At 56.1% G+C, this 72,089-nt stretch overlaps 2 protein-coding genes across 4 annotated transcripts; both read right to left on the bottom strand.

Annotated features, from left to right (window-relative positions):
- Positions 1–3,623: 3,623 nt before the first annotated feature.
- On the bottom strand, positions 3,624–18,028 carry INPP5E (inositol polyphosphate-5-phosphatase E). Its single transcript, XM_072125846.1, is given in 12 exon segments — positions 3,624–5,290; positions 5,482–5,618; positions 5,693–5,808; positions 5,879–6,040; positions 6,887–6,994; positions 7,107–7,151; positions 7,154–7,225; positions 8,551–8,675; positions 11,837–11,934; positions 13,214–13,337; positions 13,409–14,080; positions 17,885–18,028. Coding segments are annotated over 11 exon segments (1,719 nt in total). The 5' UTR covers positions 14,008–14,080; positions 17,885–18,028; the 3' UTR covers positions 3,624–5,157.
- A 10,144-nt stretch (positions 18,029–28,172) lies between these two features.
- On the bottom strand, positions 28,173–60,481 carry SEC16A (SEC16 homolog A, endoplasmic reticulum export factor). Of its 3 annotated transcripts, none has more exons than XM_072125839.1 (32): positions 60,359–60,481; positions 54,821–58,547; positions 54,560–54,696; positions 54,210–54,271; positions 53,987–54,122; positions 53,703–53,901; positions 53,437–53,617; positions 49,819–49,961; positions 49,542–49,603; positions 49,224–49,362; positions 48,815–49,054; positions 48,585–48,682; positions 48,391–48,472; positions 48,186–48,303; positions 47,990–48,101; positions 47,742–47,847; positions 47,527–47,667; positions 47,132–47,245; positions 46,835–47,033; positions 40,786–41,010; positions 40,010–40,095; positions 39,885–39,932; positions 39,657–39,809; positions 39,341–39,418; positions 38,890–38,949; positions 38,693–38,813; positions 35,426–35,563; positions 35,217–35,302; positions 34,594–34,647; positions 34,268–34,327; positions 32,382–32,453; positions 28,173–28,890 (listed from the first exon to the last, which is right to left on the bottom strand). In XM_072125839.1, the coding sequence occupies exons 2-32, from the start codon at positions 58,472–58,474 to the stop codon at positions 28,822–28,824; spliced, it is 7,173 nt and encodes a 2,390-aa protein (XP_071981940.1). In that variant the 5' UTR covers positions 58,475–58,547; positions 60,359–60,481; the 3' UTR covers positions 28,173–28,821. The 3 variants fall into 3 exon arrangements, with proteins under 3 accessions (XP_071981940.1, XP_071981939.1, XP_071981942.1); XM_072125838.1 differs by having other exon boundaries at positions 60,302–60,463; XM_072125841.1 differs by lacking the exon at positions 34,268–34,327 and having other exon boundaries at positions 60,302–60,463.
- Between the last annotated feature and the right edge of the window lie 11,608 nt (positions 60,482–72,089).

The raw sequence follows: 72,089 nt of genomic DNA, 5'->3' as shown, positions 1-72,089 counted from the left end.
GCTCTCCATCTAGAGGGGTCTGGGGGTGCACACAATGATAGGGGACCCTGCTCTCCATCTAGAAGGGGTCTGGGGGTGCACACAATGATAGGGGACCCTGCTCTCCATCTGCAGGGGGTCTGGGGGTACACACAATGATAGGGGACCCTGCTCTCCATCTGCAGGGGGTCTGGGGATACACACAATGATAGGGGACCCTGCTCTCCATCTAGAAGGGGTCTGGGGGTGCACACAATGATAGGGGACCCTGCTCTCCATCTGCAGGAGGTCTGGGGGTACACAATGATAGGGGTCCCTGCTCTCCATCTAGAAGGGGTCTGGGGGTGCACACAATGATAGGGGACCCTGCTCTCCATCTAGAAGGGGTCTGGGGGTACACACAATGATAGGGGACACTGCTCTCCATCTAGAGGGGGTCTGGGGGTACACACAATGATAGGGGACCCTGCTCTCCATCTAGAAGGGGTCTGGGGGTGCACACAATGATAGGGGTCCCTGCTCTCCATCTAGAGGGGGTCTGGGGGTACACACAATGATAGGGGACCCTGCTCTCCATCTAGAAGGGGTCTGGGGGTACACACAATGATAGGGGACCCTGCTCTCCATCTAGAAGGGGTCTGGGGGTGCACACAATGATAGGGGTCCCTGCTCTCCATCTAGAGGGGGTCTGGGGGTACACACAATGATAGGGGACCCTGCTCTCCATCTAGAAGGGGTCTGGGGGTACACACAATGATAGGGGACCCTGCTCTCCATCTAGAAGGGGTCTGGGGGTGCACACAATGATAGGGGTCCCTGCTCTCCATCTAGAGGGGGTCTGGGGGTGCACACAATGATAGGGGACCCTGCTCTCCATCTAGACGGGGTCTGGGGGTGCACACAATGATAGAGGACCCTGCTCTCCATCTGCAGGGGGTCTGGGGGTACACACAATGATAGGGGACCCTGCTCTCCATCTGCAGGAGGTCTGGGGGTGCACACAATGATAGGGGTCCCTGCTCTCCATCTGCAGGGGGTCTGGGGGTGCACACAATGATAGGGGACCCTGCTCTCCATCTAGAAGGGGTCTGGGGGTGCACACAATGATAGGGGACCCTGCTCTCCATCTAGAAGGGGTCTGGGGGTGCACACAATGATAGGGGTCCCTGCTCTCCATCTAGAAGGGGTCTGGGGGTGCACACAATGATAGGGGTCCCTGCTCTCCATCTAGAGGGGGTCTGGGGGTGCACACAATGATAGGGGACCCTGCTCTCCATCTAGAAGGGGTCTGGGGGTGCACACAATGATAGAGGACCCTGCTCTCCATCTGCAGGGGGTCTGGGGGTACACACAATGATAGGGGACCCTGCTCTCCATCTGCAGGAGGTCTGGGGGTGCACACAATGATAGGGGTCCCTGCTCTCCATCTGCAGGGGGTCTGGGGGTGCACACAATGATAGGGGACCCTGCTCTCCATCTAGAAGGGGTCTGGGGGTGCACACAATGATAGGGGACCCTGCTCTCCATCTAGAAGGGGTCTGGGGGTGCACACAATGATAGGGGACCCTGCTCTCCATCTAGAAGGGGTCTGGGGGTGCACACAATGATAGGGGTCCCTGCTCTCCATCTAGAAGGGGTCTGGGGGTGCACACAATGATAGGGGTCCCTGCTCTCCATCTAGAGGGGTCTGGGGGTGCACACAATGATAGGGGACCCTGCTCTCCATCTAGAAGGGGTCTGGGGGTGCACACAATGATAGGGGACCCTGCTCTCCATCTGCAGGGGGTCTGGGGGTACACACAATGATAGGGGACCCTGCTCTCCATCTGCAGGGGGTCTGGGGATACACACAATGATAGGGGTTCCTGCTCTCCATCTAGAAGGGGTCTGGGGGTGCACACAATGATAGGGGTCCGTGCTCTCCATCTAGAAGGGGTCTGGGGGTGCACACAATGATAGGGGTCCCTTCTCTCCATCTAGAAGGGGTCTGGGGGTGCACACAATGATAGGGGACCCTGCTCTCCATCTGCAGGAGGTCTGGGGGTGCACACAATGATAGGGGTCCCTGCTCTCCATCTGCAGGGGGTCTGGGGGTGCACACAATGATAGGGGACCCTGCTCTCCATCTGCAGGAGGTCTGGGGGTACACAATGATAGGGGTCCCTGCTCTCCATCTAGAAGGGGTCTGGGGGTGCACACAATGATAGGGGACCCTGCTCTCCATCTAGAAGGGGTCTGGGGGTGCACACAATGATAGGGGTCCCTGCTCTCCATCTAGAGGGGGTCTGGGGGTACACACAATGATAGGGGACCCTGCTCTCCATCTAGAAGGGGTCTGGGGGTACACACAATGATAGGGGACCCTGCTCTCCATCTAGAGGGGGTCTGGGGGTGCACACAATGATAGGGGACCCTGCTCTCCATCTAGAAGGGGTCTGGGGGTGCACACAATGATAGGGGACCCTGCTCTCCATCTAGAAGGGGTCTGGGGGTGCACACAATGATAGGGGACCCTGCTCTCCATCTAGAAGGGGTCTGGGGGTGCACACAATGATAGGGGACCCTGCTCTCCATCTGCAGGGGGTCTGGGGGTACACACAATGATAGGGGACCCTGCTCTCCATCTGCAGGGGGTCTGGGGATACACACAATGATAGGGGACCCTGCTCTCCATCTAGAAGGGGTCTGGGGGTGCACACAATGATAGGGGACCCTGCTCTCCATCTGCAGGAGGTCTGGGGGTACACAATGATAGGGGTCCCTGCTCTCCATCTAGAAGGGGTCTGGGGGTACACACAATGATAGGGGACACTGCTCTCCATCTAGAAGGGGTCTGGGGGTACACACAATGATAGGGGACCCTGCTCTCCATCTAGAAGGGGTCTGGGGGTGCACACAATGATAGGGGTCCCTGCTCTCCATCTAGAGGGGGTCTGGGGGTACACACAATGATAGGGGACCCTGCTCTCCATCTAGAAGGGGTCTGGGGGTACACACAATGATAGGGGACCCTGCTCTCCATCTAGAAGGGGTCTGGGGGTGCACACAATGATAGGGGTCCCTGCTCTCCATCTAGAGGGGGTCTGGGGGTACACACAATGATAGGGGACCCTGCTCTCCATCTAGAAGGGGTCTGGGGGTACACACAATGATAGGGGACCCTGCTCTCCATCTAGAAGGGGTCTGGGGGTGCACACAATGATAGGGGTCCCTGCTCTCCATCTAGAGGGGGTCTGGGGGTGCACACAATGATAGGGGACCCTGCTCTCCATCTAGAAGGGGTCTGGGGGTGCACACAATGATAGGGGACCCTGCTCTCCATCTAGAGGGGGTCTGGGGGTGCACACAATGATAGGGGTCCCTGCTCTCCATCTAGAAGGGGTCTGGGGGTGCACACAATGATAGGGGTCCCTGCTCTCCATCTAGAAGGGGTCTGGGGGTACACACAATGATAGGGGACCCTGCTCTCCATCTAGAGGGGGTCTGGGGGTGCACACAATGATAGGGGACCCTGCTCTCCATCTAGAAGGGGTCTGGGGGTGCACACAATGATAGGGGACCCTGCTCTCCATCTAGAAGGGGTCCCTGCAGCCCTGGTATCCTATGGATGGTTGATGTTGCAGGAAGAGGCAATAATCCGGAGCTGCAGATAAATATTTATTTACATAAATTACATGAGTGACCAGAAGAAACGTGTAGAGCGCCCCCTCCAGGCGTGTGGTGAGAAACGTGTAGAGCGCCCCCTCCAGGCGTGTGGTGAGAAACGTGTAGAGCGCCCCCTCCAGGCGTGTGGTGAGAAACGTGTAGAGCGCCCCCTCCAGGCGTGTGGTGAGAAACGTGTAGAGCGCCCCCTCCAGGCGTGTGGTGAGAAACGTGTAGAGCGCCCCCTCCAGGCGTGTGGTGAGAAACGTGTAGAGCGCCCCCTCCAGGCGTGTGGTGAGAAACGTGTAGAGCGCCCCCTCCAGGCGTGTGGTGAGAAACGTGTAGAGCGCCCCCTCCAGGCGTGTGGTGAGAAACGTGTAGAGCGCCCCCTCCAGGCGTGTGGTGAGAAACGTGTAGAGCGCCCCCTCCAGGCGTGTGGTGAGAAACGTGTAGAGCGCCCCCTCCAGGCGTGTGGTGAGAAACGTGTAGAGCGCCCCCTCCAGGCGTGTGGTGAGAAACGTGTAGAGCGCCCCCTCCAGGCGTGTGGTGAGAAACGTGCAGAGCGCCCCCTCCAGGCGTGTGGTGAGAAACGTGCAGAGCGCCCCCTCCAGGCGTGTGGTGAGAAACGTGCAGAGCGCCCCCTCCAGGCGTGTGGTGAGAAACGTGTACAGCGCCCCCTCCAGGCGTGTGGTGAGAAACGTGTACAGCGCCCCCTCCAGGCGTGTGGTGAGAAACGTGTACAGCGCCCCCTCCAGGTGTGAGGTGGGATAGCAGTAGGCCAGGAGTGCATGTAGTGCGCCCTCTCCAGGTGTGAGGTGGGATAGCAGTAGGCCAGGAGTGCATGTAGTGCGCCCTCTCCAGGTGTGAGGTGGGATAGCAGTAGGCCAGGAGTGCATGTAGTGCGCCCTCTCCAGGTGTGTGGTGGGATAGCAGTAGGCCAGGAGTGCATGTAGTGCGCCCTCTCCAGGTGTGTGGTGGGATAGCAGTAGGCCAGGAGTGCATGTAGTGCGCCCTCTCCAGGTGTGTGGTGGGATAGCAGTAGGCCAGGAGTGCATGTAGTGCGCCCTCTCCAGGTGTGAGGTGGGATAGCAGTAGGCCAGGAGTGCATGTAGTGCGCCCTCTCCAGGTGTGTGGTGGGATAGCAGTAGGCCAGGAGTGCATGTAGTGCGCCCTCTCCAGGTGTGAGGTGGGATAGCAGTAGGCCAGGAGTGCATGTAGAGCGCCCCCTCCAGGTGTGTGGTGGGATAGCAGTAGGCCAGGAGTGCATGTAGTGCGCCCTCTCCAGGTGTGAGGTGGGATAGCAGTAGGCCAGGAGTGCATGTAGTGCGCCCTCTCCAGGCGTGCGGTGGGATAGCAGTAGGCCAGGAGTGCATGTAGTGCGCCCTCTCCAGGTGTGAGGTGGGATAGCAGTAGGCCAGGAGTGCATGTAGTGCGCCCTCTCCAGGTGTGAGGTGGGATAGCAGTAGGCCAGGAATGCATGTAGTGCGCCCTCTCATCCTACGCCCCGGGGCTCTGGTGGGGGCCACTCTCAGGATGTCAGGACACTGTACAGACGCTGCTGTTTTTCTGGTTTTTGGCGGCTTGCCGTTTCTGCAGCTCTCGGGAGATCCGTCGCTTGATTCCCAGCAGATACAACTCACGATCAAACAAACCGGCAGCCAGAGGGACACTGAGGGGAGAAACAAGGGGAGACAGAGGAGCTCGCTGGGAGGTTTGTTACAGTGTATCAGCACATACGCACCAGGGGGATGCATTACATTTTAGGGGTTCATGTCCTGGGATCTAGGTTATCCCCCTGTTATGTGTCATGTGGGCGGGGTCAGATCACGTCAGACATTAGGGCGTTCCTGAAGGACTTACTTGTCTCTCCCGGGTCTGATCCTCACTTCAAACAACCCGAACACGGGCCGGTGGTCCGAAGTCCGGAGCAGGGAGCAGGAGGCGTACTTCAGGACCCGGATGTCCCCCTTATTGCGGCTCTTGTAGACCACCCGATCCTGCAGAGAGGGGGCTATTAGTCCTGTCACTATGGTTACAGATGGCATAACGCCCCCTAGTGGCCCCCTCTCACCGTATAGGATGGCGTCCTCTGCTTTGCCGTGGTGTCGTACTCGTCACATCCGATGTCAAACTTATAGGTGGGAAGAAACTGAATGTCGGCCTCCTGGAAGCCCCTGAAGATGGAGCCTGCGAGGAGGAAGGTCATGAGATTACAGGGGGACGGAGCCCCCGCGCCAGGGAGAGCCCCCCGCCTTACCCTCATTCATCTCCTTGCGGAGCTGGTCGTACTGCAGCAGGTGGGACACGTCCCGCTCCGGCCTCCGCTGCAGGAGGGAGTTCACCCCTGGACGATCCTTGTTCAGCCGGAAGTTAAAATCTCCAAACCAGAAGACTTCATCGAAACGGCTCGTCACGTCCACTGCAAGGGCAAGGAGAGGGGGGGGGGGGGGGGGGGGGGGCAGGGGTCACCTTGTTAGGGTACAGATGTAGCAGAGCTTACAGCGTGGGGTGCAGGAATAGCGGATATGGAACCCCCTCCTGTGCCTTAAAGGAATATTCTCATGCACATGTATCCATATAGATATCTGATGTGTGTAGTGTATTGTCTCGTCTGCTCTGTGTTGTTCTATTACCTCGATCCAGAAATCCCACGTCCGGGTCTCGGATATATCTGCTAACGGATTGGTTCCTCACTATATATGATCCGTTATGGACCGGGCTTATAGTAAAGGAGAACTGGATGATAAGGAGAACTTATTTGGGTTGAAGGTTCTGTTTCACTGAGGCTGGTTAAAGGGGTCTTCTAGCAATTCAGGGCTGTGATTCTGCGCCTCTTAGAACCCGTGCGTTCTGGGAGTGTCTAAAAAGGATAACTAAGTGACCTTGCCAAATCCTTCAGGGGTCCGAAATGTCACATTTTCCTTCACAGACGTCATTAAAACAATTGTCCTTGGATATGACCCCCACTTAAGCAATGATAACACATAGAAACAAATAGATTTCCACTATGAAATGTCAGGGAATTTCTGTCCTGGGGTACAGAACATTGGATCCAGGTGGTCAGGCACCTCAATAGCGCATGTGCTGGAGTGGTCGCATCCAAGGACAGCATCTCAATTCTTAGGGTCAACATGACTACATTTATGGGAAATTATCGTTACACATGCAATAGAAGAAATGTATTACATGTGACTCCCCAGGAGAGGATCCCTTTAAGGCTGGAGACACATGCAGTTTTGCTGGATTGTCATGCATGCACACTCACCGGTGCTGGAGCGGTACGGGTTGGTGTCAGGAATATTTCGGGGTAGAGCCAATCCCTCCACAATTTTCTTGTAGTCCAGAATCCTCTCTGTAACTTTCCCATCTCCAGCTGCCAAGAGAAACACCAGGATCAGGACACATGGACGTGGAGTACAGTCACTGACAGTAAGCAGAGGTAGGGACCCGCAGGATAGCTCCTGGGATAACGCGGAGAATCTTACATGTGAAATGAGACGTGATGAAGAGGAAGGAGGTCCCGAAAAAGTGAAGGCCACACCGAGCGCCCCTTTGGTCTTGATCTGAGACACGATGCGGGTGGTAACGGTGGCGAACTCCACCTCTGCAGAAGGAAAGACACAGAGCAGCGTGAGGGGGTCCCCCGAGGACACAGAGCGGAGCGAGGGCAGGGGGTCCCCCCGAGGACACAGAGCGGAGCGAGGGCAGGGGGTCCCCCCGAGGACACAGAGCGGAGCGAGGGCAGGGGGTCCCCCCGAGGACACAGAGCGGAGCGAGGGCAGGGGGTCCCCCCGAGGACACAGAGCGGAGCGAGGGCAGGGGGTCCCCCGAGGACACAGAGCGGAGCGAGGGCAGGGGGTCCCCCCGAGGACACAGAGCGGAGCGAGGGCAGGGGGTCCCCCCGAGGACACAGAGCGGAGCGAGGGCAGGGGGTCCCCCCGAGGACACAGAGCGGAGCGAGGGCAGGGGGTCCCCCCGAGGACACAGAGCGGAGCGAGGGCAGGGGGTCCCCCCGAGGACACAGAGCGAAGCGAGGGCAGGGGGTCCCCCCCGAGGACACAGAGCGAAGCGAGGGCAGGGGGTCCCCCCCGAGGACACAGAGCGAAGCGAGGGCAGGGGGTCCCCCGAGGACACCGAGCGGAGCGAGGGCAGGGGGTCCCCCCGAGGACACAGAGCGAAGCGAGGGCAGGGGGTCCCCCCGAGGACACAGAGCGAAGCGAGGGCAGGGGGTCCCCCCCGAGGACACAGAGCGAAGCGAGGGCAGGGGGTCCCCCCCGAGGACACAGAGCGGAGCGAGGGCAGGGGGTCCCCCGAGGACACAGAGCGGAGCGAGGGCAGGGGGTCCCCCGAGGACACAGAGCGGAGCGAGGGCAGGGGGTCCCCCGAGGACACAGAGCGGAGCGAGGGCAGGGGGTCCCCCCGAGGACACAGAGCGGAGCGAGGGCAGGGGGTCCCCCGAGGACACAGAGCGGAGCGAGGGCAGGGGGTCCCCCGAGGACACAGAGCGGAGCGAGGGCAGGGGGTCCCCCGAGGACACAGAGCGGAGCGAGGGCAGGGGGTCCCCCGAGGACACAGAGCGGAGCGAGGGCAGGGGGTCCCCCGAGGACACAGAGCGGAGCGAGGGCAGGGGGTCCCCCGAGGACACAGAGCGGAGCGAGGGCAGGGGGTCCCCCGAGGACACAGAGCGGAGCGAGGGCAGGGGGTCCCCCCGAGGACACAGAGCGGAGCGAGGGCAGGGGGTCCCCCCGAGGACACAGAGCGGAGCGAGGGCAGGGGGTCCCCCCGAGGACACAGAGCGGAGCGAGGGCAGGGGGTCCCCCGAGGACACAGAGCGGAGCGAGGGCAGGGGGTCCCCCGAGGACACAGAGCGGAGCGAGGGCAGGGGGTCCCCCAAACCGGCCGACAAGAAGCTCATCATTGGGGACTCACCTGAGCAAAACCAGATGAGGTCGCGGCGGATGAAGACGGAGAGGTAGAGGACGCCATGAGCGCTGGAGTGGAGCAGCACATAGTGGGGTCCCAGGGTCTCCTGGAGGCGGAGCTCCCACTCCCGCCTGTGGATACAACACATCACAAGGAGCCCGTGCAGAGCGGCAGTATATAGCGGTAGTATAGCCTGTGTATAGCGGTAGTATAGCCTGTGTATAGCGGCAGTACAGCACAGTGTATAGCGGTAGTACAGCACAGTGTATAGCGGTAGTACAGCACAGTGTATAGCGGTAGTATAGCCAGTGTATAGAGGTAGTATAGCACAGTGTATAGAGGTAGTATAGTCAGTGTATAGAGGTAGTATAGCACAGTGTATAGAGGTAGTATAGTCAGTGTATAGAGGTAGTATAGTCAGTGTATAGAGGTAGTATAGTCAGTGTATAGAGGTAGTATAGTCAGTGTATAGAGGTAGTATAGTCAGTGTATAGAGGTAGTATAGCCAGTGTATAGCGGTAGTACAGCACAGTGTATAGCGGTAGTACAGCACAGTGTATAGCGGTAGTATAGTCAGTGTATAGCGGTAGTATAGTCAGTGTATAGCGGTAGTATAGTCAGTGTATAGAGGTAGTATAGTCAGTGTATAGCGGTAGTATAGTCAGTGTATAGCGGTAGTATAGTCAGTGTATAGAGGCAGTATAGTCAGTGTATAGAGGCAGTATAGTCAGTGTATAGAGGTAGTATAGCACAGTGTATAGCGGTAGTATAGCCTGTGTATAGCGGTAGTACAGCACAGTGTATAGCGGTAGTACAGCACAGTGTATAGCGGTAGTATAGTCAGTGTATAGCGGTAGTATAGTCAGTGTATAGAGGTAGTATAGTCAGTGTATAGAGGTAGTATAGTCAGTGTATAGAGGTAGTATAGCACAGTGTATAGAGGTAGTATAGTCAGTGTATAGAGGCAGTATAGTCAGTGTATAGAGGTAGTATAGTCAGTGTATAGAGGTAGTATAGCACAGTGTATAGCGGTAGTATAGCCTGTGTATAGCGGTAGTACAGCACAGTGTATAGCGGTAGTACAGCACAGTGTATAGCGGTAGTATAGTCAGTGTATAGCGGTAGTATAGTCAGTGTATAGAGGTAGTATAGTCAGTGTATAGAGGTAGTATAGTCAGTGTATAGAGGTAGTATAGCACAGTGTATAGAGGTAGTATAGCACAGTGTATAGCGGTAGTATAGTCAGTGTATAGAGGTAGTATAGTCAGTGTATAGAGGTAGTATAGTCAGTGTATAGAGGTAGTATAGCACAGTGTATAGAGGTAGTATAGCCTGTGTATAGCGGTAGTACAGCACAGTGTATAGCGGTAGTACAGCACAGTGTATAGCGGTAGTACAGCACAGTGTATAGCGGTAGTACAGCACAGTGTATAGCGGTAGTACAGCACAGTGTATAGCGGTAGTACAGCACAGTGTATAGCGGTAGTACAGCACAGTGTATAGCGGTAGTACAGCACAGTGTATAGCGGTAGTACAGCACAGTGTATAGCGGTAGTACAGCACAGTGTATAGCGGTAGTACAGCACAGTGTATAGCGGTAGTACAGCACAGTGTATAGCGGTAGTACAGCACAGTGTATAGCGGTAGTATAGCACAGTGTATAGCGGTAGTATAGTCAGTGTATAGCGGTAGTATAGCCAGTGTATAGAGGTAGTATAGCCTGTGTATAGAGGTAGTACAGCACAGTGTATAGCGGTAGTACAGCACAGTGTATAGCGGTAGTATAGCACAGTGTATAGCGGTAGTATAGTCAGTGTATAGAGGTAGTATAGCCTGTGTATAGAGGTAGTATAGCCAGTGTATAGAGGTAGTATAGCCAGTGTATAGAGGTAGTATAGCCAGTGTATAGAGGTAGTATAGCCTGTGTATAGAGGTAGTATAGCCAGTGTATAGAGGTAGTATAGCCTGTGTATAGAGGTAGTATAGCCAGTGTATAGAGGTAGTATAGTCAGTGTATAGAGGTAGTATAGTCAGTGTATAGAGGTAGTATAGCACAGTGTATAGAGGTAGTATAGTCAGTGTATAGAGGCAGTATAGTCAGTGTATAGAGGTAGTATAGTCAGTGTATAGAGGTAGTATAGCACAGTGTATAGCGGTAGTATAGCCTGTGTATAGCGGTAGTACAGCACAGTGTATAGCGGTAGTACAGCACAGTGTATAGCGGTAGTATAGTCAGTGTATAGCGGTAGTATAGCCAGTGTATAGAGGTAGTATAGCCAGTGTATAGCGGTAGTACAGCACAGTGTATAGCGGTAGTATAGCACAGTGTATAGCGGTAGTATAGCACAGTGTATAGCGGTAGTATAGCACAGTGTATAGCGGTAGTATAGCCTGTGTATAGAGGTAGTATAGCCTGTGTATAGAGGTAGTATAGCCTGTGTATAGAGGTAGTATAGCCTGTGTATAGAGGTAGTATAGCCTGTGTATAGAGGTAGTATAGCCTGTGTATAGAGGTAGTATAGCCTGTGTATAGAGGTAGTATAGCCTGTGTATAGAGGTAGTATAGCCTGTGTATAGAGGTAGTATAGCCTGTGTATAGAGGTAGTATAGCCTGTGTATAGAGGTAGTATAGCCAGTGTATAGAGGTAGTATAGCCAGTGTATAGAGGTAGTATAGCCAGTGTATAGAGGTAGTATAGCCTGTGTATAGCGGTAGTATAGCCAGTGTATAGAGGTAGTATAGCCTGTGTATAGAGGTAGTATAGCCAGTGTATAGAGGTAGTATAGCCAGTGTATAGAGGTAGTATAGCCTGTGTATAGAGGTAGTATAGCCTGTGTATAGAGGTAGTACAGCACAGTGTATAGAGATAGTATAGCCTGTGTATAGCGGTAGTATAGTCAGTGTATAGAGGTAGTATAGTCAGTGTATAGAGGTAGTATAGCACAGTGTATAGCGGTAGTATAGTCAGTGTATAGAGGTAGTATAGTCAGTGTATAGAGGCAGTATAGTCAGTGTATAGAGGTAGTATAGTCAGTGTATAGAGGTAGTATAGTCAGTGTATAGAGGTAGTATAGTCAGTGTATAGAGGTAGTATAGCCTGTGTATAGAGGTAGTATAGCCAGTGTATAGAGGTAGTATAGCCTGTGTATAGAGGTAGTATAGCCAGTGTATAGAGGTAGTATAGCCTGTGCATAGAGGTAGTATAGCCTGTGTATAGAGGTAGTATAGCACAGTGTATAGAGATAGTATAGCCAGTATATTGCGGTATGATTAGAAGAGTCTGGATCCTCACCTGTCTGGGCTTCCCTCCTGGACCCCGATCACATACATGTCCTGTGCAAAATCATCGTCTGAAGGCAGCAGGAAGTCGTCCAGGCTCCCGGGGAGCTCCTGCACACAGCAGAGGGGGCGTTACATTATCATCTCCATCATAATACCACAGCACAGCACATACATCTAGCAGGTGTACCATAGGGGGTCCCATACATCAAGCAGGTGCCACAGGGGGTCCATACATCTAGCAGGTGTGCCATAGGGGGTCCATACATCTAGCAGGTGTGTCATAGGGGGTCCATACATCTAGCAGGTGTGCCATAGGGGGTCCATACATCTAGCAGGTGTGCCATAGGGGGTCCATACATCTAGCAGGTGTGCCATAGGGGGTCCATACATCTAGCAGGTGTGCCATAGGGGGGCCATACATCTAGCAGATGTGCCATAGGGGGGCCATACATCTAGCAGGTGTGTCATAGGGGGTCCATACATCTAGCAGGTGTGTCATAGGGGGGCCATACATCTAGCAGGTGTGTCATAGGGGGTCCATACATCTAGCAGGTGTGTCATAGGGGGTCCATACATCTAGCAGGTGTGTCATAGGGGGTCCATACATCTAGCAGGTGTGTCATAGGGGGCCATACATCTAGCAGATGTGCCATAGGGGGGCCATACATCTAGCAGGTGTGTCATAGGGGGTCCATACATCTACCAGGTGTGCCATAGGGGGGCCATACATCTAGCAGGTGTGCCATAGGGGGGCCATACATCTAGCAGGTGTGTCATAGGGGGTCCCATACATCTAGCAAGTGTGCCATAGGGGGTCCATACATCTAGCAGTTGTGCCATAGGGGGTCCATCCATCTAGCAGGTGTGTCATAGGGGGTCCATACATCTAGCAGGTGTGCCATAGGGGGTCCCATACATCTAGCAGGTGTGCCATAGGGGGTCCCATACATCTAGCAGGTGTGCCATAGGGGGTCCATACATGTGTGGCGCACAGCTGGTTGGTACAGGGAGTTAACGTCCCACAGGGCTTTTACCTGTAATGTGTTAAATAATCCACATCTCAACCTATAAATATCTCTCTCTGCCATTAACCACATTACAAAACCTGTCTGCGCACGTCCTGACCCCCCGCCAGCGCTCAACCCGTCCTATTTACAGGGGCTGGGAATGGGGGTCCAACTGCCAGGGACCTTCAGCTATTATATAAGAAATAATAAACGGTGGACAACCCCTTTAAGAAGTCCTGCTGTGTGCTCCCTGGGCCGGGCACCCCGGGGAGGGCAGAGTCATCTGCACCGGAAAGAAGGTATTTATAGAGTCCCCAGCTCAGAGCGGGTAAATATAGAGCACAGCGTGGCAGCGCAGTCCCTGGCGGCACCAGTCTCACCTTCCTTCCCTGCATGTTCCAGGTGGCAATGAAGACTCTCAGCAGCCTCTCCGGGAAATAGCGATCCAACTCCTCGGCTCCGAGCAGCGCCCCGCTGGCCAGGAGGCTCCCCTCCAAGTAACTCCTGAGAAGACATAAGGGGGGATAGAGGACCCTATTCCCATACACCTGCGCCTGCTCACGTGCGTCCCTCACCTGCTGCGGACATCCTTGGAGCGGAGGGGGGTGAGCAGGCTGTAGGTGCTTCTCATGGAGTCACACGCTGCACGGTTCAGGCTGTGGCTGCTGTGGTGGAGGAGCTGCTGCGTATAATCCCTGTAATCCGCCTCCATCCCATTAGTCGTCCTCAGGGTCTCTACCTGGGGGAGCAGCTGCGGGGGCTTTGTGTGCGTCAGGCAAGCTGTGTGGCTATTAGAGAGGTGACTGATCTGTGGAAAGCGAGACACCATGGCCGGCTGCGGGTCCTCCGTGGCCTCCTGTAGGGACCCCGTGGATGAGCCGCTCTCATTGGGGTCTGCCAGGCTCCCCTGCTTCCCCCTAAGATTCCTGCGCCAGCTGTGCTCATCCAGGGAGAAGGCTCTCTCCAGTCTCCGCACCCGGGGGGGCCTGGGTGTCACACGCTGGGGGGTCTGGCCAGGAGCACTATGGGGGGCACTGCCGCCCCCCTGCTTCTCTCTCCAGTCCCTGTCTGTTATGTCAGCGGCGCCCATCATCGTCATCCCGTTGCCTTCCACATTGACGCTTCCTGAGAGCTGAGAAGAGCGCGAGTCCTGTCGTTCCATCCTGATGGGCATGGTAGTCCAGGTTAGGGCCCCACGCAGGAGGGAGCCATCGCTGGGGGTCACTTGTTACTTCATGGAGCAGGATCTGTAAGGAGAGACATGAGATGAGTCTCGTCCCTGCTCCGCAGCCGTTCCTATAGATACAAGAACTCCGGGGAAACTCTGACGACACAAAGCACCAGAAGCTCAGCGAGTAGCAGGACCATTGTAGGAAATCAGCCTCCCCTAACACCACTTTGCACCCCAACATCAAAGAGCAGGAGGAATCAGGAAGCTATCAGTGACCCCTGCAGAGGAGGATAGCGGGGTCACAGCTCCCCCTGCAGAGGAGGATAGCGGGGTCACAGCTCCCCCTACAGAGGAGGATAGCGGGGTCACAGCTCCCCCTGCAGAGGAGGATAGCGGGGTCACAGCTCCCCCTGCAGAGGAGGATAGCGGGGTCACAGCTCGCCCTGCAGAGGAGGATAGCGGGGTCACAGCTCCCCCTGCAGAGGAGGATAGCGGGGTCAAAGCTCCCCCTGCAGAGGAGGATAGCGGGGTCACAGCTCGCCCTGCAGAGGAGGATAGCGGGGTCACAGCTCCCCCTGCAGAGGAGGATAGCGGGGTCACAGCTCCCCCTGCAGAGGAGGATAGCGGGGTCACAGCTCCCCCTGCAGAGGAGGATAGCGGGGTCACAGCTCCCCCTGCAGAGGAGGATAGCGGGGTCACAGCTCCTCCTGCAGAGGAGGATAGCGGGGTCACAGCTCCCCCTGCAGAGGAGGATAGCGGGGTCACAGCTCCCCCTGCAGAGGAGGATAGCGGGGTCACAGCTCCCCCTGCAGAGGAGGATAGCGGGGTCACAGCTCCCCGTGCAGAGGAGGATAGCGGGGTCACAGCTCCCCCTGCAGAGGAGGATAGCGGGGTCACAGCTCCCCCTGCAGAGGAGGATAGCGGGGTCACAGCTCCCCGTGCAGAGGAGGATAGCGGGGTCACAGCTCCCCGTGCAGAGGAGGATAGCGGGGTCACAGCTCCCCGTGCAGAGGAGGATAGCGGGGTCACAGCTCCCCCTGCAGAGGAGGATAGCGGGGTCACAGCTCCCCCTGCAGAGGAGGATAGCGGGGTCACAGCTCCCCGTGCAGAGGAGGATAGCGGGGTCACAGCTCCCCCTGCAGAGGAGGATAGCGGGGTCACAGCTCCCCCTGCAGAGGAGGATAGCGGGGTCACAGCTCCCCCTGCAGAGGAGGATAGCGGGGTCACAGCTCCCCCTGCAGAGGAGGATAGCGGGGTCACAGCTCCCCCTGCAGAGGAGGATAGCGGGGTCACAGCTCCCCGTGCAGAGGAGGATAGCGGGGTCACAGCTCCCCGTGCAGAGGAGGATAGCGGGGTCACAGCTCCCCGTGCAGAGGAGGATAGCGGGGTCACAGCTCCCCGTGCAGAGGAGGATAGCGGGGTCACAGCTCCCCGTGCAGAGGAGGATAGCGGGGTCACAGCTCCCCGTGCAGAGGAGGATAGCGGGGTCACAGCTCCCCGTGCAGAGGAGGATAGCGGGGTCACAGCTCCCCGTGCAGAGGAGGATAGCGGGGTCACAGCTCCCCGTGCAGAGGAGGATAGCGGGGTCACAGCTCCCCGTGCAGAGGAGGATAGCGGGGTCACAGCTCCCCGTGCAGAGGAGGATAGCGGGGTCACAGCTCCCCGTGCAGAGGAGGATAGCGGGGTCACAGCTCCCCGTGCAGAGGAGGATAGCGGGGTCACAGCTCCCCGTGCAGAGGAGGATAGCGGGGTCACAGCTCCCCGTGCAGAGGAGGATAGCGGGGTCACAGCTCCCCGTGCAGAGGAGGATAGCGGGGTCACAGCTCCCCGTGCAGAGGAGGATAGCGGGGTCACAGCTCCCCGTGCAGAGGAGGATAGCGGGGTCACAGCTCCCCGTGCAGAGGAGGATAGCGGGGTCACAGCTCCCCGTGCAGAGGAGGATAGCGGGGTCACAGCTCCCCGTGCAGAGGAGGATAGCGGGGTCACAGCTCCCCGTGCAGAGGAGGATAGCGGGGTCACAGCTCCCCCTACAGAGGACGATAGCGGGGTCACAGCTCGCCCTGCAGAGGACGATAGCGGGGTCACAGCTCCCCCTGCAGAGGAGGATAGCGGGGTCACAGCTCCCCGTGCAGAGGAGGATAGCGGGGTCACAGCTCCCCGTGCAGAGGAGGATAGCGGGGTCACAGCTCCCCGTGCAGAGGAGGATAGCGGGGTCACAGCTCGCCCTGCAGAGGAGGATAGCGGGGTCACAGCTCGCCCTGCAGAGGAGGATAGCGGGGTCACAGCTCGCCCTGCAGAGGAGGATAGCGGGGTCACAGCTCGCCCTGCAGAGGAGGATAGCGGGGTCACAGCTCGCCCTGCAGAGGAGGATAGCGGGGTCACAGCTCGCCCTGCAGAGGAGGATAGCGGGGTCACAGCTCCCCCTGCAGAGGAGGATAGCGGGGTCACAGCTCCCCCTGCAGAGGAGGATAGCGGGGTCACAGCTCGCCCTGCAGAGGAGGATAGCGGGGTCACAGCTCCCCCTGCAGAGGAGGATAGCGGGGTCACAGCTCCCCCTGCAGAGGAGGATAGCGGGGTCACAGCTCCCCCTGCAGAGGAGGATAGCGGGGTCACAGCTCCCCCTGCAGAGGAGGATAGCGGGGTCACAGCTCCCCCTGCAGAGGAGGATAGCGGGGTCACAGCTCCCCCTGCAGAGGAGGATAGCGGGGTCACAGTTCCCCCTGCAGAGGAGGATAGCGGGGTCACAGCTCCCCCTGCAGAGGAGGATAGCGGGGTCAAAGCTCCCCCTGCAGAGGAGGATAGCGGGGTCACAGCTCCCCCTGCAGAGGAGGATAGCGGGGTCACAGCTCCCCCTGCAGAGGAGGATAGCGGGGTCACAGCTCCCCCTGCAGAGGAGGATAGCGGGGTCACAGCTCCCCCTGCAGAGGAGGATAGCGGGGTCACAGCTCCCCCTGCAGAGGAGGATAGCGGGGTCACAGTTCCCCCTGCAGAGGAGGATAGCGGGGTCACAGCTCCCCCTGCAGAGGAGGATAGCGGGGTCACAGCTCCCCCTGCAGAGGAGGATAGCGGGGTCACAGCTCCCCCTGCAGAGGAGGATAGCGGGGTCAAAGCTCCCCGTGCAGAGGAGGATAGCGGGGTCACAGCTCCCCCTGCAGAGGAGGATAGCGGGGTCACAGCTCCCCGTGCAGAGGAGGATAGCGGGGTCACAGCTCCCCCTGCAGAGGAGGATAGCGGGGTCACAGCTCCCCCTGCAGAGGAGGATAGCGGGGTCACAGCTCCCCCTGCAGAGGAGGATAGCGGGGTCACAGCTCGCCCTGCAGAGGAGGATAGCGGGGTCACAGCTCGCCCTGCAGAGGAGGATAGCGGGGTCACAGCTCCCCCTGCAGAGGAGGATAGCGGGGTCAAAGCTCCCCGTGCAGAGGAGGATAGCGGGGTCACAGCTCCCCCTGCAGAGGAGGATAGCGGGGTCACAGCTCCCCGTGCAGAGGAGGATAGCGGGGTCACAGCTCCCCCTGCAGAGGAGGATAGCGGGGTCACAGCTCCCCCTGCAGAGGAGGATAGCGGGGTCACAGCTCCCCCTGCAGAGGAGGATAGCGGGGTCACAGCTCCCCCTGCAGAGGAGGATAGCGGGGTCACAGCTCCCCCTGCAGAGGAGGATAGCGGGGTCACAGCTCGCCCTGCAGAGGAGGATAGCGGGGTCACAGCTCGCCCTGCAGAGGAGGATAGCGGGGTCACAGCTCCCCCTGCAGAAGAGGATAGCGGGGTCACAGCTCCCCCTGCAGAGGAGCATAGTGGGGTCACAGCCAGGTCCTCAGGAGCAGCTCCCCGTGCACATGTTGCTCCGCCTTCCCCCGGGTGTACACCCGCCGGTATCACTCACTGTTATGAGTCTCCAGTGTCCCTAACCCCGCGATGTCTGCGCCCCAACATCTCGGCTCCTGGTAGCCAGGACAACCAACGCCATAGAGACGAAGAGACCCGAGCAGACCGCACAGCGGCCACCAGTGGCGGGAGGTGAGTACTGCGCAGACTCCGCACAGCGGCCCCCAGTGGCAGGAGGTGAGTACTGCGCAGACTCCGCACAGCGGCCCCCAGTGGCAGGAGGTGAGTACTGCGCAGACTCCGCACAGCGGCCCCCAGACTAATCCACTCGCGCCCTTTCACCTCTGAGCTTTTGGAATCTGATCTCCATGGAACCTGCCCTCTCAATCACCCCTATTCTGCTATATTAAGCTCCAGAGCTGCACTCACTATTCTGCTGTATAATACCCCAGAGCTGCACTCACTATTCTGCTGCTGGTGCAGTCACTGTGTACATACATGACATTACTTATCCTGTACTGACCCTGAGTTACATCCTGTATTATACCCCAGAGCTGCACTCACTATTCTGCTGCTGGTGCAGTCACTGTGTACATACATGACATTACTTATCCTGTACTGATCCTGAGTTACATCCTGTATTATACCCCAGAGCTGCACTCACTATTCTGCTGCTGGTGCAGTCACTGTGTACATACATGACATTACTTATCCTGTACTGATCCTGAGTTACATCCTGTAGATCTTTTATTTTATATAAAAGTAAAAAACATAACACAAACCAAACATAATATACAATATATACAAAATATATACAATATCTTACCTGCTGGTCCAGCCCCATTCATACCTAGCAAAAATAATAACTTACAATACACCAAAATGAATAAACACCAAATACCACAACCCCCACCCAACCGATTATTACATCCTAAACCAAACCAATAACAAAACACAAGCCACACCCACAAATAAACATAAATGACCATAAATATACATAAACCCACCCCGCACCCTCTAATAACAAACCACCCCACACCCATTTATTATTATTATTTTTTTTTTTTTTTTTTTTTTTTTTTAAATATATATAATAACAAACACAGAATACACATAACACTACACTAAACTAAATCCCTCACCCGCACCCTCCCCTTCCCCCCAGACACTGGTCTAACGTCCAAAGTTTGCGTTAAGTAGTCCAGACCAGTGCCCAGGTCAGTTCATAAGTCCCACCACCATCACCCCCCTCCCAACCTAACGCTATGTCCCAAACCCCACTATATACAATATATACAATATATATACAGTAATTACAACATAACATAAAGAAAACACAATACAAATAAAGTCTAAACAACATCAATCCAAACCACATAAAGCCCAGGTTCGGCCCCTGCAAGCCCAACATCACTACATGCCCAGATACAAAACAAAAATCTACTGTGCAGCATCAGCCCAACACCAGGAGAGGAGATGACAGACTAAGGGACACTAAAGGAGAACCCCCTCCAAAGGAGAGAGGCCCTCCCCGTGCCCAGCCTCTCATACTCCAGAGAGCGCACCTTCACCAGGTCACCCAGAATGTTCCTAACCACCTCATCCACCGGGAGGATTTTACGCTGCGTCGAAACTAAGCACCGTGCATTCCACGTGTGGTACCTGACCACTAGACTGACTAGGAATAACGTGCATCGGTCCCGGCCACCCAGGCCTCTGAGTGCTCCATAGGCCCACTCCGCATAGGAGAGACCGGCCAACCCGGGCCAATGGATGGAAGCGCCCACCCGGTTGTACACCTCTGTGTTAAAGGGGCACTGAAGCAGGAAGTGGTCCATGCTCTCCAGCAGGCCACCGCACTCCTCCCGGGGACAACCCCTTTCCTCAGAGCTCCTACACTTCAGATTGTCCCTCACACACAGCTTTCCATGGAAGCAGCGCCAAGTCAAGTCCCAAAACTTCAAGGGGATCCTGATGGAATTCAATAAACTCAAACCCACCCCCAGATCCCGACTTGGGCAATCCCTGAGGGCCAGGGGCTTCTGGAAATGGGTCAACAGAACCCTTTTGTCAAGGATTTTCCTCGACATGGTCCTGATCTCCCACATTCCCAGACCCCACCGGCGAATCACCTTCAGAACCGGGGTAGCGTAAGCCGGAAGATGCCCATGTGGTGTGCGAAGATCCTTCACTTGTCCTCCTGTCTCCCATTCCTGGAAGAAAGGCCGAAACCATCCCCTGCAGGAGTATACCCACGGAGGAGCCCTCTCTTTCCAGAGGTTTGCTACATTGATCTTAAGAAAGGTATTCACTAGGAACACCACAGGGTTGACCATACACAACCCTCCTTGTCTCCTCGTGCGGTAAGTAACCTCCCTCTTGATAAGGTTTAGCCTATTCCCCCATAACAGCTGGAAGAACAGACTGTACACCCGAGTCCAGAGGGGTTCTGGCAACATGCACACACTGCCCAGATAAATCAGTAACGGGAGCAGGTAAGTTTTGATCAGATTAACCCTTTCTCTGAGGGTCAAAGACCAACCCTTCCACTGGTCCACCTTCTGAGCGGCGATCTTAAGCCTGCCGTCCCAGTTTTGCATGGGGTAATCCCCCTGGCCGAATTCGATGCCGAGAACTTTGGCAGAGTCCTGGGGCCCTGGAAGAGTGTCCGGGAGATCAAAGCCTGGATCCCCCTCTCCCAGCCAGAGACTCTCACACTTATCCCGGTTGATCTTGGACCCAGAAACCTCTGAGTAGCGGTCAACCTCTGACATCACCCATTGCGCCTCCCCTCCCGAGGACACGAAAACGGTGACATCATCGGCATACGCTACCACCCTTAGAGTGGCTTCCGGTGCTGCCCGATCCATCCCGACTCCCACCAACGGCCCACGATCAACCCTCCTAAGGAATGGGTCAATCGCGAACACGTATAAAAGTGGGCTCAGAGGACAACCCTGGCGAACACCAGACCCGACCTCAAAAGAGCGGCCAATCCAACCGTTCACAAGCGGGAAACTCTCTGCCCCTGCGTACAAAACTTTCAGCCAATTGACAAACTCCCCAGGCAGGCCATACCTCAGAAGGACAGACCAGAGGTACTCGTGGTTAACCCGATCAAACGCTTTTGCCTGATCCAAGGACAGCAAGTACCCCTTCCAGTTACCAGCCCGGCCCTGCTCCACTGCCTCCCGGACACAAAGCACAGCACTAAATGTACTGCGGCCTGGAACAGAGCAGTGCTGGGTCCCCGAAAGGAGCCGGGGCGCAAACTGCACCAGCCGATTAAACAGCACCTTTGCCAAAACCTTTCTGTCCGTATTGAGAAGCGCTATGGGACGCCAGTTCTCAATACGAGATCGGTCCTTACCTTTTGACAGGATGATCAGGGCAGACCTCCTCATTGACTTCGGCAGAGCGCCCGAGGAAAGACACTCATTGAATACCTCAGTCAAGAGGGGAACCAAGGCGTCCTTAAAGGTCTTATAAAACTCAGATGTTAAGCCATCCGGACCTGGCGATTTCTTGAGGGCGAGCCCTTCAATCGCCCGGCTGACTTCCTCTTCACTGATCATCTCTGTCAAAACATCAAGAGAGGGGTCTACTCCTGGCTCAGGGACAGTTTCAGCCAGGAAATCCGACATCACATCCCGATCTAGATCCTTCCTGCCCAAGAGGTGCGAGTAGAAGGATCTGACGATCTCCAGAATCCCTGATCTGGACCTTTTCAGGGATCCCGTACTGTCAACCAGTCCCGTGACAACTTTACCATTCACTGACATCTTGCAGTTTCTGTAAGGGTCGGGCGAGCGGTATTTCCCGTAATCCCTCTCAAAAACCAAAGATGCGTGTCTATCGTACTGACACCTCTTCAGCAAGGATTTCACTCTGGAGATGTCCTCACGACTACCCCCAGTCGAGACGAGATGCTCGAGTTTCCTCCTCAGGCCCTGATACAGGCGGTACCTGTCCAGGCTCCTGAGGCTCGAGAGCTGGCGGAAGAATCTCGCCACCCTTTTCTTGAGCATCTCCCACCACTCTGACTTACCGCTACAAAGGCCCAGCAATGGTACCTGGCTCTGAAGAAAGTCCTCAAAGGATTGTCTGATCTCCGCTTCCTCCAGGAGAGACGAATTGAGCTTCCAGTAGCCTCTTCCCATCCGGGGGGTCTCTGTAACATTCAGAGAAAACAAAATTAAACAGTGGTCGGAGAACTCCACCTCAACAACGGACACTGCTGAAGAAATGGCTTCCTCCTTTAAATAAAACCTGTCTATTCTAGACCTGCAGCTACCCCTATAATAGGTGAACCCCGCGTGGCCTGGGGTGTGCCGGATGTGGACATCCACCAGGCGAGCCTCACTAGCTATGCTATTAAGAGCGACGCTATCATAAGTCAGCTTGTCTCTGGAACCTCCCCTATCTTGGGACCTCGTGACAGCATTGAAGTCCCCTCCAAAGACCACCTGCCGACTTGTAAAAAGGTAGGGCTTGATCCTCATAAAGAGACACTTCCTGTCCCACTTGGACTGGGGACCATAGATGTTAATAAGACGAAGTTCTTGTCCCTTCATGAGGACATCCAGGATCAGGCACCTCCCCATTTCTAACTCAATAACTCGTCGGCATTCTACCGGTGCGGTAAAAAGGACCGCCACTCCGCTATACGGCTCGGCCGCAAGAGACCAATAGGAAGGCCCGTGTCTCCATTCCCTCTTAGCTTTAAACACGGCCGCCAAATCTGGCAGCCTGGTCTCCTGCAAAAATAAAATGTCGGCTTCAACACGGCCGAGAAAATCAAAGGCCGCAAATCTAGCCGCATCAGACTTAATGCTGGCGACATTAATGGACGCCAGTGTCAACGGAGTGGGTGCCGCCATCATGAGTGATTGAGTTAGACGGCTTTTTTCTTACTACCTCCCTTCCCTCTACTCTCCTCTGAGGATGATCCCTTTTCCCTTTTCCCTTCAGAATTGGGGCAACTTCTCTTTAACGAAATCGAGGTGTCCATGTTATTACTGGCCCCCAAGGACCCACCCGGACCACCCTCTCCTTCGTCCTTGTCTCCTGACTCTGAGTCAGTCTCCCACTCTGAGGACCCGGCTTCCCCAGAGGATAGAGACTCGGCGCCCCCTGCAGGCTGCTCCGCCGCCACCTCCAGAACCCCACCCTCAGCCTCTCCTTCCGAGGAGGCGATCTCATCGAGGGTGAGGAACTGGTTGGAAAGCTCAACCAGAGGGGAGGAAGTTTTCCCTTCCTTAGGTACCTTAGATACGCCGCGCTTTTTCTTTTTCTGCTTGCGCTTATTTTCTAGCCAAATCCTGTTATCCTCATCCATACTCTCATAATGGGAGGACGTGGAGGACATGGCACCTTTCTCGCGCTCCATCCTCCTGACCTCCTCATCCAACTCATCATCCCTCAGGGCCTCAGTAGCATGACCAGCCTCTGAGGAAGGACCAAGGGTCACCCCAGGAACCTGAGGCTTCCCCAGTTCTCTCCCTTTTTGTCTGGCTTCAAGCCGCCTCAACTGAGAAGGTGACTTATTCTTACTTTTCTTCACAGGCCCCTCAGCTCCTCCACCTCTGCTGGTACCTTCCCCAGCAGAAGCAACCTCATGGCTCTCCTCCACTGGGGTCACAACCGCATTGGCAAAGGAGCGAGGACAACGGCTGAAAGGGTGACCGAGCTCACCACACAGGTTACACCTAATGTCCTTACAGGATGCAGCGAGATGACCTAGCCCACCACACAAAGCGCACTTCTGCACTTGGCAGCTGGCGCTAAAGTGTGTGGGGTCACCGCACCTGTGACAGACCTTCGGCTGCCCCTGGTAGAAAATCAGGATTCTGTCCCGCCCAAGAAAGGCTGAAGAAGGAATGTGGGCGACTGTGCCGCCTGAACACTTCAACTTCATCATGAAGGTCCAGGCCCCAGACCAAATGCCAAATTCATCGCGGTTTTTCTGAGGTACCTGTACAACCTCACCATAACGACTGAGCCAAGTCATGATGTCCATGCAAGAAAGTGACTCGTTACGGGTCAAAACGGTCACCTTCTTGACTGTGTTTTGGCGAGACACTGCTTGCACAGCAAAGTCTCGCCATGCGGGCTCGTTCTTTGCCAGCTCATAATTCGACCAGAAGAGCTCTAAGCCCTCCGGCCGAACAAAGCTGACATCGAACTCCGGAGTGCCATAAGGATGTATCAGGGCAAAGATGTCACTAGCCCTGAAGTTCATCTTCAGGAGGAGCTCCACCACCCTTGACCTGGGTGGGCATGCGTCACTGCCCCTCCAGCGAAGACGAACCACATTCCTACGGGCAGCTCCGGGCCCGGTTGTGGGTAAAGACCATACAGTCTCTCCCCCCCTTTTCTCTTGGAAGGCTGCCAGGCCATGCCTGTCTGTCCAGAAGGACAGATCAACCTCTCTCCCCTCTACAGTGATTGACTTTTCCCCTCTCCTGAGAGCCTCCAGAAGACGCCTTTGCAAAACGCTGTTCCCAGAGCCAGGAGACAAGGAGTTAACCCCACTTGCCCCAGCGGTGACACTCGCATAGCTCCTTATGGGAGCGGCCACCACTGGGGGTGCAGAAGGTCCAGCACGCACAACAGGATCACCCCCCTCAGCACCATTCACCACCCCCACATTCACCACACTATGTACATTACTGCCTCGCTTCCTTGCATCACTGCCTCGCTTCCTTGCATCACTCACACCAGCTGGGCCAGGAGGACCTGGGGTTGCCTCGGCGTCACTGGGCACTGGGGGTAGAGCCACCTCCATAGCTGATACAGCCTGAGAAGAGGCAGCTCCAACCCCGATCTTACTTGTGCCCTCTGCCTCATTGGCATTAACCCCTTGTTGTCCCACAGTTTTTTTAAGGTTTGAGCATCGCTGCTCGCTGGATGAAAGAGGCCGCTTGTCCTTATTGACTCCGGACAGTCTCTTATGGTCATCTCCAGGGTCAGATGCACCGATACAAAATAAAACTTTTCCTGCGCCCTTTCCCACAGGCTGCACAGGACGCTTGGGAGGCGCCGCACCACAAGCCCCAGCAGCCCCATCACACTGCCGCTGCCCACCGGAGCTAGATGCAGCCACAGCGCTAGGGGCCACAGGAGCCACCGCCACTGCCCCTGGCACCGGGCCACCCCCCCCTCCCACTGGGGGGCAGCGCACAGTACCAGGACCTGCTGGATCGCCCTCACTGTCCGGCCTTTCAGCCGATGCCTTCCCTGCACCATCCTTGCTACTACAAACAAGGCTGGTGCTCTGCGCCATGATGGAACGTGGCTTTGCAATCTCCCCGCACCCTGGCACCGAGTCCACTGCAGGATTCGTGCTGGGCTGGGTAACGGGGCCTACACGACAGGCTGGCACTGCTGCCCGCCCGGAGGGAACAGGGAGGGGACGAAACACCAGATTCACCTCCTGAGACGCCTTGGTCTTCCTGGCTCTCTTCTTTCTCTTTAGGTCGTCATCTGGCATATCATCGCCGAAGGAAAAGTTCTGGAGGTGAACTGGGGACTCAAGCTGACGGATCTGAGCCATTAGCGCCCCCCCCCCCGGCCGCTGTCATCACTTTCCTCCTCCAGGTTGGCAGAGCCGCAGCCTGATGGTAATGGCGCTTGCTCTGCAGGCAGCCTGTCGTGCGAGGCCTGCTGGTGTTGGTGCAGGCCACCAGACGGACACGGCAGGTCTTCCTCATCCTCCTCATCATCGCCATCGCCTTCATCCGCCTGGATCTGAAGCCCCTTCAGCTTTCTCAGCTGCTCCTGGCGCATGTCATCAAATCTTGCGTCGTTCTCCAACTTTTCCCTGAACGGACCGCTGTGCTCCCGGATCAACCGTCGTTTTTCCTGCAGAGCGGTGACCTCGGCTTTAAGTCTGTCAATGGTGTTAAGAAGATCAGACTTTTTCTTCTGTGTAGCCACCCCCGCTAGGGCCAAGGTCTCACGTATCTCCTCCTGGAGCCTATTCAGCGCCTTGCCAGCTTCCTCGTACTCACGGAGGTGCTCAGCAATCCGGGAGCCATAGATGGTAGCAGACTCCCGGGCCTTTAGATGTCCCCATGCTTTTTGCACACCTCCGTGAGCACCCAGCTTTCCAGCTGAACCACCCAACTTTCCCGCACAGTCACTCAGCTTTCCAGGAGGAGCACTCAGGCTGATGTTACTTGCCTTGATCTTCTGTGAACCGGAGACCTTGCGGCTTCCCTGGGTCTTGGGGGTGGCAGCCGAGGTCACATCGCTGCGTCCTTGGGTTCGGGCAGATCTTCTCACCCCCTCCATGTTGGCCGGTATCTGGCTTTTCCTGCCCCCCGCCGGCCTAGTCCGAGAGGCAGAAGCCCGGGATTTGCCTGGTTCACTCATCCCAGAAAACCCACTCCCTCCCTGGGGAGGAGAGAGCAGGCCTGGGTGGATTGATCTTCCACCAGGTGGTGCAGGAGCTCAGCAGCACACAACCACACCCTTCAGTAACACACAGCAGAATGAGATTGCACGCACTATTCTGCTGCTGGTGCAGTCACTGTGTACATACATGACATTACTTATCCTGTACTGATCCTGAGTTACATCCTGTATTATACTCTAGAGCTGCACTCACTATTCTGCTGCTGGTGCAGTCACTGTGTACATACATGACATTACTTATCCTGTACTGATCCTGAGTTACATCCTGTATTATACCCCAGAGCTGCACTCACTATTCTGCTGCTGGTGCAGTCACTGTGTACATACATGACATTACTTATCCTGTACTGATCCTGGGTTACATCCTGTATTATACCCCAGAGCTGCACTCACTATTCTGCTGCTGGTGCAGTCACTGTGCACATACATGACATTACTTATCCTGTACTGATCCTGAGTTACATCCTGTATTATACTCTAGAGCTGCACTCACTATTCTGCTGCTGGTGCAGTCACTGTGTACATACATGACATTACTTATCCTGTACTGATCCTGAGTTACATCCTGTATTATACCCCAGAGCTGCACTCACTATTCTGCTGCTGGTGCAGTCACTGTGTACATACATGACATTACTTATCCTGTACTATACCCCAGAGCTGCACTCACTATTCTGCTGCTGGTGCAGTCACTGTGTACATACATGACATTACTTATCTACATCCTGTATTATACCCCAGAGCTGCACTCACTATTCTGCTGCTGGTGCAGTCACTGTGTACATACATGACATTACTTATCCTGTACTGATCCTGAGTTACATCCTGTATTATACCCCAGAGCTGCACTCACTATTCTGCTGCTGGTGCAGTCACTGTGTACATACATGACATTACTTATCCTGTACTGATCCTGAGTTACATCCTGTATTATACCCCAGAGCTGCACTCACTATTCTGCTGCTGGTGCAGTCACTGTGTACATACATGACATTACTTATCCTGTACTATACCCCAGAGCTGCACTCACTATTCTGCTGCTGGTGCAGTCACTGTGCACATACATGACATTACTTATCCTGTACTGATCCTGAGTTACATCCTGTATTATACCCCAGAGCTGCACTCACTATTCTGCTGCTGGTGCAGTCACTGTGTACATACATGACATTACTTATCCTGTACTGATCCTGAGTTACATCCTGTATTATACCCCAGAGCTGCACTCACTATTCTGCTGCTGGTGCAGTCACTGTGTACATACATGACATTACTTATCCTGTACTGATCCTGAGTTACATCCTGTATTATACCCCAGAGCTGCACTCACTATTCTGCTGCTGGTGCAGTCACTGTGTACATACATGACATTACTTATCCTGTACTGATCCTGAGTTACATCCTGTATTATACCCCAGAGCTGCACTCACTATTCTGCTGCTGGTGCAGTCACTGTGTACATACATGACATTACTTATCCTGTACTGATCCTGAGTTACATCCTGTATTATACCCCAGAGCTGCACTCACTATTCTGCTGCTGGTGCAGTCACTGTGTACATACATGACATTACTTATCCTGTACTGATCCTGAGTTACATCATGTATTATACCCCAGAGCTGCACTCACTATTCTGCTGCTGGTGCAGTCACTGTGCACATACATGACATTACTTATCCTGTACTGATCCTGAGTTACATCCTGTATTATACTCCAGAGCTGCACTCACTATTCTGCTGCTGGTGCAGTCACTGTGTACATACATGACATTACTGATCCTGAGTTACATCTTGTATTATACCCCAGAGCTGCACTCACTATTCTGCTGCTGGTGCAGTCACTGTGTACATAAGTTACTTATCCTGTATTATACTGCAGAGCTGCACTCACACACACATCACACTCTCCACTTTGGTGAAATCTAAGCTTCTGTGAATTTTTTTTTATTTAAATAATTTTAAAAAACATTTAAAAGCGATTGAATCTGCTCGGTCTTGATGTTTTGCTGTGGGTGTTCTCAGTCTCTTAGGCCACAGGTAGAGGAGGGGGAGGGTGGGGAGACCCCAATCTGCAGACGGGGCCCGAGCTTTTCTTAATCTATTTCTGGTTTAATCAGCAGTAAGCAGAGAATTATTATATTGCACAAAAAATAATCACTTATCAGAAGTAAATGAGAGTCTCTGTATAGAGCAGACCCCCGGCCCACCAGGACCTATCATACAGACTATACAGCGGCGGCCACCTACACACACTACGGGATAAAATCTTCTGCTTTTAATTAGTCACAGTTCATCTTAATATATTATCTTCAGGGGGGGGGGGGGGGGGGTGCAGCCACAGGTCCACATCTGCCACGGGGCCCGCCACCACGGCCACACCCACACTCGGCCCGCGCAGCGTACAAACAGAACAAAAAGGAGAAGGCCACAAAGAGCAAAGTCTGCACTCTCCGGAAATTTGTTCTAGAACGTTCCAGTGGTGGGGGAGGGGCACCCGCAGCCCCCTCTCTGCACGGCAGCACCCAGCACATCAGTCCAGGCTCTCAGAGATCATGAAATGTTCCGGAGGTTTTCAGACTATTTCAGAGATGGATACTTCCGCTGCCCAAGACGTCCAGACCGCGCCGAGACAGAAGAGGCCGGAGGCTGTGGAGAGAGGGAGAGAGTCACACCACGGGGACAGGACACGAGAGAGAGCGGTCACATACACGTAATGCACCACGGGGACAGGTCACGAGAGAGAGAGTCACATACACGTAATGCACCACGGGGACAGGACACGAGAGAGAGCGGTCACATACACGTAATGCACCACGGGGACAGGACACTAGAGAGAGCAGTCACATACAAGTAATGCACCACGGGGACAGGACACGAGAGAGAGCGGTCACATACACGTAATGCACCACGGGGACAGGACACGAGAGAGAGCGGTCACATACACGTAATGCACCACGGGGACAGGACACGAGAGAGCGGTCACATACACGTAATGCACCACGGGGACAGGACACGAGAGAGAGCAGTCACATACACGTAATGCACCACGGGGACAGGTCACGAGAGAGAGAGTCACATACACGTAATGCACCACGGGGACAGGACACGAGAGAGAGCGGTCACATACACGTAATGCACCACGGGGACAGGACACGAGAGAGAGCGGTCACATACACGTAATGCACCACGGGGACAGGACACGAGAGAGAGCGGTCACATACACGTAATGCACCACGAGGACAGGACACGAGAGAGAGCGGTCACATACACGTAATGCACCACGGGGACAGGTCACGAGAGAGAGAGTCACATACACGTAATGCACCACGGGGACAGGACACGAGAGAGAGCGGTCACATACACGTAATGCACCACGGGGACAGGACACGAGAGAGAGCGGTCACATACACGTAATGCACCACGGGGACAGGACACGAGAGAGAGTCACATACACGTAATGCACCACGAAAACAGGACACGAGAGAGAGAGTCACATATATGTAATGCACCACGGGGACAGGTCACGAGAGAGAGAGTCACATACATGTAATGCACCACGGGGACAGGACACGAGAGAGAGCGGTCACATACACGTAATGCACCACAGGGACAGGACACGAGAGAGAGAGTCACATACACGTAATGCACCACGGGGACAGGACACGAGAGAGAGAGTCACATACACGTAATGCACCACGAGGACAGGACACGAGAGAGAGCGGTCACATACACGTAATGCACCACGGGGACAGGACACGAGAGAGAGCAGTCACATACACGTAATACACCACGGGGACAGGACACGAGAGAGAGCGGTCACATACACGTAATGCACCACGGGGACAGGACACGAGAGAGAGTCACATACACGTAATGCACCACGAAAACAGGACACGAGAGAGAGTCACATACATGTAATGCACCACGGGGACAGGTCACGAGAGAGAGAGTCACATACACGTAATGCACCACGGGGACAGGTCACGAGAGAGAGAGTCACATACACGTAATGCACCACGGGGACAGGACACGAGAGAGAGCGGTCACATACACGTAATGCACCACGGGGACAGGTCACGAGAGAGAGAGTCACATACACGTAATGCACCACGGGGACAGGTCACGAGAGAGAGAGTCACATACACGTAATGCACCACGGGGACAGGACACGAGAGAGAGCGGTCACATACACGTAATGCACCACGGGGACAGGACACGAGAGAGAGCGGTCACATACACATAATGAACCACGGGGACAGGACACGAGAGAGAGCGGTCACATACACATAATGAACCACGGGGACAGGACACGAGAGAGAGCGGTCACATACACGTAATGCACCACGGGGACAGGACACGAGAGAGAGCGGTCACATACACGTAATGCACCACGAGGACAGGACACGAGAGAGAGCGGTCACATACACGTAATGCACCACGGGGACAGGACACGAGAGAGAGCAGTCACATACACGTAATGCACCACGGGGACAGGACACGAGAGAGAGCGGTCACATACCCGTAATGCACCACGGGGACAGGACACGAGAGAGAGCGGTCACATACACGTAATGCACCACGGGGACAGGACACGAGAGAGAGCGGTCACATACACGTAATGCACCACGGGGACAGGACACGAGAGAGAGCGGTCACATACATGTAATGCACCACGAGGACAGGACACGAGAGAGAGCGGTCACATACACGTAATGCACCACGGGGACAGGACACGAGAGAGAGCAGTCACATACACGTAATGCACCACGGGGACAGGACACGAGAGAGAGCGGTCACATACACGTAATGCACCACGGGGACAGGACACGAGAGAGAGTCACATACACGTAATGCACCACGGGGACAGGACACGAGAGAGAGCGGTCACATACACGTAATGCACCACGGGGACAGGACACGAGAGAGAGCGGTCACATACACGTAATGCACCACGGGGACAGGACACGAGAGAGAGCGGTCACATACACGTAATGCACCACGGGGACAGGACACGAGAGAGAGCAGTCACATACACGTAATGCACCACGGGGACAGGACACGAGAGAGAGAGTCACATATATGTAATGCACCACGGGGACAGGACACGAGAGAGAGCGGTCACATACCCGTAATGCACCACGGGGACAGGACACGAGAGAGAGCGGTCACATACCCGTAATGCACCACGGGGACAGGACACGAGAGAGAGCAGTCACATACGCGTAATTCCCCCACGGGGACAGGACACGAGAGAGAGCAGTCACATACACGTAATGCACCACGGGGACAGGACACGAGAGAGAGCGGTCACATACACGTAATGCACCACGGGGACAGGACACGAGAGAGAGCGGTCACATACACGTAATGCACCACGGGGACAGGACACGAGAGAGAGCAGTCACATACATGTAATGCACCACGGGGACAGGACACGAGAGAGAGCGGTCACATACATGTAATGCACCACGGGGACAGGACACGAGAAAGAGCAGTCACATACACGTAATGCACCACGGGGACAGGACACGAGAGAGAGCGGTCACATACGCGTAATTCCCCCACGGGGACAGGACACGAGAGAGAGCAGTCACATACACGTAATGCACCACGGGGACAGGACACGAGAGAGAGCGGTCACATACACGTAATGCACCACGGGGACAGGACACGAGAGAGAGCGGTCACATACACGTAATGCACCACGGGGACAGGACACGAGAGAGAGCGGTCACATACACGTAATGCACCACGGGGACAGGACACGAGAAAGAGCAGTCACATACACGTAATGCACCACGGGGACAGGACACGAGAGAGAGCGGTCAAATACATGTAATGCACCACGGGGACAGGACACGAGAAAGAGCAGTCACATACACGTAATGCACCACGGGGACAGGACAGAGGGAGAGAGAGAGTCACATATACGTAATGCACCACGGGGACAGGACACGAGAGAGAGCGGTCACATACATGTAATGCACCACGGGGACAGGACACGAGAGAGAGCGGTCACATACACGTAATGCACCACGGGGACAGGACACGAGAGGGAGAGAGAAAGAGAGAGAGCAGCTCTGGAGCGGTAGATGCCCCTCTATAAGGCATTGGGGGGCGGACGGGGGGTCACTTACTTGTGCAAAACTTGCAGGGTTATAGAAAGGAACTGCAGCCGGTGGAGGAGGGGCCCCGCTGCCGCCAGGAGCCTGAAAGAAGCAAAATGATGTCATGAGATGATGTCATGCGCTTTATACCACCACGCTGACACTTACACAGCTGAAGAGCCGTTACAATATCATCCTTTGTGCCGATCAAAATGCAACAAATCTGCAGCTGTGTCATCAGGGATAGGCCAGGACCAGTCACTGACTGCCAGCAGAGATGTGGTGAGGAGCCTCTCACTGCACAGAGATTGTATAAGGGGGGGGGAGATGCGCAGCATGCGGCAGGTTACACAGCATGCACATAAGGATTAGTCAGGACCCCTCAGAGCATGCAGAGTCAACTACCGGGGCTTCATGGCGCTGCCCCGATGTCCTGCCGGTATATATATATTGATGTCCTGCCGGTATATATATATTGATGTCCTGCCGGTATATACATTGATGTGGGCGGCCCGCGTCCTGCCGGTATATATACATTGATGTGGGCGGCCCGCGTCCTGCCGGTATATATACATTGATGTCCTGCCGGTATATACATTGATGTGGGCGGCACACGTACTGCCGGTATATACATTGATGTGGGCGGCACACGTACTGCCGGTATATATATTGATGTGGGCGGCCCGCGTCCTGCCGGTATATATATTGATGTGGGCGGCACACGTACTGCCGGTATATATATTGATGTGGGCGGCCCGCGTCCTGCCGGTATATATATTGATGTGGGCGGCCCGCGTCCTGCCGGTATATATATTGATGTGGGCGGCACACGTACTGCCGGTATATATATTGATGTGGGCGGCCCGCGTCCTGCCGGTATATATATTGATGTGGGCGGCCCGCGTCCTGCCGGTATATATATTGATGTGGGCGGCACACGTCCTGCCGGTATATATATTGATGTGGGCGGCACACGTACTGCCGGTATATATATTGATGTGGGCGGCACACGTACTGCCGGTATATATATTGATGTGGGCGGCACACGTACTGCCGGTATATATATTGATGTGGGCGGCACACGTACTGCCGGTATATATATTGATGTGGGCGGCACACGTACTGCCGGTATATATATTGATGTGGGCGGCACACGTACTGCCGGTATATATATTGATGTGGGCGGCACACGTACTGCCGGTATATATATTGATGTGGGCGGCACACGTACTGCCGGTATATATATTGATGTGGGCAGCCCGCGTCCTGCTGGTATATATATTGATGTGGTTACTTCCTGCTGATACGTATTTATGCTTGTAGTATATTCATTGCTGGTATATATTAATATTTGTGGTATATAGGTTTCAGGTATATATCTATATGTGTACAACGTACACACTACACCCCATCATTTGTGTTTATTCATGTCCTATACTCCATTCACACAGACAGCTGAATCCTCCGTGGCCTGCAAGTGTCAGGCTGTGAGCACCGCATTGTATCAGCAGCAGCTCTGGAAGTGACATGGAGAGTGCAGGGCGAGCGTCTATAGGACCAGCACCTCACTGTAGGGTCAAGCGTAGAAGCTCTGCTACTTGTGCTTCAGTTTCTTTGTAATGCAACTCTGCTTGCTGTCAGTAAGTAGAAGGCATTCAGAGGTGGATGAACAGAACCTGACCGGGCCGGCAGTGAGATGAGGCTAGTACAGGATGTTACAATGGGCTCACTAGTGGATACAGGCTGCTGTGCGTGGCCTATGACATGTAGCCCTGTAGATGTGCCGCCCAGTGTGCGCTATACTCCACCATCACAGGGTTAGGACAGGGGTGCAGTAGGAAAGCAAGCGGAATTAGTACAAAGTGTAAAAACCGCGGGTGCAATAGTCCAACACAAGAGCGCCGCCTGCTGTATACCTGCTGGAAATGCTGGCTAACTTCACGAGATAAGGAGCTCAGAGAACTAGACCGAGAAAGCTACAAAGAAAAAATAAAAAGCAAAATCCACACAAAAATGAGAAAACTTCATGCAAATCATCGTGCGTCACAGATTCAAACATGGCAAAAATCACAGGACATAGGCCCCTGCCACCGGCCCCATCAGGGGTCAGTGCTCCCTACATGGGGGAGGGGTGGCACCCCTACAGAGGCCCCTACCCCCCCACTGCATGCCCCGCACATCACATGACATGAATGTTATATGCCGTGATGCAGACTCCAGGACCCATCACACGGGATCTCACCTCTCCGGGAGGGACGTCATCCTGATGATCTGGTCCCAGCGCCGAGTTCACAAACTGAGACAAAAGAATGGAAAGAGATTGTGTAAAGCGGAGGGACAGGGGAGCAGGACCCCAAATCTATTCATCTGGGTGGCGACTGCCTGAAAATGACAACTCATTACCAATATATCCTTTATTTATAAAGATTAAAACTGGAGCCATAAAAGTCGGGCATGTCAGTCTATGAACGGGGGCTGGGAGCCAAGTGCTTTTTAGGGTCCCCGTCCCTTACTACACCCCTGCGTAGCACTGAATTGGCCCTATTCATAGCTGCCCGGACGCTGAGCAGGTCCTATACACATTGGTGGTTGAGCGCCCATGTTTATCTTACACATTCACTCTGCCTGCCGCGTTTCCCCTAATGTGTAGGGTCAGAGGTTACAGATTGTGAATATCGGGTCCACACTATCACTATCCCTGCATGGTCCGGCACGGAGGCCGTGCGCACGCGTTATAAAGAGAACGCCTCCCTCACTCCAGTTTTTGTCTTTATAAATAAAGGATATATTGGTAATGAGTTGCCATTTTCAGGCAGTCGCTACTTATTTATCCGTATCCTACAAGCAGAGGTGCTATAGTAGTACCTGCTGGGTGCCCTCCACCCCAGGCTGCTCCGATGGCGGCATCACCTCGGCCTCTGATCCTACAGGGGGCTGCGCCTCTTGTGGGACTGACAAAACACAAAATATTCCTGTCTTACATCCATTCCCTCTGTGGATCCCTCCATTAGCTGGAAAGAGCACGTGCTCCGGAGGGTCCGGGGCCCCAGTATCACAGATAGGTGATCACTTACCTGCATTGGGAACAAAGAGATTCGTAGGAATAGGCATGGGGGCCAAGGGAGCAAAGAGATCCGCAGGAGGAGGCACCGAGCTTGTAGGTTTGTTACCTCCTGGGTTTAAGACATCCACGTAACGGGCACGAGCCCCGCCTGGAGGAACATAGAGGAAGGAAATGTGAGTGCACCTGGACAGCAAGGCAGAAATGCGCCCGCCCCAGGAGGCTGCCCACACACACGCACCCCCGCCCCAGGAGGCTGCCCACACACACGCACCCCCGCCACAGGAGGCTGCCCACACACACGCACCCCCGCCACAGGAGGCTGCCCACACACACGCACCCCCGCCCCAGGAGGCTGCCCACACACACGCACCCCCGCCCCAGGAGGCTGCCCACACACGCACCCCCGCCACAGGAGGCTGCCCACACACACACAGGCCCCCCGCCCCAGGAGGCTGCCCACACACACACAGGCCCCCCGCCACAGGAGGCTGCCCACACACACACAGGCCCCACGCCCCAGGAGGCTGCCCACACGCACACACACACACACACACACACACACACACACACACACACACACACAGGCCCCCCGCCACAGGAGGCTGCACACACGCACACACACACACACACAGGCCCCCCGCCACAGGAGGCTGCACACACACACGCACCCCCGCCACAGGAGGCTGCCCACACACACACAGGCCCCACGCCCCAGGAGGCTGCCCACACACACACAGGCCCCACGCCCCAGGAGGCTGCCCACACACACACAGGCCCCACGCCCCAGGAGGCTGCCCACACACACACTGGCCCCCCGCCACAGGAGGCTGCCCACACACACACACCCCCGCCCCAGGAGGCTGCCCACGCACACACACCCCCGCCCCAGGAGGCTGCCCACACACACGCACTGGCCCCCCGCCCCAGGAGGCTGCCCACACACACGCACTGGCCCCCCGCCCCAGGAGGCTGCCCACACACACGCACCCGCCCCAGGAGGCTGCCCACACACATGCACCCGCCCCAGGAGGCTGCCCACACACACGCACTGGCCCCCCGCCCCAGGAGGCTGCCCACACACACGCACTGGCCCCCCGCCCCAGGAGGCTGCCCACACACACGCACTGGCCCCCCGCCCCAGGAGGCTGCCCACACACACGCACTGGCCCCCCGCCACAGGAGGCTGCCCACACACACACACCTGCCCCAGGAGGCTGCCCACACACACACACACCTGCCCCAGGAGGCTGCCCACACACACACACACCTGCCCCAGGAGGCTGCCCACACACACACACCTGCCCCAGGAGGCTGCCCACACACATGCACCCCCGCCCCAGGAGGCTGCCCACACACACGCACCCCCGCCCCAGGAGGCTGCCCACACACACACACCTGCCCCAGGAGGCTGCCCACACACACACGCACTGGCCCCCCGCCCCAGGAGGCTGCCCACACACACACACCTGCCCCAGGAGGCTGCCCACACACACACGCACTGGCCCCCCGCCCCAGGAGGCTGCCCACACACACATGCACCCGCCCCAGGAGGCTGCCCACACACAGGCACTGGCCCCCCGCCCCAGGAGGCTGCCCACACACACGCACTGGCCCCCCGCCCCAGGAGGCTGCCCACACACACGCACTGGCCCCCCGCCCCAGGAGGCTGCCCACACACACGCACTGGCCCCCCGCCCCAGGAGGCTGCCCACACACACGCACTGGCCCCCCGCCACAGGAGGCTGCCCACACACACGCACTGGCCCCCCGCCACAGGAGGCTGCCCACACACACACACCTGCCCCAGGAGGCTGCCCACACTCCGCACCCGCCACAGGAGGCTGCCCACACACACGCACTGGCCCCCCGCCACAGGAGGCTGCCCACACACACCACAGGAGGCTGCCCACACACACACACACACACAGGCCCCCCGCCACAGGAGGCTGCCCACACACACACACACACACAGGCCCCCCCGCCACAGGAGGCTGCCCACACACACACACACACACACAGGCCCCCCCGCCACAGGAGGCTGCCCACACACACACACACACAGGCCCCCCCGCCACAGGAGGCTGCCCACACACACACAGGCCCCCCCGCCACAGGAGGCTGCCCACACACACACACACAGGCCCCCCGCCACAGGAGGCTGCCCACACACACACACACAGGCCCCCCGCCACAGGAGGCTGCCCACACACACACACACAGGCCCCCCGCCACAGGAGGCTGCCCACACACACACACACACACACACACACACACACACACAGGCCCCCCGCCACAGGAGGCTGCACACACGCACACACACACACACACACAGGCCCCCCGCCACAGGAGGCTGCACACACACACACAGGCCCCCCGCCACAGGAGGCTGCACACACGCACACACACACACACACAGGCCCCCCGCCACAGGAGGCTGCACACACACACACACAGGCCCCCCCGCCACAGGAGGCTGCACACACACACACACAGGCCCCCCGCCACAGGAGGCTGCACACACACACACACAGGCCCCCCCGCCACAGGAGGCTGCACACACACACACACACACACAGGCCCCCCGCCACAGGAGGCTGCCCACACACACACAGGCCCCCCCGCCACAGGAGGCTGCCCACACACACACACACACACCCCCGCCACAGGAGGCTGCACACACACACACAGGCCCCCCCGCCACAGGAGGCTGCACACACACACACACAGGCCCCCCCGCCACAGGAGGCTGCACACACACACACACACACACAGGCCCCCCGCCACAGGAGGCTGCCCACACACACACACACAGGCCCCCCGCCACAGGAGGCTGCCCACACACACACACACACACCCCCGCCACAGGAGGCTGCCCACACACACACAGGCCCCCCCGCCACAGGAGGCTGCCCACACACACACACACACAGGCCCCCCGCCACAGGAGGCTGCACACACACACACAGGCCCCCCCGCCACAGGAGGCTGCACACACACACACCACAGGAGGCTGCCCACACTCCCCCGACCATTACAGAACAACCCCAGCAACAACCAAAGTTAAACCATTTAAAAATGATTCCACCGAGACATCCCATGATGCTCCAGCACTCTGGGGGTCCCGGTTACACCCCCCAATAATGATTATCTCTGTAGGTATCACATGTCCACAATGTAAGGAAATGTCCCGTTACTTATTATTCTATGTCACTTCTTCCTGTTTGATGCCAGGAACCATAACAGAAGTATAGGGGGAGATAGAGGGGGCCACTCATACCTGCTTTTATGGAGAACATGTTGACTGAAGGATTGGGGGGAGCAGCTGTTGCCCCTGGTCCTGGAGGGATGGCCTGGGGTCTCATGGGCATGGCAGAGGGGGGAGGCGGAAGCGGCTTGCTCTATAAAATAAATATATATATTTCTCCAAACCTCTAGCTGTGTGCGGCAGAGAGGCGGCAGCAGCTGGACACTTACCTCCTCACCCTCCGGCTCATCCAGGTTGATCCAGCGCTGTTTTGTCTCATCCCATACAATCTACATGGTAAAAATACAAGTTAGCAAGTGACCAGAAAAATGTAAAGCGTAAAAACACAAAGGCAGCTCAGGCCAGGCAAGCGAGAGTTAAAGAGGTTTTCCAGGGACAGATCATCCATACGAGATGATGCAGAGGTGTTCGGCTTCCTATGGAGCCTCCATTCATAGCATTTTGGTGATCTATCCTACGGGGAGGTCGGCAGTGTGGCTTAGAATAGTAAACCCCTCAAAGAGAGAGTAAAATAATAGGAGGCCTCGAAAGCTGCAGCGCAAAAAGAAGGACTACACAGAAGCAGAGGGTGCGTGACAGTGTAACAGGGAATGTGTGACAAGAAGCAGCGGGTGATGCATTGTACATGAGCAGGAAGACACGGCTCCTCAGCATCCTTACAGATTTATTCCTGTCATCTGGCAAGTGAGCTTCGTTCTTTCCTTTCCTCATCAGCCAGCCAAACCAACTTCTACCGCTCTACAAAATGGTTTCAAGAGAGACAGACGTAAGGACTACAAAGCTGAGCTTCTGTTACAATGTACAATACACAAGGATCAATAACATTGCATCAAACACTTGAGGCTGTGGAGCTGCCATCTATCTGTATCGGTGTCTGCTACACTATCAGTCCCGTACGGTCCCTGGCAGGAGAGGTCATTCCCTGATGTGCCCGTCCTCCCCGCATGCGCCCCAGGCAGCGCAGGACATCCCTTACCCCTTGGGATGAGGTATTGGCCTTTGATTCCTTCTTGGGCTCAGGTTTCTTTATCTCGGGGATGGGAGGAGGCGATGGCTGAACGCCGATGGAGCTTCTCCGTGTAGATGCCACTGAGTGGGTGGAGGATTCGGAGGTGGTCCGCGTCCGTCGCTGCACAGAAGGGGAGATCATTAGTGACGAGCCAAGCAGATGGCGACTCCCCCAATCATACACATAAGAGCTCACCATATGAGACGACGACTGGGACACGGTTCTGGACCTCTGACCCGGAGCCTGAGAGGACGACAATGGTTAATAATAATCTATAGAGAAATATGTGGCATGACCTTAATAATAACAGGAATATTTACCATCTTTGCCATTTCACCATAGAAGTCAAATCCAGTGTCATGGAAGGTGGTTTTTGTGGGGGAGTTTGTTGGGGGTCTCTGTAATGCTTTAGGCAGATATAAAGAATAGATATGAGTGTTAAGGAGGTCGCACTGGTTTCGGACCCCATCTTAGATACAGCGGCCATGTTCCCTGACCATTGTCAAGTTAATGTCACGATTCAAACTTCATTTTATGTAACCTGTTTGCTGCCTGTCAGCTAATACCCTGTGACATGTAATGAGAAGCCAGTCTGTCCTCGATGCTGCATGATATTAGGATTCTGGAGCCACTTATCTTCTTAGTATAAACAATATCTGTGTACAAGGTCTCTGAGAACTGAGCACAATTAATTAATTGTTTTCCCCAGAATGTGCTGATGACCAATAGCTTTGCAGTATACTATTCACGCCTCTCTGATGACTCTTCTGTCTGTGATATTATGCATTTTGAGATATTAAACGTGAGAAGATCTTTACATACACTAAGAGATTGACTTATGTCTTAGTTTTTATGTTCAATCATGAAAGGGTTAATTAGGACTCACCTTACATAAGTCAAGAGGGCTGTTGGGGCCCTGCATAAAAATCCCTGTCATGAGTGACATCTAGTGTATAAGCAGCAGAGCAGACAGAGTCCCTATCACACACTGGTGTCACATTGTCACCTACAGGTAACGGCAATACAAGGAGAAAGTGCCGTGCCCACTGAGCAGAGGGCTGTAGTGCTACCTACCTGCACTACCACACCAACCCACCTGGATCCGGGCTCCACTGCTCCTGACTAGGAAATTCTGCATGCTGAGCCGGTACCGGTTCCATTGGAGCAGGGGTATACGTGCTATACATGGGCATCTGCTCACTGCTGACAGGTCCAAAGCCTGGTCCTGGTGGCGGAGGGGCCACAGTCGGGGAGGGTACAAACGTCTGCGGCTCATAGACAGGAGGTGGTTGATGATACAGAGCGGACGAGTTATCTGGGCCTGGAGAGAAAAACCTCATTATACACAGAATCCACATACTGTACCGGGAGAAGAGCGGCTGCTCATACGAGGTCATGTCTCTATAACCGGGCAACGAGCTAAACACGGCTCCAATACTCACCACGTCTGTCACCTCCGCACACACCAGGGGACCCACAGGTCGCACTGACGATTTACCAGGAGGGTAATAACTATCAGTAATATAGTGTTAGATGGATGATCATCACTGCCTGTGGTTTCTGTGCATCCCCTACAGTCCGGCTGATGGATGCCACGCACACGCAGGGAAAACTTGCAGCTTTAAATTGAAATTTGAGTGGATTTTTTCTCTCACTTTTTTTATTACAGTGATTAAACGGCGGCTCCTCCCAGTGTCCCCGGCTCTTATATACAGATCACATAGAACAGTGACCTTTCCGCGATTTGCATGTACAGACATCACATTTCTCTGCACGTCGACTAAACTCCTCTGCTCCAGGAATCCAGCTGAAGTCACAGAGCCTCCCGCAAGCACAGTATGAGGATATAAGCCCCTACCTCAGTACAGGATCAGGCTGTCACACTGCTGAGCACCTCCTGCAGGCACAGCGCTCAGTATGAGGATATAAGCCCCTACCTCAGTACAGGATCAGGCTGTCACACTGCTGAGCACCTCCTGCAGGCACAGTATGATTATATAAGCCCCTACCTCAGTACAGGATCAGGCTGTCACACTGCTGAGGACCCTCCTGCAGGCACAGCGCTCAGTATGAGGATATAAGCCCCTACCTCAGTACAGGATCAGGCTGTCACACTGCTGAGCACCTCCTGCAGGCACAGTATGATTATATAAGCCCCTACCTCAGTACAGGATCAGGCTGTCACACTGCTGAGCACCTCCTGCAAGCACAGTATGAGGATATAAGCCCCTACCTCAGTACAGGATCAGGCTGTCACACTGCTGAGCACCTCCTGCAGGGCTGTCACACTGCTGAGGACCCTCCTGCAGGCACAGCGCTCAGTATGAGGATATAAGCCCCTACCTCAGTACAGGATCAGGCTGTCACACTGCTGAGGACCCTCCCGCAAGCACAGTATGAGGATATAAGCCCCTACCTCAGTACAGGATCAGGCTGTCACACTGCTGAGGACCCTCCTGCAGGCTCAGTATGAGGATATAAGCCCCTACCTCAGTACAGGATCAGGCTGTCACACTGCTGAGCACCTCCTGCAGGCACAGCGCTCAGTATGAGGATATAAGCCCCTACCTCAGTACAGGATCAGGCTGTCACACTGCTGAGCACCTCCTGCAGGCACAGCGCTCAGTATGATGATATAAGCCCCTACCTCAGTACAGGATCAGGCTGTCACACTGCTAAGGACCCTCCTGCAGGCTCAGTATGAGGATATAAGCCCCTACCTCAGTACAGGACCCTCCTGCAGGCTCAGTATGATGATATAAGCCCCTACCTCAGTACAGGATCAGGCTGTCACACTGCTGAGTACCCTCCTGCAGCGCTCAGTATGAGGATATAAGCCCCTACCTCAGTACAGGATCAGGCTGTCATACTGCTGAGCACCTCCTGCAGGCACAGCGCTCAGTATGATGATATAAGCCCCTACCTCAGTACAGGATCAGGCTGTCACACTGCTGAGCACCTCCTGCAGGGACAGCGCTCAGTATGATGATATAAGCCCCTACCTCAGTACAGGATCAGGCTGCCATACTGCTGAGGACCCTCCTGCAGGCACAGTATGATTATATAAGCCCCTACCACAGTACAGGATCAGGCTGTCATACTGCTGAGCACCTCCTGCAGGCACAGCGCTCAGTATGATGATATAAGCCCCTACCTCAGTACAGGATCAGGTTGTCACACTGCTGAGGACCCTCCTGCAGGCACAGTATGATGATATAAGCCCCTACCACAGTACAGGATCAGGCTGTCACACTGCTGAGGACCCTCCCGCAAGCACAGTATGAGGATATAAGCCCCTACCTCAGTACAGGATCAGGCTGTCACACTGCTGAGGACCCTCCTGCAGGCTCAGTATGAGGATATAAGCCCCTACCTCAGTACAGGATCAGGCTGTCACACTGCTGAGCACCTCCTGCAGGCACAGCGCTCAGTATGAGGATATAAGCCCCTACCTCAGTACAGGATCAGGCTGTCACACTGCTGAGCACCTCCTGCAGGCACAGCGCTCAGTATGATGATATAAGCCCCTACCTCAGTACAGGATCAGGCTGTCACACTGCTAAGGACCCTCCTGCAGGCTCAGTATGAGGATATAAGCCCCTACCTCAGTACAGGACCCTCCTGCAGGCTCAGTATGATGATATAAGCCCCTACCTCAGTACAGGATCAGGCTGTCACACTGCTGAGTACCCTCCTGCAGCGCTCAGTATGAGGATATAAGCCCCTACCTCAGTACAGGATCAGGCTGTCATACTGCTGAGCACCTCCTGCAGGCACAGCGCTCAGTATGATGATATAAGCCCCTACCTCAGTACAGGATCAGGCTGTCACACTGCTGAGCACCTCCTGCAGGGACAGCGCTCAGTATGATGATATAAGCCCCTACCTCAGTACAGGATCAGGCTGCCATACTGCTGAGGACCCTCCTGCAGGCACAGTATGATTATATAAGCCCCTACCACAGTACAGGATCAGGCTGTCATACTGCTGAGCACCTCCTGCAGGCACAGCGCTCAGTATGATGATATAAGCCCCTACCTCAGTACAGGATCAGGTTGTCACACTGCTGAGGACCCTCCTGCAGGCACAGTATGATGATATAAGCCCCTACCACAGTACAGGATCAGGCTGTCACACTGCTGAGGACCCTCCTGCAGGCACAGTATGATGATATAAGCCCCTACCTCAGTACAGGATCAGGCTGTCACACTGCTGAGGACCCTCCCGCAAGCACAGTATGAGGATATAAGCCCCTACCTCAGTACAGGATCAGGCTGTCACACTGCTGAGGACCCTCCTGCAGGCTCAGTATGAGGATATAAGCCCCTACCTCAGTACAGGATCAGGCTGTCACACTGCTGAGCACCTCCTGCAGGCACAGCGCTCAGTATGAGGATATAAGCCCCTACCTCAGTACAGGATCAGGCTGTCACACTGCTGAGCACCTCCTGCAGGCACAGCGCTCAGTATGATGATATAAGCCCCTACCTCAGTACAGGATCAGGCTGTCACACTGCTAAGGACCCTCCTGCAGGCTCAGTATGAGGATATAAGCCCCTACCTCAGTACAGGACCCTCCTGCAGGCTCAGTATGATGATATAAGCCCCTACCTCAGTACAGGATCAGGCTGTCACACTGCTGAGTACCCTCCTGCAGCGCTCAGTATGAGGATATAAGCCCCTACCTCAGTACAGGATCAGGCTGTCATACTGCTGAGCACCTCCTGCAGGCACAGCGCTCAGTATGATGATATAAGCCCCTACCTCAGTACAGGATCAGGCTGTCACACTGCTGAGCACCTCCTGCAGGGACAGCGCTCAGTATGATGATATAAGCCCCTACCTCAGTACAGGATCAGGCTGCCATACTGCTGAGGACCCTCCTGCAGGCACAGTATGATTATATAAGCCCCTACCACAGTACAGGATCAGGCTGTCATACTGCTGAGCACCTCCTGCAGGCACAGCGCTCAGTATGATGATATAAGCCCCTACCTCAGTACAGGATCAGGTTGTCACACTGCTGAGGACCCTCCTGCAGGCACAGTATGATGATATAAGCCCCTACCACAGTACAGGATCAGGCTGTCACACTGCTGAGGACCCTCCCGCAAGCACAGTATGAGGATATAAGCCCCTACCTCAGTACAGGATCAGGCTGTCACACTGCTGAGGACCCTCCTGCAGGCTCAGTATGAGGATATAAGCCCCTACCTCAGTACAGGATCAGGCTGTCACACTGCTGAGCACCTCCTGCAGGCACAGCGCTCAGTATGAGGATATAAGCCCCTACCTCAGTACAGGATCAGGCTGTCACACTGCTGAGCACCTCCTGCAGGCACAGCGCTCAGTATGATGATATAAGCCCCTACCTCAGTACAGGATCAGGCTGTCACACTGCTAAGGACCCTCCTGCAGGCTCAGTATGAGGATATAAGCCCCTACCTCAGTACAGGACCCTCCTGCAGGCTCAGTATGATGATATAAGCCCCTACCTCAGTACAGGATCAGGCTGTCACACTGCTGAGTACCCTCCTGCAGCGCTCAGTATGAGGATATAAGCCCCTACCTCAGTACAGGATCAGGCTGTCATACTGCTGAGCACCTCCTGCAGGCACAGCGCTCAGTATGATGATATAAGCCCCTACCTCAGTACAGGATCAGGCTGTCACACTGCTGAGCACCTCCTGCAGGGACAGCGCTCAGTATGATGATATAAGCCCCTACCTCAGTACAGGATCAGGCTGCCATACTGCTGAGGACCCTCCTGCAGGCACAGTATGATTATATAAGCCCCTACCACAGTACAGGATCAGGCTGTCATACTGCTGAGCACCTCCTGCAGGCACAGCGCTCAGTATGATGATATAAGCCCCTACCTCAGTACAGGATCAGGTTGTCACACTGCTGAGGACCCTCCTGCAGGCACAGTATGATGATATAAGCCCCTACCACAGTACAGGATCAGGCTGTCACACTGCTGAGGACCCTCCTGCAGGCACAGTATGATGATATAAGCCCCTACCTCAGTACAGGATCAGGCTGTCACACTGCTGAGGACCCTCCTGCAGGCACAGTATGATGATATAAGCCCCTACCTCAGTACAGGATCAGGCTGTCAAACTGCTGAGGACCCTCCTGCAGGCACAGCGCTCAGTATGAGGATATAAGCCCCTACCTCAGTACAGGATCAGGCTGTCACACTGCTGAGCACCTCCTGCAGGGACAGCGCTCAGTATGATGATATAAGCCCCTACCTCAGTACAGGATCAGGCTGCCATACTGCTGAGGACCCTCCTGCAGGCACAGTATGATTATATAAGCCCCTACCACAGTACAGGATCAGGCTGTCATACTGCTGAGCACCTCCTGCAGGCACAGCGCTCAGTATGATGATATAAGCCCCTACCTCAGTACAGGATCAGGTTGTCACACTGCTGAGGACCCTCCTGCAGGCACAGTATGATGATATAAGCCCCTACCACAGTACAGTCACACTGCTGAGGACCTTCTGCAGGGACAGGGATTGGGGGAACCCCTGCACAAATGGCCAGGTGCCTGGGGATCAGCAGCTCATACCGAATAACCGAGCGCTGGTCACATGACCTCCTACTGACATGAAGAGGCTGCAGCGCCGCCCAGCAGAGGGGAAAATTGTCTTATACAGATTTATTTTAGAGAGGTAAAGCGTTGTAGATGTATGTACATGTGTTGATGCGACCTCTGAACCCTTCACGCCTCATGTCAGTCATGTCATACACCACGGTGAAGCCCAAAACTGAACCACACAATCTGGTCATGTCCGTGTTACAAGCATGTGGGCAACCGCAAGACCACCTGAGGCAAAGATGGTAAAGCCAGGAGATGACCCAGTAGTCCCCGTCTAATATCATGTGTGGAGGAACATTCTGCAGCATTAACGATCCACGAACAATTTCAAACTATTGGGTCTCTTAACATATAGAAATGGTCTGCACTAAAATCCTGGATTTTCCCCTCTAGGACAGGCATAGCAGACTTCACCCAGGTGCTCGAGGGATTCCCTTTCCCTTCCATGGACATGTGTTGGCTTTGTGAAATACCATTATAAGACAATTGAAGGTAGTCCAATTACCTAGAAAGGAATGGTATTGCCTGGCCCTTACCTGGCAGTGCCAGCTGCACCCCCTGGGCAGCTCCCATGTTGGGGAGGTTTGTCAGCAATGGATTATCTGTAGCAGCTGGCAGGTCATGTGCAGCGGGGATGCCCTCAGACTGGCTGACGTGCTCCTGCTCGGAGCTTGGCGTGCTGCAGGCGTACTGCTGTGGGGTGGTCCGACCAGTGTTGAATACCACGGCTCCTTGCTAAACGTGGAGCAATATAAGAGAGACATGGTGTGAGCCAGGTCATTCAGCCTTCATAAGTATATATGTGGATAATACCCCCCCCCCTCCCCACGTACCTTCATCTGCATGTCCAAGTGCCGCAGCCTAAGAAGCCACGGCGGCTCCACAAATAATTCCTGCTCTGGTTTTTCCTTCAGCTGAGGATCAAAGAACCTTAAATGTGAGGACACCTGAAAAAGGGAAACACACAAAGGGTTAACCACATACTTTGGAGCGTCAGTGTCCCAAGATGTGGATTTTCCCTACACTGATCTTGCAAGAGAAAATCCTACAGAACATTCTCACCATGTTACTTGTGAGCTAGACACATCACCATCTTATTCTGATTTGTTACAATGTAACAGTGCAGGGAATTTCCTAGTACAGCTACAACTATAGCAGAACCTCAGCCGTGAAGTTCATTCAGAAGAGAGCACAATCCCTGGCAGGAGTAGGACGACACCAGGCTCACCTCCAGGAGCTGGCCCACCAGCACGGGGGAGTAGTAGGATGGATGCTTGATAATGGTCTTGGAGATGACTTCACAGTAATGGAAGGCCTGAGCAGCAAGTCCACACTCAGCCAAGCGACAAGCATAGATGAACTTGAAAACCTGCAAGAGAGAATCTCATGAAGTCACTTAGTCCCATGTGCTGCCCCCATCTGCATGGAGACCCCCCCCCTTACCTGTATATTAGGGAGGGAGATGGTCTGTGCCCCCAGTGACTGGGCATATTCATAGGCCTCCGTCCTTTGGATGGCTTCATTGCTTGCAAACTTAGCAAAAGGCAAACTAAGAAAAATAACCATGAAAATAAAACCTTAGCGATTCCCACAGTGCTGTATTGTGCCTGGCTGACAACAGTGGACAATAGACAGCAGTGATAACTAGTCACAGGTTACGTCAGAGCGATATCTCTGTGCAGCGTCATCACCTGTGGTTGGATCCGATGAGAACCAGCTTGGTGGTTTTCTTGGTATAAACTCCAAATCCAGCCTGAGCCATTAAATAGCAGAAATGAGCGGCTTCCAAGAGACCCCGGGAGGCTGAGAGAATAAACACAAAATATGTATCTAAAGCATAAACTGCAGGACACTACACACATCCAGAGCTGCTGTGCTGGGACTCACCTAGCGTGTCTCCCATTGTCACGATGGTCCGGGAGGGCACATCCACGTTATTGGTGAGATTAGAAAGCACCATGGCAAGATGTGGCCGCCAGTCCCCCCACTTCTCATCTCCACAACACTGTAACAAGCACGTAAAGGATTTAGTGCCGGACAAAGAGCCAACATGGAAGAAATCCCCCCACAAGTCATACACCACAGCACCCACCGTGGCAGCCGCTGGCATCCGCCCCGACAAGAGCTGATAGACCGTCTGCAGGGGGTCATTAATGGGGAGACTGTTGGCAAACCTAAAACAGAGGAATAAATCCAGACTAATTATCAGGAGGACCTACAGCGATACCCAGGACATCGAGGGGCCACAGAATTATAAATGAGTAGGTGACTGTATAGTGTGTGTACCTGGTCATGACACGGGCGTGCGTGCGGCTATCCATCTTACTGGCGAGCAGCAGAGCGTGGCCCCACAGGCCATGCTTCATAGCAGACTCCAGTGCGTCCTGTGAAAGACAAGACATTGAGTGCGCAGCCGCCGCTCTACTGTCGCTCACAGACAGACCCATGAAATATTTAGGAGAGAATCAAATGTCACATTAGAAGAAGCTGCCCAGCGCCCCACTCCTCAGACAAACCTTTTTACGTCCAAACAGCAGCAGCTCCCTGAATCTTTCCGTCTCCTTCTCCAGGACAGCCACAGAGTTGGGTAAAGTGTCTGTGAGGAAGGAGAGCTGGGACGCCCCGGACTCCTCCTCCTGCTCCAGGGGCTCGTTGGTGAAATCTATCAGATTGGCTTCATTCGGAGACTTCCCGGGGAGCCAGACGGTTTTGTGGTCCTGGAGAAGTAACTCAGCGATGTCTGTGCCTACCACAGTCTGCGGGACAGAACAGAGATCATGAAAGATGGTCCTAAGGTGTCCGCAAAAACATTACCATGAAGCCCTCTCCCATAGGCAAACATCGTATAGTGCCCAGGAGCAGAGCACGCGACCATTACCAAGACCCTTGTGTGTCCATAGGAGCGGAGAGCTCAGGACTACTCACCCCATTCTGCCTGCACATGAGGACAATGAAATCCCACAGAAGACGTGCAGACTCCTGGTCTAGTAAGTTCTCATTCAGGGAACACTCTTTGGCTTTAATTTGTGCAAAGTTGATGACATCAACTTTGTGAGTTTCATCTCTGTAGATAAAAGAAACATCATGAGCCGCGTCCACACAAGCCGAGCCTGGAGGGACAGAAGCTGCTGCCTACAGACGGGGCAGGAAGGGGAATATCACGTGAACAGGGCCCTGTCCCTTTACAAGAATCTCTCATGACAGCAGATAATTGTGATATGGATGATAATGGAGAGTCCTTACTTGACCAGGGGTCCGGGGAAGGCCCTCATCTGCTCCTGCTCCGGGCTGTTCTGCATGATAATCTGTGGAAAGTAGAATATATAATATTAGAATCTGCAGCAAAGGGGAGACTTCTAGAAGCAGTGCAGGGCCTCAGACTCATGTGAGACCCCACCGGGGCGGCCAGACTGAACGATAGAAGGACTATAATAACAGGCAGCACTGGCAGAGGCTCCTGGGTGTCCTGCTAGGGGCCCCAAGCCATATGCCCAAGGGTTAGGAGGAGGGGTCTGCTCACCTCCATATTGTGAATCTCCACCAGCGTTGGCTGCCCATCAGATGGCAAGTTAGGGAGCACTTTAATCAGATGACCACCAGGACCAAACCTGGCACATACATGAGGGCTTCCAAACTTCTCCGGAGTCAATGACCTAACGGGAGCTGCAGAAGAAAAAAGGGATAAACTCCTAAATATTCATATAAAAAAAAAAACCCAAACAAACTGTGGTGGGCGTCCACACAGGGCAGAGCTGCAGGAAGCAGGGGACTGCAGGGGGGAGGGGGATACACAGGGCAGAGCTGCAGGAAGCAGGGGACTGCAGGGGGGAGGGGGATACACAGGGCAGAGCTGCAGGAAGCAGGGGACTGCAGGGGGGAGGGGGATACACAAGGCAGAGCTGCAGGAAGCAGGGGACTGCAGGGGGGAGGGGGATACACAGGGCAGAGCTGCAGGAAGCAGGGGACTGCAGGGGGGAGGGGGATACACAGGGCAGAGCTGCAGGAAGCAGGGGACTGCAGGGGGGAGGGGGATACACAGGGCAGAGCTGCAGGAAGCAGGGGACTGCAGGGGGGAGGGGGATACACAGGGCAGAGCTGCAGGAAGCAGGGGACTGCAGGGGGGAGGGGGATACACAGGGCAGAGCTGCAGGAAGCAGGGGACTGCAGGGGGGAGGGGGATACACAGGGCAGAGCTGCAGGAAGCAGGGGACTGCAGGGGGGAGGGGGATACAAAGGGCAGAGCTGCAGGAAGCAGGGGACTGCAGGGGGGAGGGGGATACACAGGGCAGAGCTGCAGGAAGCAGGGGACTGCAGGGGGGAGGGGGATACACAGGGCAGAGCTGCAGGAAGCAGGGGACTGCAGGGGGGAGGGGGATACACAAGGCAGAGCTGCAGGAAGCAGGGGACTGCAGGGGGGAGGGGGATACACAGGGCAGAGCTGCAGGAAGCAGGGGACTGCAGGGGGAAGGGGGATACACAGGGCAGAGCTGCAGGAAGCAGGGGACTGCAGGGGGGAGGGGGATACACAGGGCAGAGCTGCAGGAAGCAGGGGACTGCAGGGGGGAGGGGGATACACAGGGCAGAGCTGCAGGAAGCAGGGGACTGCAGGGGGGAGGGGGATACACAGGGCAGAGCTGCAGGAAGCAGGGGACTGCAGGGGGGAGGGGGATACACAGGGCAGAGCTGCAGGAAGCAGGGGACTGCAGGGGGGAGGGGGATACACAGGGCAGAGCTGCAGGAAGCAGGGGACTGCAGGGGGGAGGGGGATACACAGGGCAGAGCTGCAGGAAGCAGGGGACTGCAGGGGGGAGGGGGATACACAGGGCAGAGCTGCAGGAAGCAGGGGACTGCAGGGGGGAGGGGGATACACAGGGCAGAGCTGCAGGAAGCAGGGGACTGCAGGGGGGAGGGGGATACACAGGGCAGAGCTGCAGGAAGCAGGGGACTGCAGGGGGGAGGGGGATACACAGGGCAGAGCTGCAGGAAGCAGGGGACTGCAGGGGGGAGGGGGATACACAGGGCAGAGCTGCAGGAAGCAGGGGACTGCAGGGGGGAGGGGGATACACAAGGCAGAGCTGCAGGAAGCAGGGGACTGCAGGGGGGAGGGGGATACACAGGGCAGAGCTGCAGGAAGCAGGGGACTGCAGGGGGGAGGGGGATACACAGGGCAGAGCTGCAGGAAGCAGGGGACTACAGGGGGGAGGGGGATACACAGGGCAGAGCTGCAGGAAGCAGGGCACTACAGGGGGGAGGGGGATACACAGGGCAGAGCTGCAGGAAGCAGGGGACTGCAGGGGGGAGGGGGATACACAGGGCAGAGCTTCAGGAAGCAGGGGACTGCAGGGGGGAGGGGGATACACAGGGCAGAGCTGCAGGAAGCAGGGGACTGCAGGGGGGAGGGGGATACACAAGGCAGAGCTGCAGGAAGCAGGGGACTGTAGGGGGAAGAGGGATACACAGGGCAGAGCTGCAGGAAGCAGGGGGGAGGGGGATACACAGGGCAGAGCTGCAGGAAGCAGGGGACTGCAGGGGGGAGGGGGATACACAGGGCAGAGCTGCAGGAAGCAGGGGACTGCAGGGGGGGGGGGATACACAGGGCAGAGCTGCAGGAAGCAGGGGACTGCAGGGGGGAGGGGGATACACAGGGCAGAGCTGCAGGAAGCAGGGGACTGCAGGGGGGAGGGGGATACACAGGGCAGAGCTGCAGGAAGCAGGGCACTACAGGGGGGAGGGGGATACACAGGGCAGAGCTGCAGGAAGCAGGGGACTGCAGGGGGGAGGGGGATACACAGGGCAGAGCTGCAGGAAGCAGGGGACTGCAGGGGGGAGGGGGATACACAGGGCAGAGCTGCAGGAAGCAGGGGACTGCAGGGGGGAGGGGGATACACAGGGCAGAGCTGCAGGAAGCAGGGGACTGCAGGGGGGAGGGGGATACACAGGGCAGAGCTGCAGGAAGCAGGGGACTGCAGGGGGGAGGGGGATACACAGGGCAGAGCTGCAGGAAGCAGGGGACTACAGGGGGGAGGGGGATACACAGGGCAGAGCTGCAGGAAGCAGGGGACTGCAGGGGGGAGGGGGATACACAGGGCAGAGCTGCAGGAAGCAGGGGACTACAGGGGGGAGGGGGATACACAGGGCAGAGCTGCAGGAAGCAGGGGACTGCAGGGGGGAGGGGGATACACAGGGCAGAGCTGCAGGAAGCAGGGGACTGCAGGGGGGAGGGGGATACACAGGGCAGAGCTGCAGGAAGCAGGGGACTACAGGGGGGAGGGGGATACACAGGGCAGAGCTGCAGGAAGCAGGGGACTACAGGGGGGAGGGGGATACACAGGGCAGAGCTGCAGGAAGCAGGGGACTGCAGGGGGAGGGGGATACACAGGGCAGAGCTGCAGGAAGCAGGGGACTGCAGGGGGGAGGGGGATACACAGGGCAGAGCTGCAGGAAGCAGGGGACTGCAGGGGTGAGGGGGATACACAGGGCAGAGCTGCAGGAAGCAGGGGACTGCAGGGGGGAGGGGGATACACAGGGCAGAGCTGCAGGAAGCAGGGGACTGCAGGGGGGAGGGGGATACACAAGGCAGAGCTGCAGGAAGCAGGGGACTGCAGGGGGGAGAGGGATACACAGGGCAGAGCTGCAGGAAGCAGGGGGGAGGGGGATACACAGGGCACAGCTGCAGGATGCAGGGGACTGCAGGGGGAGGGGGATACACAGGGCAGAGCTGCAGGAAGCAGGGGACTGCAGGGGGACAGGGGGGATACACAGGGCAGAGCTGCAGGAAGCAGGGGACTGCAGGGGGGAGAGGGATACACAGGGCAGAGCTGCAGGAAGCAGGGGACTGCAGGGGGGAGGGGGATACACAGGGCAGAGCTGCAGGAAGCAGGGGACTGCAGGGGGGGGGGATACACAGGGCAGTGCTGCAGGAAGCAGGGGACTGCAGGGGGAGGGGGATACACAGGGCAGAGCTGCAGGAAGCAGGGGACTGCAGGGGGGAGAGGGATACACAGGGCAGGGCTGCAGGAAGCAGGGGACTGCAGGGGGGAGGGGGATACACAGGGCAGAGCTGCAGGAAGCAGGGGACTGCAGGGGGGAGAGGGATACACAGGGCAGAGCTGCAGGAAGCAGGAGCAGGGGCGCTCACCTTGCTCCACCGGTTGCCACTCACTGTTGTCCGTATACCCGTACTGATAGCTGTCCAGTGACTGCTGAGTGCTGTAGTCATTAGGATACATGCTATACGAGTAACCTTCCAGCGGGGGGTTGGGCACTTGGCTGCCATAGGCATTAGCAGTTAGGTCCTGTTCGTTTTTGTAGACCTGGCTCTGGGGAGAGGAAGACACGGTCACATTAAATATTCATCAGGATGTATTACCGGAAAAAAGAAAGGACACGCTGACAAGCGCTCACCTGCTGCGAGCGAGAACTGAAGCTGCTGCGGCGGCTGTGGGTGCTGCGTTCACTGTGTACGCTGCGGGCCGAGTGTTCACTGTGCACACTGCGCCGATCAAAGTCATCCTTAGTTATATCCCTCCTTGCGTCCGGCTCATCATCAAAGCCACCAACGTAGCGGGGGTCATACTGCCAGCGGTCCTCATACACATCGTATCTGTGTGTGTGTGGGGGGGGGGGGGGGTCCGTTATGAGCTTCTGCAGAACCTCAGCACGCAGGACGCTCATCACCAGATACTTACCTGCTTGTGTACGCGTAAGGAACCTTGCGGTTGTAGGCTTCCTCGCGGCTGCCATACATGTAGTTCCAATAAGTGCTGCGAGGGTCTCTGTACCCAGGATCGTAGGCTCCAGGATATCGCTCCCATCTGCTGGGGTCTATAAGGAATATATATGTATGGATAGAGGTCGGCCATCTCCAAGTATACAGAGTACATTATATATAAAACAGAGTTGGCTACTTGCCTCCATATTCATATTGGTTCTGGTAATAGTCGTAGAATCCGGCAGGAGCATTGTAACCCTGTCTACAGGGGGAATAAACCTGGGTTATACTCAGAAATAACATAAATGGACCTTCATGATTAGACACAAGAGACGAGCTGCTGCCATGACGGGGGAGACGGGGTACGATGACACTGGGATTCATGCGACTAAAACATTCCGTGAAGATACAAAACCTACTGATATCTGCAGCAGCTTCTGGTTACAATGGTCTTGGCTTCTTGCTCACACGGCCCCTTTCGATCTGACCCCTATATGAACTGAATACTTCTTGGTGAAACCATTTCTGACCATTGTACACAGGGACCAACCTGGAAGGCGGACGATCTGAGCAATGACTGGACCTTGAGCTGGGCCGCTCAGGTTCCGGGTAGGGGTATTTTCCAGGGTTCATAAAGCCAGAATTACTGTATTGTCTGTACGCGGGGTCATATGCTCCATAGGAGTCCTGCAGGAGGTACAGCAAACATGTCACACACATTACTATATGGCATATGGTATCAGTAGGTATTCCTAGATACCTCCACTTACACAACTACCCCCTTAAGGTCCCGGAGCATCATAGAGCTTACCTGGTAGAGATGAGACGCCCGGGGGTCCACTGGTGGGTACGGCTGCTGATACGCCGAGGAGTAGGCTCCATAACCTCTGTAGTAATAATATGGATCCGTCTGATGAGGAGTCTGAGAAGCAGGAGGTCTTGAAGGATCTTGATAGCCAGCGAGGTGGACTGCTGCAGAGGTGCTGGTGGTGGGGTGTCCTGCTGCAGATGTGCTGGTGGCGGGGTGCCCTGCTGCAGATGTGCTGGTGGCGGGGTGCCCAGGATACAGCGGAGGTTCAGGTTGGCTGTACTTGGGCCCTGACTCGGCCATCCCACTGTAAGGCAGGCCTGCATTGCCCTGGGCATCTGTTTGCTGGGGGTAAGTAGGTGGTTTATTAGCTCCCGGGGCGCTGTGCACAGGAGGGGCTGGCAAATGGGAGGCAGGTGCCATGTATTCATGAGGAGCCCCAGGCTGCGGAGCCTCCACTGAAGGAGAGGACTGAACGCCTTTAGTAACCTGCTGGTAAAAAACCTGTTTGTTATTATCGGGCTCAGACTGGAAGTTTGGGACTGTGGGTGGACTGGTATAGATGGGACTCCCTGTTGGAGGCCTATTTGGTAGAGACCCCCGTCCATTGTGATTGGCAGGCCCGCGTGGCACAGTGAAGTCTAGTGCATGCTCTTTGGTACCGCTACTACTAGTGACTGGCGGGTACGACCCTGCGTCGCTCCTCACCCCTGTATGTGACACAGAGTCAGGGGGCAAAGGTGGACCACCGGACTCGCTCCGTGCAGCCCCAGGCTTTGAAGTTTTCTGATTTTCGGTCACTAAATTAAGAGGAATTTGACTGGATGGAGAGAGGACTGTGCTCTGAACATGATTGGAGAAAGATTCAGGCAATTTATTGGGGAGATTAGAGGACGGGGGAGGTCCAAGCTGAACGACAGGGGCTGCAGCGCTCTGATCAGCGCCAGAGAAGTCTGCAGAAGAAGTAAGGTTGATTATTTGATTGGGTAAAGAGAGAGAAAAATTAATTGGTTGCACCAGATTATAGCCTTTACTGGGCGGAGCAATAAGGACAGGTTGATTCTGCAAGGTGTCAGTAGGCGGAGAGGACAGCAGACTGGCATAGCCTGAACTTGCCTGTGACTGGGTATGCTCATCGTCTCCAATCTTTGGAGGGTTCTCCAAGTTTTCAGATGATACGTGCTCCTCGGGAGAAGCAGAGAACTGGCCCGGCCGGCCATGTTGCACCTCCAAGGAAACGTCTTCAGGTGGTTGAATGACTTCAGTTTGAGGTTTAGGAGGGACATAAAGAGCAGGAGCTGGCGGGGCCAAGAGGACATTGCCTCCAAAATTGGGCAGCTCTCCCTGTGCCCAGAGGGTGGTGGCCGGGCTCTCGCACTTCTTGTTTGAGCCGTGAGCTCTGGAGGACGGACGCTTCTCTAGCAGTAATGAAAGGTTATCCAGAGAGGATCCTCCAGGAAAATGCTGTCCGCTGGTTACAGCGCAGACCTCAGCGTTAGATTTACCTGAAAAGATGGTTTCCAGGTTATCAGGAGGTTGCTCCAAATTTCCAGGAGAAGCCGCCATTGTCGCCTTGTGATAAGAAGTGGGCGGTAACTTATGATTTTCTCGGACATCCCCCACCATTCTCGACTGGTCGATTTCTGAGGATTTTAACCCTGTGTTAGAACGGACAGGCTCAAAAGAGCTATTGACACTGGCCTGGAAGATGCCGGTAGGTTTGGGTGGGCTCGGCGTTGGCGGCTGGGACAGACTGCCATGGTAAGTGGGCTGCGTCGTACCATGTGCCAGGACATCTCCAGTCAGGGGCGAGGAATCAATCTGCTTGAAGAAACTGCTGTCATTCTCAAGCTTTCCACTCTCCTTCTGAATGAAGGTCCCCTCCAGCTCCTGAGGTCGGGCCGAGGTGGGCAAACTTCTATGACTCAAGTTACTGTAACTAGAAGAGACACTATCCGACCTAACAGGGCGAGGGAAGGCGCTGGGAGCCTCCAGGTTAGGACCCCCCTCCAGGTGGCTGGCAGTGGTCTTCAGTAGGGTAGAACTAGGAACAGGTCCATATCTGAAGGCTTCAGGGTTTACTCCTGCAGGAAACAGATTACTATTAGAGGTTTCATTGGGGAGAACTTCTAGGTTCTGGACGCATTCAACATTCTCTACATTATCATCCGGGAGCTCTGAGCCGCCATCTTTGGCCTTTGTATGTTGACTCTCTGCTTTCCATGAGACGTAAGGATCATGTAAACTGCTGCCACTTTGGGATAATGACGGTGTCCGAGTGTTAGGATGTAAAGGTGACACAACATTGTGCACACCTGTCTGGGCTTGATATGGATGACTGTTAGCCTGGCTGCCCAGGTTTTGGTGGTAGGGTGTATCCACAGAGTGTTTCCTTGGCATGAGCTGCTGGTCTGTAGAGGGGATCTCCACATTTTCAGCTTCATCTCCTTTAAAGAACATGGATATTGTCCCAGAATCTGAGTCACTGGTGGAATGACCCATGAGTTTTGAGGGCTCACTTAGCGGTCTTTCTTGGGCAGAAACCGTTGCCCCAGCCTGCATGGTATGGGGCAGAGGGGCCGGTGCCCCAGCCTGCATGGTATGGGGCAGAGGGGCCGGTGCCCCAGCCTGCATGGTATGGGGCAGAGGGGCCGGTGCCCCAGCCTGCATGGTATGGGGCAGAGGGGCCGGTGCCCCAGCCTGCATGGTATGGGGCATGTGCAGCGTACCCAGTGCCCCAGGCTGCATGGTATTAGGACTAGAGACTGGCGCCCCCACCCCTGTGCCGTTGGGATTAGGAAGTGAAGCCTGCTCCAGTGGTTCTGGATATGGCTGATTAAACCAGCTGTTGTGGTCGTGATTCCGAGTCTGTGTGTAATCCGCTGGCATGACACTGCTGTATGGCGGCATGCCCTGTTGCTGTACTTGACCTGATGCACCCCCTAGATGAAAAGAAACTGGTGCAGTCCTTTGTGGTGCGGAAAAATAGCCTGGGTCACTGGTTTGGGGTGGCAAGTGAGAAACTTCTAGATATGGAGGGGAGTAATATGGAGCACTGTAGGAATGGTGCTGTGCTGCGGGCACATGCTGTGTGGAGGTAGGTGGAGCGGCCTGGGTGGATGGCCAAGGTGCGGTGGTTTGCTGAGAGGTGGAGGGAGGATGAGCCTGGAATGGAGGTGCTATACCGCTGCTGCTATTCACATCCATATTCACACTCTGTCTGCTCTGGGATCTGCCAGGTAGCAGAGAATACACATTCTCCAGTGCACTTGTCGTGTTCTGCGATCCAGAGGGGTGACCGATAGGAGGGGAAGCCATGTTGTTGGTATGATGCCCACCTTGTACTGATGGATGAGATGAGGAGCTCGGTAATGACACTTGAGCTCCATCACCAAGAGATGAGGGTGCAGGCTGAGGATACAATGCCGGGGATGAACTCGCTGTGGGCATGATGACAGGCGCTGGTGCAGTAGTCGCTGGAGCATTCTGTGGAGTCATTCGGCCAAAAGCAAAAGGGTCTGTGACAGGCTGCACTGGAGGGGGCGCCATTGCTGCAGCGGCAGGTGTTCTCTTACGCCAGTACGGAGTAGTGGTCATTCCCATGCGTGGAGGCCCCCCTGTCCCTGGAGGACCAGCTTGAGGAGGCGGTGGCTGCATTTTCTTCTTCAAATACAAAAAATGTGTTGGCGACCTTGTTCTGTAGATCCAATGGAGACCCAAGAGTGTAACCCTGAGGAAGAAGACAAGACGTCAGACAAGATTCAAAGTGATAAGTACAATACATGTTATGTGCCCAGGGCGGCGGCCGTCATTACAGGATCATGTGGGACTATCCCCGAGTACAGGGCATTAGGACAATCAGGGCTATGAGGAGAGGACAATGTGCACGGAGTAAACTCATCGCCATCACTTTCCATAATGGACTCGCTCTTCATTATTTACATGCAGGGCGGAGGCTGCCTACAGGCCATGGGGCGAGTACACACCGGGTGAGCCAGGTGCAGGGTGCCATCACTTATATCCCGGGAAAGGCCTTATCCAACCAGGATGTGGACCTCATGGCACCTGCGTAGGACGCACCGTCTCCAGGTCCTGGGGTCACCTGATCAGCCCCCCCCACTGCCGGACCAAACACCACAAACACCAGAGCACAGCCGTGCAGCCGTGGGAACACTACAGATGAAGGGAGACGTAGAAAGTAAACAATGTCCTGACGAGTGACGGCTGACAGCGTGGAACCGGGCACGTCACCAAGCAAACCAGGCCAGAGATAAGAGCAGAGCGCCCCCTACATCAGGCGATGGCACTACATGTACCAGCAAGTCACAACCCTCCTCCCAGCAGAATATACATAGCCGAGGGTTAAACAGGTGATCTGCCTGGAAACAGGTAACAACCCTGAGCTGTGACAACTATAGAGTCAGTGCAGGGAAGCCGGCAACTAAGGGGTCAACAGGGAAAGCTCTGACCCCACAGCAGCCATCATGTGGGGGGTCATCTCTCTACAGGCTCCGGTAATGGGCTCTGAGAAAGTAACACTGTGCACACAACAGGAGGAATACTCTGCAGGAATTAGCAAATCCCCCCCCCACCACCTCCGCGCTCCCCACGCACAGCCCCCCGCCTCCGCGCTCCCCACGAAACAGCCCCCCGCCTCCGCGCTCCCCACGCACAGCCCCCCGCCTCCGCGCTCCCCACGCACAGCCCCCCGCCTCCGCGCTCCCCACGCACAGCCCCCCGCCTCCGCGCTCCCCACGCACAGCCCCCCGCCTCCGCGCTCCCCACGCACAGCCCCCCGCCTCCGCGCTCCCCACGCACAGCCCCCCGCCTCCGCGCTCCCCACGCACAGCCCCCCACCTCCGCGCTCCCCACGCACAGCCCCCCACCTCCGCGCTCCCCACGCACAGCCCCCCGCCTCCGCGCTCCCCACGCACAGCCCCCCGCCTCCGCGCTCCCCACGCACAGCCCCCCACCTCCGCGCTCCCCACGCACAGCCCCCCGCCTCCGCGCTCCCCACGCACAGCCCCCCACCTCCGCGCTCCCCACGCACAGCCCCCCACCTCCGCGCTCCCCACGCACAGCCCCCCACCTCCGCGCTCCCCACGCACAGCCCCCCACCTCCGCGCTCCCCACGCACAGCCCCCCACCTCCGCGCTCCCCACGCACAGCCCCCCACCTCCGCGCTCCCCACGCACAGCCCCCCACCTCCGCGCTCCCCACGCACAGCCCCCCACCTCCGCGCTCCCCACGCACAGCCCCCCACCTCCGCGCTCCCCACGCACAGCCCCCCACCTCCGCGCTCCCCACGCACAGCCCCCCACCTCCGCACCCCAACGCTCCACACGCACAGCCCCCCACCTCCGCACCCCAATGATCTGGGTGCCCAGGCAGTAGGGGGCAGTATGGAGCAGCTATTACAGCGGCTTTCCTCTCTGCCCCTGGGAGAAGCCGCCGTGCAGCAGGGGTCCTGCACCCCCATATTACCTGACACCCCGGTATCACAGTCAGTCAGGGAGAGGCCCGAGCCCCGCTGCTCCTCACCTCCAGCCCCGCACTGATCACCGACTACCGGCAGAGACAACTAAGACGAACTCAGCAGCGCAGCCATCTTGGATATCCGGCTCGCCGACGTGTACATTCCTACGTCACAGCACGGTACGTCGTGACGTCAGCTCCAGGGCTTAGACCTGTACGGGAGGTGGGCGGAGTCTGCGTCACAGTTATGTCGCCTCCCAGCTCCCAGCCGCCATGTTCTTGGTGTCGTTATTTGAGGTAATTTTGTTTTGTGCCCCTTCCTGGCTGCTGGGGAGCTACAGGTACCAGCATGACCAAATATGTCTGCCCACAGCTACACATGGCACAACAATGGAGAAAAGAGCAAGAAAATCCCCATGTAATCTTTCCATAATAGTCACAGGAGACCCAGAGGACACAGGAGACCCAGAGGACACAGGAGACACAAAGGACACAGGAGACCCAGAGGACACAGGAGACACAGAGGACACAGGAGACCCAGAGGACACAGGAGACACAAAGGACACAGGAGACCCAGAGGACACGGAGGACACAGGAGACCCAGAGGACACAGGAGACCCAGAGGACACGGAGGACACAGGAGACACAGAGGACACAGGAGACACAGAGGACACAGGAGACCCAGAGGACACAGGAGACCCAGAGGACACGGAGGACACAGGAGACACAGAGGACACAGGAGACCCAGAGGACACAGGAGACCCAGAGGACACAGGAGGACACAGGAGACACAGAGGACACAGGAGACCCAGAGGACACGGAGGACACAGGAGACACAGAGGACACAGGAGACCCAGAGGACACGGAGGACACAGGAGACCCAGAGGACACAGGAGACCCAGAGGACACAGGAAACCCAGAGGACGAGGACACAGAGGACACAGGAGACACAGAGGACACAGGAGACCCAGAGGACACGGAGGACACAGGAGACACAGAGGACACAGGAGACCCAGAGGACACAGAGGACACAGGAGACCCAGAGGACACAGGAGACCCAGAGGACACAGGAGACACAAAGGACACAGGAGACCCAGAGGACACGGAGGACACAGGAGACACAGAGGACACAGGAGACACAGAGGACACAGGAGACCCAGAGGACACAGGAGACCCAGAGGACACAGGAGACCCAGAGGACACGGAGGACACAGGAGACACAGAGGACACAGGAGACCCAGAGGACACAGGAGACCCAGAGGACACAGGAGACATAGAGGACACAGGAGACCCAGAGGACACAGGAAACACAGAGGACACAGGAGACCCAGAGGACACAGGAGACACAAAGGACACAGGAGACCCAGAGGACACGGAGGACACAGGAGACACAGAGGACACAGGAGACCCAGAGGACACAGAGGACACAGGAGACCCGGAGGACACAGGAGACCCGGAGGACACAGGAGACCCAGAGGACACAGGAGACCCAGAGGACACAGGAGACCCAGAGGACACAGGAGACCCAGAGGACGAGGACACAGAGGACACCGGAGACCCAGAGGACACAGGAGACCCAGAGGACACAGGAGACACAGACAGAGGAAACAGGAGACCCAGAGGACACAGGAGACACAGAGGACACAGGAGACACAGAGGACACAGAGGACACAGGAGACCCAGAGGACACAGGAGACCCAGAGGACACAGGAGACACAGAGGACACAGGAGACCCAGAGGACAAAGGAGACACAAAGGACACAGGAGACCCAGAGGACACGGAGGACACAGGAGACACAGAGGACACAGGAGACCCAGAGGACACAGGAGACCCGGAGGACACAGGAGACCCAGAGGACACAGGAGACCCAGAGGACACAGGAGACCCAGAGGACACAGGAGACCCAGAGGACACAGGAGACCCAGAGGACGAGGACACAGAGGACACAGGAGACCCAGAGGACACAGGAGACACAGAGGACACAGGAGACACAGACAGAGGAAACAGGAGACCCAGAGGACACAGGAGACACAGAGGACACAGGAGACACAGAGGACACAGAGGACACAGGAGACCCAGAGGACACAGGAGACCCAGAGGACACAGGAGACACAGAGGACACAGGAGACCCAGAGGACACAGGAGACACAAAGGACACAGGAGACCCAGAGGACACAGGAGACCCAGAGGACACAGAGGACACAGGAGACCCAGAGGACACAGGAGACCCAGAGGAAACAGGAGACCCAGAGGACACAGGAGACCCAGAGGACACAGGAGACACAGAGGACACAGGAGACACATAGGACACAGGAGACCCAGAGGACACAGGAGACCCAGAGGACACAGGAGACACAAAGGACACAGGAGACCCAGAGGACACGGAGGACACAGGAGACCCAGAGGACACAGGAGACCCAGAGGACACAGGAGACCCAGAGGACACAGGAGACCCAGAGGACACAGGAGACCCAGAGGACACAGGAGACCCAGAGGACACAGAGGACACAGGAGACCCAGAGGACACAGGAGACCCAGAGGACACAGGAGACACAGACAGAAGAAACAGGAGACCCAGAGGACACAGAGGACACAGGAGACCCAGAGGACACAGGAGACCCAGAGGACACAGGAGACACAGAGGACACAGGAGACCCAGAGGACACAGGAGACACAAAGGACACAGAAGACCCAGAGGACACAGGAGACCCAGAGGACACAGGAGACACAGAGGACACAGGAGACCCAGAGGACACAGGAGACCCAGAGGACACAGGGGACACAGGAGACCCAGAGGACACAGGAGACCCAGAGGACACAGGAGACCCAGAGGACACAGGAGACTCAGAGGACACAGGAGACCCAGAGGACACAGGAGACCCAGAGGACACAGGAGACCCAGGGGACACAGGAGACACAGATGAGACACAGGAGACCCAGAGGACACAGGAGACCCAGAGGACACAGGAGACCCAGAGGACACAGAGGACACAGGAGACACAGAGGACACAGGAGACCCAGAGAACACAGAGGACACAGGAGACCCAGAGGACACAGGAGACCCAGAGGACACAGGATACCCAGAGGACACAGGAGACCCAGAGGACACAGGAGACCCACGGGACACAGGAGACACAGAGGACACAGGAGACACAGAGGACACAGGAGACACAGAGAACACAGGAGACACAGAGGACACAGGAGACCCAGAGGACACAGAGGACACAGGAGACCCAGAGGACACAGGAGACCCAGAGGACACAGGAGACACAGACAGAAGAAACAGGAGACCCAGAGGACACAGAGGACACAGGAGACCCAGAGGACACAGGAGACCCAGAGGACACAGGAGACACAGAGGACACAAGAGACCCAGAGGACACAGGAGACACAAAGGACACAGAAGACCCAGAGGACACAGGAGACCCAGAGGACACAGGAGACACAGAGGACACAGGAGACCCAGAGGACACAGGAGACCCAGAGGACACAGGGGACACAGGAGACCCAGAGGACACAGGAGACCCAGAGGACACAGGAGACCCAGAGGACACAGGAGACCCAGAGGACACAGGAGACTCAGAGGACACAGAAGACACAGAGGACACAGGAGACCCAGAGGACACAGGAGACCCAGAGGACACAGGAGACCCAGGGGACACAGGAGACACAGATGAGACACAGGAGACCCAGAGGACACAGGAGACCCAGAGGACACAGGAGACCCAGAGGACACGGAGGACACAGGAGACACAGAGGACACAGGAGACCCAGAGGACACAGAGGACACAGGAGACCCAGAGGACACAGGAGACCCAGAGGACACAGGAGACACAGAGGACACAGGATACCCAGAGGACACAGGAGACCCAGAGGACACAGGAGACCCACGGGACACAGGAGACCCAGGAGACACAGAGGACACAGGAGACACAGAGGACACAGGAGACACAGAGAACACAGGAGACACAGGAGACACAGGAGACACAGAGGACAGGGACACAGGAGACACAGAGGACACAGGAGACACAGAGAACACAGGAGACACAGAGGACACAGGAGACACAGAGGACAGGGACACAGGAGACACAGAGGACACAGGAGACACAGAGGACACAGGAGACACAGAGGACACAGGAGACCCAGAGGACACAGGAGACACAGAGGACACAGGAGACACAGAGGACACAGGAGACACAGAGGACACAGGAGACACAGAGGACACAGAGGACACAGGAGACACAGAGGACAGGAGACACAGAGGACACAGGAGACCCAGAGGACACAGGAGACCCAGAGGACACAGGAGACACAGAGGACACAGGAGACCCAGAGGACAAAGGAGACCCACGGGACACAGGAGACCCAGGAGACACAGATGACACAGGAGACACAGGACACAGGAGACACAGAGGAGACACAGAGGACACAGGAGACACAGAGGACACAGGAGACACAGAGGAGACACAGAGGACACAGGAGACACAGAGGACACAGGAGACACAGAGGACACAGGAGACACAAAAGACACAGAGGACACAGGAGACACAGAGGACACAGGAGACACAGAGGACACAGGAGACATAGAGGACACAGGAGACACAGAGGACACAGTGGACACAGGAGACACAGAGGACACAGTGGACACAGGAGACACAGAGGACACAGGAGACACAGAGGACACAGGAGACACAGAGGACAGGGACACAGGAGACACAGAGGACACAGGAGACACAGAGGACACAGGAGACACAGAGGACACAGAGGACACAGGAGACACAGAAGACACAGAGGACACAGGAGACACAGAGGACACAGGAGACACAGAGGACACAGGAGACCCAGAGGACACAGGAGACCCAGAGGACACAGGAGACCCAGAGGACACAGGAGACCCAGAGGACACAGGAGACACAGAGGACACAGGAGACACAGAGGACACAGGAGACCCAGAGGACACAGGAGACCCAGAGGACACAGGAGACCCAGAGGACACAGGAGACCCACGGGACACAGGAGACACAGAGGACACAGGAGACTCAGAGGACACATGAGACCCAGAGGACACAGGAGACCCAGAGGACACAGGAGACACAGAGGACACAGGAGACCCAGAGGACACAGGAGACCCAGAGGACACAGGAGACACAGAGGACACAGGAGACCCAGAGGACACAGAGGACACAGGAGACCCAGAGGACACAGGAGACCCAGAGGACACAGGAGACCCAGAGGACGAGGACACAGAGGACACAGGAGACCCAGAGGACACAGGAGACCCAGAGGACACAGGAGGCACAGACAGAGGAAACAGGAGACCCAGAGGACACAGAGGACACAGGAGACCCAGAGGACACAGAGGACACAGGAGACCCAGAGGACACAGGAGACCCAGAGGACACAGGAGACACAGAGGACACAGGAGACCCAGAGGACACAGGAGACACAGAGGACACAGAAGACCCAGAGGACACAGGAGACCCAGAGGACACAGGAGACACAGAGGACACAGGAGACCCAGAGGACACAGGAGACCCAGAGGACACAGGAGACCCAGAGGACACAGGAGACCCAGAGGACACAGGAGACCCAGAGGACACAGGAGACCCAGAGGACACAGGAGACCCAGAGGACACAGGAGACCCAGAGGACACAGGAGACCCAGAGGACACAGGAGACACAGAGGACACAGGAGACACAAAGGACACAGGAGACCCAGAGGACACGGAGGACACAGGAGACCCAGAGGACACAGGAGACCCAGAGGACACAGAGGACACAGGAGACCCAGAGGACACAGGAGACCCAGAGGACACAGGAGACCCAGAGGACACAGGAGACCCAGAGGACACAGGAGACCCAGATGACACAGGAGACCCAGAGGACACAGGAGACCCAGAGGACACAGGAGACCCAGAGGACACAGGAGACACAGAGGACACAGGAGACACAGAGGACACAGGAGACCCACGGGACACAGGAGACCCAGGAGAAACAGAGGACACAGGAGACACAGAGGACACAGGAGACACAGAGAACACAGGAGACACAGAGGACACAGGAGACACAGAGGACACAGGAGACACAGAGAACACAGGAGACACAGAGGACACAGGAGACACAGAGGACAGGGACACAGGAGACACAGAGGATACAGGAGACACAAGAGACACAGAGGACACAGGAGACACAGAGGACACAGGAGACACAGAGGACACAGGAGACACAGAGGACACAGAGGACACAGGAGACACAGAGGACAGGGACACAGGAGACACAGAGGACACAGGAGACACAGAGGACACAGGAGACACAGAGGACACAGGAGACCCAGAGGACACAGGAGACACAGAGGACACAGGAGACACAGAGGACACAGGAGACCCAGAGGACACAGGAGACCCACGGGACACAGAGGACACAGGAGACACAGAGGACACAGGAGACACAGAGGACACAGGAGACACAGAGGACACAGTAGACACAGAGGAGACACAGAGGACACAAAAGACACAGAGGACACAGGAGACACAGAGGACACAAAAGACACAGAGGACACAGGAGACACAGAGGACACAGGAGACACAGAGGACACAGGAGACACAGAGAACAGGGACACATGAGACACAGAGGACACAGTGGACACAGGAGACACAGAGGACACAGGAGACACAGAGGACACAGGAGACACAGAGGACACAGGAGACACAGAGGACAGGGACACAGGAGACACAGAGGACACAGGAGACACAGAGGACACAGGAGACACAGAGGACACAGGAGACACAGAGGACAGGGACACAGGAGACACAGAGGACACAGGAGACACAGAGGACACAGGAGACACAGAAGACACAGGAGACACAGAGGACACAGGAGACACAGAGGACACAGGAGACCCAGAGGACACAGGAGACACAGAGGACACAGGAGACCCAGAGGACACAGGAGACCCAGAGGACACAGGAGACCCAGAGGACACAGGAGACCCAGAGGACACAGGAGACCAAGAGGACACAGGAGTCACAGAGGACACAGGAGACCCAGAGGACACAGGAGACCCAAAGGACACAGGAGACCCACGGGACACAGGAGACACAGAGGACACAGGAGACACAGAGGACACAGGAGACTCAGAGGACACAGGAGACCCAGAGGACACAGGAGACACAGAGGACACAGGAGACCCAGAGGACACAGGAGACACAAAGGACACAGGAGACCCAGAGGACACGGAGGACACAGGAGACACAGAGGACACAGGAGACCCAGAGGACACGGAGGACACAGAGGACACAGGAGACCCAGAGGACACAGGAGACCCAGAGGACACAGCAGACCCAGAGGACACAGGAGACCCAGAGGACACAGGAGACCCAGAGGACACAGGAGACACAGAGGACACAGGAGACCCAGAGGACACAGGAGACCCAGAGGACACAGGAGACCCAGAGGACACAGGAGACCCAGAGGACACAGGAGACCCAGAGGACACAGGAGACCCAGAGGACACAGGAGACACAAAGGACACGGAGGACACAGGAGACCCAGAGGACACAGGAGACCCAGAGGACACAGGAGACACAGACAGAGGAAACAGGAGACCCAGAGGACACAGGAGACCCAGAGGACACAGGAGACCCAGAGGACACAGGAGACACAGAGGACACAGGAGACCCAGAGGACACAGGAGACACAACGGACACAGAAGACCCAGAGGACACAGGAGACCCAGAAGACACAGGAGACACAGAGGACACAGGAGACCCAGAGGACACAGGAGACCCAGAGGACACAGGGGACACAGGAGACCCAGAGGACACAGGAGACCCAGAGGACACAGGAGACCCAGAGGACACAGGAGACCCAGAGGACACAGGAGACACAGAGGACACAGGAGACCCAGAGGACACAGGAGACACAGAGGACACAGCAGACCCAGAGGACACAGGAGACCCAGAGGACACAGGAGACCTAGAGGACACAGGAGACACAGAGGACACAGGAGACACAGAGGACACAGAGGACACAGGAGACCCAGAGGACACAGGAGACCCAGAGGACACAGGAGACCCAGAGGACACAGAGGACACAGGAGACCCAGAGGACACAGGAGACCCAGAGGACACAGGAGACCCAGAGGACACAGGAGACACAGAGGACACGGAGGACACAGGAGACCCAGAGGACACAGGAGACCCAGAGGACACAGGAGACACAGACAGAGGAAACAGGAGACCCAGAGGACACAGGAGACCCAGAGGACACAGGAGACCCAGAGGACACAGGAGACACAGAGGACACAGGAGACCCAGAGGACACAGGAGACACAACGGACACAGAAGACCCAGAGGACACAGGAGACCCAGAGGACACAGGGGACACAGGAGACCCAGAGGACACAGGAGACCCAGAGGACACAGGGGACACAGGAGACCCAGAGGACACAGGAGACCCAGAGGACACAGGAGACCCAGAGGACACAGGAGACCCAGAGGACACAGGAGACTCAGAGGACACAGGAGACACAGAGGACACAGGAGACCCAGAGGACACAGGAGACACAGAGGACACAGGAGACCCAGAGGACACAGGAAACCCAGAGGACACAGGAGACACAGAGGACACAGGAGACCCAGAGGACACAGGAGACCCAGAGGACACAGGAGACACAAAGGACACAGGAGACCCAGAGGACACGGAGGACACAGGAGACACGGAGGACACAGGAGACCCAGAGGACCCAGAGGACACAGGAGACCCAGAGGACACAGGAGACCCAGAGGACACAGGAGACCCAGAGGACACAGGAGACCCAGAGGACACAGGAGACCCACGGGACACAGGAGACCCAGGAGACCCAGAGGACACAGGAGACCCACGGGACACAGGAGACCCAGAGGACACAGGAGACCCAGAGGACACAGGAGACCCAGAGGACACAGGAGACCCAGAGGACACAGGAGACCCACGGGACACAGGAGACCCAGGAGACACAGAGGACACAGGAGACACAGAGGACACAGGAGACACAGAGAACACAGGAGACACAGAGGACACAGGAGACACAGAGGACAGGGACACAGGAGACACAGAGGACAGGGACACAGGAGACACAGAGGAGACACAGAGGACACAGGAGACACAGAGGACACAGGAGACCCAGAGGACACAGGAGACACAGAGGAGACACAGAGGACACAGGAGACACAGAGGACACAGGAGACACAGAGGAGACACAGAGGACACAGGAGACACAAAAGACACAGAGGACACAGGAGACACAGAGGGGACACAGAGGACACAGGAGACACAGAGGACACAGGAGACACAGAGGAGACACAGAGGACACAGGAGACACAAAAGACACAGAGGACACAGGAGACACAGAGGACACAGGAGACACAGAGGACAGGGACACAGAGGACACAGGAGACACAGAGGACACAGTGGACACAGGAGACACAGAGGACACAGGAGACAGAGGACACAGGAGACACAGAGGACACAGGAGACACAGAGGACAGGGACACAGGAGACACAGAGGACACAGGAGACAGGAGACACAGAGGACACAGGAGACACAGAAGACACAGGAGACACAGAAGACACAGGAGACACAGAGGACACAGGAGACACAGAGGACACAGGAGACACAGGAGACACAGAGGACACAGGAGACACAGAGGACACAGGAGACACAGAGGACACAGGAGACACAGAGGACGAGGACACAGGAGACACAGAGAAAACAGGAGACACAGAAGACACAGGAGACACAGAGGATGAGGACACAGGAGACACAGAGGACACAGGAGACCCAGAGGACACAGGAGACCCAGAGGACACAGGAGACCCAGAGGACACAGGAGACCCAGAGGACACAGGAGACCCACAGGACACAGGAGACCCAGAGGACACAGGAGACCCAGAGGACACAGGAGACCCAGAGGACACAGGAGACCCAGAGGACACAGGAGACCCAGAGGACACAGGAGACCCACGGGACACAGGAGACCCAGAGGACACAGGAGACCCAGAGGACACAGGAGACCCAGAGGACACAGGAGACCCAGAGGACACAGGAGACCCAGAGGACACAGGAGACCCAGGAGACCCAGAGGACACAGGAGACCCAGAGGACACAGGAGACCCAGAGGACACAGGAGACCCACGGGACACAGGAGACCCAGGAGACACAGAGGACACAGGAGACACAGAGGACACAGGAGACACAGAGAACACAGGAGACACAGAGGACACAGGAGACACAGAGGACAGGGACACAGGAGACACAGAGGACAGGGACACAGGAGACACAGAGGACACAGGAGACACAGAGGACACAGGAGACACAGAGGACACAGAGGACACAGGAGACCCAGAGGACACAGGAGACCCAGAGGACACAGGAGACACAGAGGACACAGGAGACCCAGAGGACACAGGAGACCCAGAGGACACAGGAGACCCAGAGGACACAGGAGACCCAGAGGACACAGGAGACACAGAGGACACAGGAGACACAAAGGACACAGGAGACCCAGAGGACACGGAGGACACAGGAGACCCAGAGGACACAGGAGACCCAGAGGACACAGAGGACACAGGAGACCCAGAGGACACAGGAGACCCAGAGGACACAGGAGACCCAGAGGACACAGGAGACCCAGATGACACAGGAGACCCAGAGGACACAGGAGACCCAGAGGACACAGGAGACCCAGAGGACACAGGAGACACAGAGGACACAGGAGACACAGAGGACACAGGAGACCCACGGGACACAGGAGACCCAGGAGAAACAGAGGACACAGGAGACACAGAGGACACAGGAGACACAGAGAACACAGGAGACACAGAGGACACAGGAGACACAGAGGACACAGGAGACACAGAGAACACAGGAGACACAGAGGACACAGGAGACACAGAGGACAGGGACACAGGAGACACAGAGGATACAGGAGACACAAGAGACACAGAGGACACAGGAGACACAGAGGACACAGGAGACACAGAGGACACAGGAGACACAGAGGACACAGAGGACACAGGAGACACAGAGGACAGGGACACAGGAGACACAGAGGACACAGGAGACACAGAGGACACAGGAGACACAGAGGACACAGGAGACCCAGAGGACACAGGAGACACAGAGGACACAGGAGACACAGAGGACACAGGAGACCCAGAGGACACAGGAGACCCAGAGGACACAGGAGACCCACGGGACACAGAGGACACAGGAGACACAGAGGACACAGGAGACACAGAGGACACAGGAGACACAGAGGACACAGTAGACACAGAGGAGACACAGAGGACACAAAAGACACAGAGGACACAGGAGACACAGAGGACACAAAAGACACAGAGGACACAGGAGACACAGAGGACACAGGAGACACAGAGGACACAGGAGACACAGAGAACAGGGACACATGAGACACAGAGGACACAGTGGACACAGGAGACACAGAGGACACAGGAGACACAGAGGACACAGGAGACACAGAGGACACAGGAGACACAGAGGACAGGGACACAGGAGACACAGAGGACACAGGAGACACAGAGGACACAGGAGACACAGAGGACACAGGAGACACAGAGGACAGGGACACAGGAGACACAGAGGACACAGGAGACACAGAGGACACAGGAGACACAGAAGACACAGGAGACACAGAGGACACAGGAGACACAGAGGACACAGGAGACCCAGAGGACACAGGAGACACAGAGGACACAGGAGACCCAGAGGACACAGGAGACCCAGAGGACACAGGA

This window comes from Engystomops pustulosus, chromosome 9, assembly GCF_040894005.1.
Source record: "Engystomops pustulosus chromosome 9, aEngPut4.maternal, whole genome shotgun sequence".
Taxonomy (NCBI): Eukaryota; Metazoa; Chordata; class Amphibia; order Anura; family Leptodactylidae; genus Engystomops; species Engystomops pustulosus.
Note: the sequence above shows the minus strand (reverse complement) of the source record. Positions and strands in the feature narration are given on the sequence as shown.

Bases quoted from the DNA above. Each gene is read 5' to 3' on its own strand.
- SEC16A (XM_072125839.1), bottom strand. From the start codon at position 58,474: ATGCAGCCACCGCCTCCTCAAGCTGGTCCTCCAGGGACAGGGGGGCCT. The intron at 53,902-53,986 runs GTAAGTATCTGG...ACACACACACAG, and splicing joins CCTTACGCGTACACAAGCAG to ATACGATGTGTATGAGGACC. The intron at 47,668-47,741 runs GTAAGGGGGGGG...TCTCTCTTGCAG, and splicing joins TCTCCCTCCCTAATATACAG to GTTTTCAAGTTCATCTATGC.